The sequence below is a fragment of the Rhineura floridana genome, chromosome 10 (assembly GCF_030035675.1).
Source record: "Rhineura floridana isolate rRhiFlo1 chromosome 10, rRhiFlo1.hap2, whole genome shotgun sequence".
NCBI classification, from domain to species: Eukaryota; Metazoa; Chordata; class Lepidosauria; order Squamata; family Rhineuridae; genus Rhineura; species Rhineura floridana.
The window spans coordinates 42,247,719-42,319,807 of NC_084489.1; the positions used below are offsets into that span (position 1 = coordinate 42,247,719).

At 40.0% G+C, this 72,089-nt stretch overlaps 1 long non-coding RNA gene across 1 annotated transcript; it reads left to right on the plus strand.

Moving 5' to 3' along the window:
* Positions 1 to 22,491: 22,491 nt before the first annotated feature.
* On the plus strand, positions 22,492 to 34,985 carry LOC133364900 (uncharacterized). Its single transcript, XR_009758050.1, has 2 exons — positions 22,492 to 22,575; positions 34,739 to 34,985. It is a non-coding gene; the product is annotated as an uncharacterized LOC133364900 (long non-coding RNA).
* Positions 34,986 to 72,089: the final 37,104 nt, after the last annotated feature.

Here is a 72,089-nt window from a genome sequence, read left to right on the forward strand (position 1 = left end):
GTTGGATATTTAATCACTGAAGATCCTGGAATTGCCCTGTTGGGATATTTTGGTGGTGATTTTCTGATTCTTGGAACTGAAAGGAACTTATGTGTTTTCTGGCAGTGGGCAGTAAATGGAGTCCCAGTAAATGGGTCAATGACTCCTAATATTATGGGATCTCTGTTTATATTTTACAAATTCTGATGTACTTTGCAGGAAACCAGGGTCCTTTACAGCAGTATGGTACTCTTTTACAGTAAGGTTTCTGTTTTTATACCACAAGTTTCACCCTTTTTATGCATACTAGCACAGTAAAAGTGTCCCTTGAGTTGGAGAGGAAACAACTGTTTGGTTTTGTTTACTTCTGCAGCTTTACAGCTTTAATTGGTGCCATTATCAAAGCAAAACCAGTTAAAAGACTGAGTCAGAGTGCCGGGTTTTAATTTTTTTATTATTGTTATTTTATTTTGGTTTGTCTGGTGATAATGTGATACTACTGAACTGAATCATGTCTATTCGCTATGGTCTATTCTTTCTGGTGTTGGTTTTTGATATATACTGTTAAACAAATACTTGCTAAAGGCTGTTAAAAATAAAAAGTACATGTGAAATGTACCTGCTCTAAAGTCCTCACTGGGAATTGCTGAACATTTTTGAGATTAGGGATACAATGCAAAGAACTGCATGTAGAGCTTCCATGAAGCACTAGGGCATCTCAAGCCTCCCTTCCCCCTACAGTACCATATGCTGGAATTGACAGAACTACATGGGATGCAAGGAACAATTAAGAGATGTGGTGCACAATCCAATGCATTTGGGTTTGAGATTTTTCATGTCAGCTTATTGTTACAGCCTAGATACTGCTTTTTAAAAATAACTGCAAAGGTTCTCAGGATACTGAATATTGCACTAGGTACCAATTTCTTCATGTTTGCACTATACGTAGCAGCCATAATGTTCATTATAAATTTTATGGATTTGCGTAAGAAAACAAGAAAGGATTACATTCAAATGTATAGGAACAATGATTCCTTGTGGCAGTGGGGTTTCAGTGTATACCTGAAACTCCCCTGCATATATGAGCTTCTACTTTCATCAAACCCAATGGGAGGCCAGCAGCAATGCTCCACTGAAGTGAATGGAGAAGCTGCACAAGCATAAGCAAGGGCTCTATGTGAAGTATACTGTACTTTCTACAGGGCTGTGGATTATGGCAAATGTCTTTTTTGCATTAGAAGAACATCAGCCAGGCTTTTTAAGTTGGCAGACTCAACAGATCCATTCTGTTTTAAATAGCATCATGAAACAAAAAAGACGGGGGGCACTAATCTCAGGGACAAAAGAGAAGAAAAACTTCAAAGATACATGAGAAACTGCAATTTATAAAGGCCCAGTGCATTTTGAGCAGAAGACTCTTGTCAGGGGCAACTGAAACTATTATCTGAAAGAAACTACTTAAAATAGCCAAAAACTGGTCCATTTCAGATGTTCTTTGCATGCAAGTAGAAAGAGGAGGGAATGGCATTGTGGCATCAGACCTCAACCTCACCTGATGAAATGTAACATGTGTAAAGAACATTCTCTGTGCGATCAGCAGCTCTGCATTTCCAGGGTTTACAATCACATGGAAAGGACTGAGCTCTCCATACATGTTTATAATGAATATGTGTAGGGCAAGGGCAAAGTCTGCTGCAATTATGGCTCCCTCTTTCCCAAAGAAGGCTACTGTTAAGGATGCTGAGAGTTGTTAGAACACCCCTACATGCTTTACAGAGCTGCAATTCCCAGAGTGGTTTAGCAAACAATTCCTCTTACCAGAGATCTCTGGGAATTCTAGTTCTGTGAAGGGATTAGGGATCTCCTAACAACTCTTAGCACCCTTTACAAATTTCTATTCCCAGAATTCTTCAGGGGAAGCCATGACTGTTTAAATTGGTATGATGCTGCTTTAAATGTATAGTGTAGTGGGGCCTTTGTCTGCTTAAATAATGTGATATATCAGAGAGGTAACTTCATACTGATCTGTTGAAGACTTTCCTCACTGTCATTACCAAACTGGGTTGTCCATTGAATTATTTTATGGCAGTTCTTTCTGTTGCCCTTGAGGAAGCGCCCTTGTTTGAAACACATCAAACCTCAATAAATTGCACCATTTCTTGTGCACCTCTGCATTTTTTCCTCTCCTTTGTTCCTTAAGTAATATCATAGAATCATAGAATATTAGAGTTGGAAGCGGCCTATAAGGCCATCGAGTCCAATCCCCTGCTCAATGTAGCAATCCAATTTAAAGTATATCTGACTGGTGGCTGTCCAGCTGCCTCTTGAATGCCTCCCTAGGTAATTGGTTCCATTGTCTTACCACTCTAACAGTTAGGTTTTCCTGATGTTCTGTTGAAATCTGGTTTCCTGTAACTTGAGTCCATTATTCCGTGTCCTGCACTCTGGGACGATCAATAAGAGATCCTGGCCCTCCTCTGTGTGACAACCTTTTAAGTACTTGAAGAGTGCTATCATATCTCCCCTCAGTCTTCTCTTCTGAAGGCTAAACATGCCCAGTTCTTTCAGTCTCTCCTCATAGGGCTTTGTTTCCCTGTGACCACAGCTTTAACACTACTGTCTGACAGATTTCAGCTGCGCTTAGGCACAAGCCTAACTTCCAGAGGACTGCACTCAAGGTAACAAGATTAACATTTAGAGTTGTCAGATTCTCAGGACTGGGCTGGACAGTAAAGAAATTGATTATTACATCAAGGACAATTTTGGTTATGGATGTATTTCCATGATTTTTTATACATTTTGTGGCTTATGAGCTCTCAGCTCATCCACTCTTGCAGTCCCTAACCTATTGTGTTGTCCTTCCCCATTCCTCAGGATGATAGGATGCTTTTATGCAGAGCTTTGAAAAGTTACTTTTTTTGAACTACATCAGCCCCAGCCAGCATGGCCACTGGATTGGGCTGATGGGAGTTGTAGTTCAAAAAAAGTAACTTTTCCAAGCTCTGCTTTTATGTACACTGCTTAAAAATGCAAATGATTAAGCAGTAAATAAATGTCCTAAATAAATAAATAAATAAATATTACCAAGGGGAGCATATGAATGTTACCAATAAATAGCATCATGTAGCATCCAAGGTATTCAGAATTTTAAAGGGAATAAAAACTGTGGCATACTGAGGTCTGGGGAATGCTCGGTCTTCACTGCTTAATTAGAAAGCAGCTCACTTCATTTTCGGGATTGTGACTTCCTAAAGTGCTTAATGCACTGAAATGAAAACAGAATGGAAACTAACAATTGTGTCTGAAGTCCTATTTAGGAATAAAATTTAATATTATTTTCATTGTGTGACTACAGACAGAAAATGGCAGCTTCCAGATGGACTAAGTACAAGGCTTCTACTAATATTTGCAGGTCTCTAGGCAAACAGGAGGGAGTGTCCCATCCCCAGTGCCACCAGCTCCTGAGCACCCAACTTTGACCTCATCTGACACCATTGCAGACTTTCTTTATTACTTCTCCTGCATGATACATGAAGGTGATGTAATGTCATTTCATGGATCCTGAAGACCCTTCCCTGCTAACCTTTCCTCTTTTTTCTTCTTCCCAGAAAGGGAAGGGTAACATAAAATATCTTTATATAGTGCTTTTTGATTTTTTTAAGTGCCTCACATATCTTATTTTATTCATTAATACATTATCTCAATAATCTTGACAACAACCCTGTATTATCTTTATATTATGAAGTGTGTTTGTGTGTTTGTGTGTGTGTGCTCACTGAGGCTAACTGAATAGGGACTTGGCTAAGGCTGCCTAATGAGTTCATGTCTGAGTAAAATCTGAACCAGGAACTTCCTATATGGCAACTTCACGTATTCTTAAGTCTCTTTATGAGTTCTAAGAAAAGTAAAGGCAGGGCATCCCTTTTGTATAATACATTATAATGCCAAAATTATAACAGCTTTAATATAGCAACATAGGAGACAAATGTAAAATGTACAGTTCCTGAGCAAAGTTGGAAGGGGATATGAAATAAAGTATCATTAAAATTTACTTCAGCCTGTGTGCATAAGAATGGATTTAAGGTGATTAATCTACAGTATTTGTACTTGTTGTCCTTCATGTTTCCTTGGAGGTCTGCATGATGATGATGATGATGGACTGCCTTCTAGTTGATTCCAACTTATGGCGACCCTATGAATAGGGTTTTCGTGGTAAGCGGTATTCAGAGGAGGTTTACCATAGCCTTTCCTTGAGGCTGAGAGGCAGTGACTGGCCCAAGGTCACCCAGTGAGCTTCAAGGCTGTGTGGGGATTCGAACCCTGGTCTCCCAGGTCATAGTCCAACACCTTAACCACTACACCACACTGGCTCTCTGGAAGTCTGCATATGATTGGCATAAACAACAAAGTTTCTTGAGCTTATACCATAATATATTTGTTAGTGTTTATGGTGCACTGTAAATATTTTTTCTGGAAAAGACGAACAGGGCTACCCTTCTAGAAATAGCATTAACAAACTCTTATACCTTTACAGCTGGAGAGGCTAGAATGAAGTTGGCACCTTACTACATATCTGGTGGACTTGTGAGATAGTTGAAAGCTACAGGAAACTAGTTTTTGAAGAGGTTAGCTCCAACTTTTTTTAGCAAATTGTTTATTTTAAAGACTTAAATACATGAAATAAGGGGACATGATATCCAATATTCAGGTTTGAGGACAACCTGCATTCCCTGCAAAGACCTTGTAAGCATTGCCATATTGGCCACAACAATGGGGACATCTTCGCTTTGGAAGAATCACCATATGCCAGACATTTTAACTGATGGTATCAAAGGCTCTGGATATTAGCTGCAAAGGATAGGTGTTGGACATTTCACTTCAATCAATGCATTGTCTCGCTGCGTACTCTGAATCTGTTGACCATTAGGAGCAATAGATATAATTAGTCAGTTGAAAGAGCCCCCTGCTTGAATTCTCTCCTTGTTACTTTCCTCAAGTTTAAGCATGCCTCTGATCAGAGCTTGGAAGATTACTTTTAAAAAGTAATAAATTACAGTTGTTGTTACATGGTCCAAAAAGGTAGTAATTACTGTTACAATTACAATTGCTCCGAAAGTAACTGATTACTTTACTTTTCCTCCAAAGTAATCACTACAATTACATTTCAGTTACTTAAAAAAAGCCTACAAGGTGCTGGCCTTGGCTGCTGCACATCTAGGTAGCCTAAAACAACATTAAAAAAATAAACAAACATGCAGAGGTAGTAGAATAATTATTTTTATTCATAAGATAGCAATGGTGGTCTCTCCGCTGGTAAGGGTGGTGGGGAGGGAGGCTGATGCCACTACTCAGATCTTTGGACGTCAAACCAAGTGCAACCCCACCCTCCACTCAGCCAGCAAGCATAATTTCTCTCACTTAACCACCTCCCAGACCCTGCCCCGCTACCAACTAAGGGACACTCACTCAAGCAAACATTTCCCCCTGAGATGCAAAACAGTTAAAATACTGCAAATGCAGCACAGTAGCCAGAGAGGGTGATGGAGGCCACTTTGTGTGCCAAGTGCAAACACACACACACGAGTCATCTTTCACTTCCACAGTTCTTTATCTCTGTTCTGCTGCTGCCTCCTTCTCCTCCTTTATCCATGTTCTTGACCTCTGGCTCCTTTTCCCCTCCACTCCATTCTTCACTACCACAGTCTGTTTTTTCAAATAATTGTTTTCTCCACTCCACCCCATCTCACTCTCCGCCTCCTCCCTCGTCGCCTCCTACCCATCCACAGAGCATGAGGAAAGAGCAATGCTGCACAGAAGCCCAGTTTGAGGCGCGTGATTTTCATCCACAAATCAGTGGAGCAGAAGACTTCCCCTGCTCCCCCCCCAAGTAATGCCCAAAAGTAATGCTGGAAACGTTACAATTACTCCACAAAAGTAGTAAAATTACTCCTAGTTCTATTACAATCAAAATGTAAAGGAATTACCCACTCGTTACCCAAAAAAGTAATGAATTACAAGTAATTCGTTGCTTGTAACTAGTTACTTCCTCTGATTGGTTAGACTGATATTCTCAGGGCTGTCATCACTTCCAGTTCCTCCTTCTTCCCACAATACTCTCTCTCCCCATCTTTTGAATGTAGCTGGTGTAGATGATTAGGCTTTCCTATCCACATGTGCTTTCTTAATAAAATGACTTTATTTTGTTTCAGATAAACACCACTCTCTTTCATATTCTTTTTTTATCTCCAATGAACTCTGCTGCATAAAGCAACTCTCTTCAATAAGCACATGAAACAAATTCATGTCTGCACTGGGCAAAAGCATACTGACAATTTCATTGAGAACCGGCATCCATTCATATCTCAAGCCAAACAACCCTCAACCTGTCTAGGCATTGATAAACCTCCCAAGGTGTTCTGGCTGAATGTTCTGTCTTCATATAATTTCATAGGTGCTCTGGTATAATCCTAACTATTTTTTCTAGTTAGAATTATACTAGATATTTATTACTTCTGCTGCTATACTTATGCCCTCATTATTGTATTTATTTCCACAGAATCTCCATATAATGTGTCTCAATGTACTGCAGAATCAGATATATCACTGTTATGACCATGTCCCCTGAATAAAATATATATTACAGCAGTTCACACATCTTTTATCTCACAAGATTGAAAAATGCTGTAGGCTCCCATCTTTCCAAATAACTTTCCTCACTTCAGTGCCTGTGTATGCAGCACGACTGTCCTCGTGGGCTTTAACCCTTAAGGGTGAGCCTGAGCTGAAATGCAACCAGGGGAGGTTTCTCATACATTCTTATATCAGCCTCACTTTCTACTGTATTTTTTCCTGTTTATTCTACCTTGTTCTTCATCCTCAGTGTTCCTTTCCATAGTGAGTCCTTCCATTTGCTTCCCTGGGTGTTTTTCAGCCATTTTTTTTCTGTCAGTGTTCTTTTTATTATTCTCCTGACATTCTCTCCAACCCCCCATTTCCCGCCCTTTTTCCTTCTTGGTGGCTTTTTTCTAGGGATCTATCATTCAAGACTCAAGGAATGCTTCAACTCTGGAAGTCTGCTATCCTATAACAGCCTTCCCACGTGCATTAAGAATCAAAACCATGCACATCAGCTCTTATCCACTGTAAGGAAAAAGGCAGCAGCATGAAGATTTCTTTAAGCCCCAGAAAGCCAGTGGAGGTTGTTGGGAGAGGCCTGTCTTGAGACCATACACTGGGACAATTGTTCCCTTTGCCTCGTCTCTTGGTGGTCCTGACTGATTGAATGGTACCAAGTAGGGACCTTATTATGCAGTGTTAGTTTCAATCCACACATAATTCATAGTTCTTTTGCTGATTTTGACAAAATATTAAGAGTGAAGATTATTTTATTACTTACATATTGCATTGAAATATTTATTTATTTATTCCTAACAGAACTTTCCATCGAACCAATGCATCTAAACTAATTAAAGCAACAATAACCTATCACACATGTTACTATATTATATAAAGCACAGGTGCTCTGTGACCAGAACAGAAGACAAATAAATGACTCTCAGAGAAGAAGAAAATCCAGAGTTATATTGCACTGCATTTTTATTGTCTGGCTGTATTCCAGTCATGATGCTGCTTCAATATTTTGTTTAAAACTGCTAAAGTTATGCCGTTTAAAAAAGAGGCTGCTGTGCTTTCCCATTTTGGGGTGTCAAAATTTCAGCCATATTGAATCACCAAAATGGAGGGAAAAATCCATCTCATTCAAGGCACACACACAAAAAGCATACATTAAAATTATATATTAATTTTTGCAATGGTGATATTTCCTCTTAACTACTTTCTCTTTTTTATGTAGCAAAATAATAAGGGTTATGAAATCTTAGTCAAAATAGATGCGTATACGAAGCAAAATAAGCTCCGTTAATTTAATCTGCTTTCCTAAATGTTAACAGCAGTGTAAAAATGGATGCTCTCATCCTTGTAATCAGTTGCACGGTGCACAAGGGCATCAGTCTCTGGTGCCTCATCTGTGAACTAATCTTTCATTTCATAGCAGATCTTTCCATATCAAACAACACAAATGACTTAATTTGCATGACAGGATTTGTAACGGGGCAAATCTAGTGTCAAAGTCGATTAAAGATTACACCGGAGAACTATCATAATCAGGACTCTAATGAGCCTAAATAGTACATGTAAGTCTTCCCTTTTTGCCATTCCAGTCATGTATAAAAAGGGAATGTGTTTCCTTTCATCGGTGAGCCAGTCCTTGGGTTTGAACATTACGCCCTACGTTGAGCTAAAGTCATGTCAGTCTGGTTTCAGAGGGAGAGAAAGGGAAATAATAAAGCAAACATCACTTCACAAATGACATTGCTTAGTATAAGCCAACGTTTGAAGCCCTTAATTCTTCTAATCTGCAAAATAGTCAATGCTAATGGGTTTTTGCCTTTGTGAAAGCTGATGCATAGAAAGAAAAACTTTAATGAGCTGCCTGGGTTGTATGCTTACAGATACCTGTCAAATGTCTGTCATCTTAGCTATCGTAGAGGCATTATAAAGAAAGTAAGAAGGAAGGAACGACAGTATTTGTACAAGCATTTTCATGCTAAAATGGCACAATTTTCTTCCTGTCATAATTTCATTGTATCCAAAAGTCAGAAAAAGCTTAACCCTTTCATTTCACACATCTTGTGTGGCAGACTGCCTATCCTTCATAGTAGATTTAAAAAGAGCATTGTGGTTTTTGAAAACAGCATCCTTTCCTAAATTTGTTTCAGAAACCTGAATTAACCACTTTTTAAAAGGAATCAATTGCTATACTCCAGGGAGATCAGGAATTTATTAAATGTAACAAACCCATAATATAAAAGTCTGTCACTGGAATATTTTTTCCTGACTTCTTAATTTTAGATTCCTTTGTATCTTTATGTTGTCAGTTGAATATAGGTGTAATAAGGTCAGCAAATACACCCTTCCTTCTCACCTTCTCTTTTACTGAAAGAAAACAGGAAATATAAAGGCATCTTTTAACACCGGCAGTGAATCATGCTGTCATTATTAACTATCATGGTGGTTGAATGAGCCTTGTTTGTAGTCATTCATATCAATTTATCAGAGCTGAAGTAAAACATTAAAAAATAAAGCCTAGGTGTGATTTCCTTCCCCATATTTTGAGGGGTTTTTTTAAAAAAAGTCATGCAGTAGAGAGTATTTTTAAAGACCTGATTCTCTAGACCTACTTCCTCTTGCATTTCTCTGTAACCTTCCTTAACATGTGCCTATTGGGCTTACTATATACCCACTTACAATTTTGTTTCATGGCCCTTTCAGTTCTAGACAGTCTTGTGCAAATGTTGACATTCCCTGAACTCCAAGTTTTTTAGATATGACAAAATGCTAACAGACCTGATCCTGCCTCACAACAGTCATAAGATGACAACCTCCTGCTGAATATGCTCTTTTCATTGAAAGTATCTGGTCTCAATCTTCTCACATAGGGATTTATATTACTTTGAGAGCATAGGGCTTATTAAGATCTAGAAATATTCACAAATGAAGAAATCTTTCTTTTTTGAGAACATTGCATCTAGTGAATTGTGGGAAATTTGTGGCCATTGCTATTGACTCACTATGCCATCATGTTTCATTTGCCTTAAAAGTTTGAGACTGGAATAAATCCTAACTTCCCCAGGTAACATGAATACTGCAGTTAATTAAAAAAAAGCTTTGAGAATAATTCTACAACATAAATCACTGTATAAATCCTTTGTCATAATTAACCAGGTGGTTTTTTTAAAAAAAATGTGCAGGATAAAGCTCAGGCACTTTGCCAATTTGAGCTGCTGAATTTTTGCCTTTCACTTTGAAAACTGGGAATTGATGATATTAAAATCCCTTTCACCTAGATGCAAAGATGTGCTGAAATGCATGACATGCTTCAACACGTCTTAAGTATCCTCTAAAACACTTCAGGCATTAGCTTCAGGTTTCCAATGAGCCATTGCAATCTAAACTGGAGGAACATTAATGAGTGCATTGCACTCTTCAGATGGACTCACTGTGTACTCAATGAAAATATCTCATGGATTCCTGCTGCAGGTGAAAATCCCAAGTGGAACAATTTCTCTCTCTTTCTCTCCCCCCCCTTCTCTTTCCTAAATGGCAAATGTTTAAATAAACACAACTAGGAATTTCAGTCAAAGCAGCAACATTAACATGGAACTTACTTTTTTTAAAGGTGTGAAATGTTCTAAGCGTATATAACATGTAACAGCTCTAATGTAGAAGGCTCTTGGACTGATAGAAATAAAGTAGATTTAAATGTGGGCTTTTGCGGATGTCTAGGAGATGTTGAATGACAGAGTGGCATGGAGAAAACCACAGCAAACTTAATGTGATTAAAGAATACCTCAAAGTAGGAGGGCCAGAGGTTCATGCAGCCAATGGCTGAGATTTATTAGAATATTCTGTCTAGGTTGTTGGATGCCCTTTCCACAGGGAGTAAACTTCTCTAAGTTTAGCCCTAAGAAATCTCTGCAAATATAAAATATTTGAGAATAGGAATCTAACCTCTGCGTTTATATTTATACTCAGTATTCCATTGGCCATGTTTGCACTATAAACTATGGCTTACTGTGCAAGAGTGAATTATGCCTGCTTTGCTCCTCCCTGATCACATCACCACAAAACAAACTGTTGATCATTACATCTGAACTAGGGGTTGTGGGTTTTTTCACTCCTAACAAACCATGATCTGTAGCCAGATCATGGCTTATTGTTCATGGCTTGTTGGGAGCAAAACAAACCATGGTCCCTGGTTCAGATGTGATACTAAGACAGGAATTGTGGTTTGTTTCCTTCCAATGAGAAAAGCAGAATAGCCCAGATAGGCATGGTCACAGCAAACCACTAACTATGGTTTACTGTGACATGCAAACTGGTTAATACACTGCATATATTCCGTTATTCTGACTATTTCTTACTTGGTAATTTGCGCATTATATTTGATCTTTCACACAATGTACAAGCTAGCTCTGGAATTCTAGGAATGTAGTGCAAGTTTAGCGTAAATTTCCATGATAAATGATACCAGAAATAATCTGTTAGCAAGGCTGGGAAGCCAGAAGATTGCTGGAGTTTTTTGCTAGCTGCAGCCGCTCACATGACAGGCATCCTGGCATGCAGTGTGTTCCCACCCTTTAGTCATGCTGGGTTTGGGGGGGGTTTTGCCTGACGAACGCTGTACCGGTATTCCGGCATTGGCGCAGATAGCAGCAGCATTTCCCACACACACCCCTGTCTTGATACAACTAAAACAATTTAAAAAGTCAGCTTCTAAAGGGAGAGGGCTTGCATGGTGATAGGATAATATCATAGACCTCCTACACAGTGGGGAACAGTGCACATGTGTATAATGGATGAGGGACGTAAACAACCCGTGTGAAAGACCGTTGTGTGAAATGCTGAAAAAGCTGCTGTTCCTTAACGCAACAGGTACTGCAGTGTGAAAGGGATTTTAGAAATCGGGACAGAAGTGCTATCTTTTTAATCCATTAAACTAACGCAATCAACCCCATGTGTGAAAGCAGCCAAACTCTCAATATTCCCCTAAAGAGAGTTCCTTCCTTAAGTTCTTAGACTAATATTGTGTGGAAAAGGCCTCAACTCTGGAGGGAAAGGTATACTTATTCAAAATTCCCTATTTAAATTTAACCATGCTGTTTATTAAATGATCACCCAGGCCTTCTGGCTAGTGTTTGATATAGTATTTAAGCTGTAGTCCAGAGGACCAAACACTAAGAGATTAGTGCACCAATATAAACAATATACATTAGATGTATGCATGTGCAGCTCTGACTTGGATTCCATCCACTTCAAGTTATGAATAATTCATTCAACATCTCTGCTCAATTGTGGGTTTTTTTAAACAACTGCAATATGAATTTAAAAGGTTATAAGGCATGCTGCTAACTAATGCTTTGTGGCTTCCTCGGTGGTAGTTTGTGTACAATTTTCCACAGATTTCAGCGTTTGCCATTGCTATTTCAGAGTTCATTTTTCTTCCAATCCAAGGTTAGCCTTTTCCACTGAACACTACCTCTGTGACCTAACTGCTACACCTCTGATCCTCCACACCCCAGAAGCTGTCACAAGTCTCCCTCCTTCCCAGGAGTTGAACACACAATAGAGAATAGGCCCTAGCTGTGAGGTTCAGCAGCCATTAACCCCTACCAGCTGTTCCTGCAGGGAGCCTTCTGTGGCTGAATGCCCTTTCTCTGAGGAGGCCCTCATTTCCACTAATCTAACTATTGTTGGGTAGGAATGCTGACAGGAGAATAGAAATTTTTCTTGTGTTCATGCAAGTGTGTGTATCCATGTGTAAGTGAAGGAAGAGTGAAGGCTAATTTCTATAGTAGGCATGAATGGAGGGAATGGGAAAAATACTAGTTAAAATGTGTTTACTTGCTTAAAAGGCTCAGTCAATTTAAATAATTTCAGTACCATGCTTTTTTCTGCCTCTAGTTAAGAGGAAGAAACTGGTTACTATTAATTTTTTTCCATGAAAGCCACTGAAAAGATGCTGGTATTGGCCATATCTTTCAAGTAAAGTTCTTATTTTATTGTTATTTTTAAGGCCACAACTACACTGTACCTTTAGTAAAATGCTGGAAAAAGTTAGACAAGGGGATTTGCATTTTGGGGATGCATCTCTGAAAAATAAATGTGAAAGTGTATTTTGAAGGATCTAAGTTTAGTGAATCATTCATATTGATTGTGCATCCTTTGATGATAATTGACAATATCATCTCCCAGTGAAAAATATGGTGTGAGTGCCATATTTTATGAGCAGATTTAGGCTAAGGCACCATTCTTGTAAAATGATATAAATCAAATCTGTACAAAAACCTATTTCTTTTAAACTAAATTACATTTTCAATAGTTGGATGTAAAATCTCATGTTATTTTCAGAATGATTTAATTTTTGCAATTATAAATGAACTTTCATCTTGAAAGATTTTCCTGAACTGTGCTCTACATAAGACAAAGTTAAGGTTCTTTTTCATAGCTAGAAAAATACCTACCATCTAATTAGCATGCAGAATAAAAAATGTTAGTACGTTTAAATAGCTTGCTCTGTATAGATGGTAGTTTCCCATAAAAACACTGATATGCTCCCTGTCTTCTTATTCACAATTATCATTTGATAAACCACAGCAAAACAATAGTTTGTGTTATTCAAATCAGAAATAATTTAGGCAGGATTATATTTTCTAAATAATTAGACTATCATAGGAGAACAAACGTTGGATATAATAAAGCTCTACAATGCATCTGTTCCCATGTCTAGACTGCAGCAATTATGGTCTACAGAAGCAGCAAGGTAAAACCTTGTCTACTTTTTTCAGTGATTAAAATTCAGTATTTTCTTTATTTGATCCACTCCCCTTTATTACCTTAATCACTTAACTATTGTAAAATAATTTTTAACTTAATGGAGCTGTACTTTCTAAATTTTGAATGCAAACAAATAAGCAAACAAACAGGGAATAACCTGTCTACTGTATTATTTCCCTTAATTATTCAGCATAATGCTTCAATTGAAATTTGCACAAATAATGAAACCAAGCTGCAAAAATGCCCCTGCACAGACACAGAGAGAATTCAAACTGTTAAATAGATCATCAGTCTTTAAAAACTTTGTGCTAGCTACATTTGTTGAAGCAGATAGGTATATATATGTCTGAAAAAGGAATACTGGTGCAAATGAGTAATAATAATAATAATAACAACACAAGAGAGAGAGAGAGAGAGAGAGAGAGAGAGAAAGCTTAATGAGAAGATTCTCACTACATTTGTGGGACTCCCCTTGACATCAGATTGACATCAGTACAAAGCCCTGCCTTCTAAGATCACTCCCTTACACTCTTGTCTAGAAATGATCAGATATACACCTACTTTTGATTGCATGCATCATGTTAGATTTCCCATGTTCTAATTTTGTCATCTTAGCAGTTAGAACTTCAGCCCATATTTGCTTTTGGACACACACACACACACAGAAACTTACTTGTTGGAAGATGGAATCTGGGTTGTATCAACAAATCATAATATTAACTTGCCCCCAATATTTACTGGTAAAAAGGTACCGAAAAGCACACTTATAACTACTCCTGAACACAGTGAATAGCCAGTCACACAAACTATTTCTGGGGTCCAACCAGTGATGCCACATTCTTACTTAGTGTTTTGGGAGCTAAATCTTTAACGATAAGGGTCCAATAATCCAAAAGAGATCAACATACCTGAATGCTAATGAAAAAGGATACATGAATGTGGGTGTCTCACTTACTTTAGAACATCTGCTCTCCTCTAATAGGCAAAACAGCTACTCCCAGATTAAGCAAGGTATAGAGCAAGTGTGCAGAAGTTTTGGCCCTCCAGATGTTGCTGAACTACAGCTCCCATCTTCCCTAGCCATTGGTCATGCTTACTGGGACTGATGGGAATTATAGTCTAGCAATATCTGGAGGCCTAAAGATTCCCCACACCTGGTGTAGAGGATTTCAAAAAAAGCTAGGTGCTGAGGCTGCCAGCTAGAATAAGGATAGGAGGTCAGCATGTGCAGTGACATTCCTTCCCATCAGCATGGGGCAAGAAAAGCAGCAAATAAGCCTATTCCTGAAATCTTCTCCAGCCTTCTCCAATTGTATTGCACATGGGTGGAAGTTTGCTTTCTTCCATCGTGATTCCAATAGAAAGAGAAAGAGACATACATACATTCTCCACAGCATGTGAATCAGCTCTCCATTTGTGTAGGCCCTTGCTGTTGGGCTATGCCAACTAAGTACGGACCCTAGTACTCAAATGTGGATGCACATTGCAGGAGAAGATCAGTAAAGGCAAACTGTCCTTCAGGGACGTTTATCCATCTTTTCTGATCTTGTTAGGGAGAAAACTAGCCCCGGAGAGTGAAAGTAGGAACCCCGACTGAAACCCATTGACTGAGAATCCTCAATCCAGCAGCAATTCCAGCATTAGGAAACCAGGAGAGCAACTTTGCCCTCCTCCCATGCAGCTCCGCCAGCTGCTACTGCACTTAGGTTGTGCATCCTTCTCAGAGCCAATCATGTATTGTCCCTTTTTCTAGAGCCCTTTTTATAATTGTTGTGCTGTCCTGGGCTCCTGCCGGAGGAAGGGCGGGATATAAATCAAATAAAGAAAGAAAGAAGAGCAGCCTCACACAGCCAATCCTGTTACTTTGAGAGAGAAGAGGGCTGATCTAAGACATTCTGGTGCCTGAGGCAAAAGAAAATATGGTCCACTCCCCCCCCATCTGTATACATCCTACATACAGAAGCCAACTAGACTAATAGGTGAGTTTTACTTCACTACTGGCATGGGACAGTCCACTGCACCTGCATCAAGTTAGTTAGTTTCAGGAGTGCAGAACAAGCCAATCACATTCTCTCTTTTAATATAGTTTTTAGGCACCAGGCAAAGACATTCTTTTCCAAGACATTTGGATCTCAGTGACTTGATTTTGGCCTGTTCTTTTAGTTGGGTGGGAAAGAATATTTTCCTTGTTATTGATAGCTGGTGGATGATCAATTGCATGGCTTTCTTGCATTGGCCTAATTCATGGTAGTTTTGTATTTTTAATGTCACCCTGAAACTTCTTTCCATAAAAGGCAATGAATAAATTTAATAAATAATAATAAAATAATAATGTGGCATACACAGAGAACAGCCTCTGGGGGGCTCAGGAGGAGCTGCTAGGGAACTGCCACTGCTACCTCCAGCATCTGCCATCTGAGGTGCTTGCCTCAGGTTGCAGACACACTAGTTGCTTTAAAAAGCAGCCAGGCCAGTTTCACTGGCTGCGTTTTGAAATTACTCTGCCCACACCTGGGCACATCTCTTTTCCCCACTGCTGATTAGGACCTCCCACAGCAAAGTATTGAGCCAATCACTGTATTGAGCCTACAGCAAAGCATTTTCATTGGAAACATCTCAGAGTGGCAACAGGGTTGATGGCCAATCAGTTTGAAGTGTGTGTGAAGCTGACTTCCAGGTAAAGCACCCTGGTGCTGCAACTTACTATTTTTTGGAGTAAAAGGTGGTGGGGTTTGCCTGGCTTTGTGTTTCCCCACATTCAGAAAACAGAGGTGGAGGTGCACTGAAGGCAGCAAAACTGCAAGTGTGTGCCTCCCTACCCTCACTCTGGCTAATGGTAGGGCTGGCTTTGGGGTGGGGTGGGGTACAGTACAGTTTAACTCCCTCTCAGTAGGTCTAACATTTACATAGACTCAGTGCTGTTCTGGTTGTGTTTGTAGCATGTGTTTTTTCCAAGGGTGAGATAAAAGGTTAAACGAAACTCTCAGAAGAAAAGAAGCAAGGGGGTGTTTGCTAGGAGTTTGTGCTGGACCTAGGATTGTTCCAACACTTTATATTAACAACTTGGATGAAAAACTGGGCAGACTGTTAAATTTAGAGATGATAAAAAACTAAGCACTAAACACAAATCAACAAAACTGAAATTCTACAAGAATAAGATTTATGATGAAGATCAATTGAAAACTAGCACAAACGATTGGTTCTGTTGGAAATTTTGTGGTGATAACTGAAAACTTGCAAAACAGCAATAATACTTTACTTCAAATGCTTACTGTTAAGTAGTATCTTTTGTCCTGGGCAACTCAGCTCAAGCAGAATGCACATTTAAACAGATTTCAGAAAGAGCCATACAGATGAAGAAGCACCAGATATATTATAAGGAATGGTTGAATAGAGAGAGTATGCTTAGCCAAGAAAAACATTAGGAGGAAGATAGTTTCATAGCATTCAGGAATGTATATGTCAGAGTCAGGCAGAATAGGGAAAACAATAATTTATTCACTAAAAGTAAGACAAGACATAATGGGCTGGAATTTGTGTGGATGTTAGGGATTCTTTAGTCCCAACACATATTTTCAGGATTGGATATGCTAATTCATCTTCCATACAGCCATATCCCTAGGCTAAACAGGAAAATCTTGTTAACCAGAGAAGTAGTTCACTAATTTGGTTTCTTGGGGAACTGTCCTTTCTCTGAGGTTTTCCTACAAAGGCTGGGTAGTTATTGATCAGTGCATATAGACTTTGGTTTCTGAGGATGAGGGGATTAAAGATCTGTGACCTCCTCAGCAATACTGTACTGATACAGAGATAATTTTGGTTGTCTTATTAACCATGATTAATAAAGTCAGGAGTCAGACTCACAAGTCAGATCTTCCTTCTGCACAGTTTTCTCCTCTTTGGAGCACATTCTTCCCCACATCTGCTTAACTATTGTTATGCAGTTAATTGGCACCACTCTTCATTCATATGTAGAACTCAACCAAACCATGGGTTAATGTGAATGTGTATGCTCCCAGAGAAGAAATCACAGCTGCTTTGCTCCTTATCTGGTTCTGCTGCTGTTGCACTGCTGTGAGCTAAGCATGGTTTGGCTTAGCATGTCTTCTGAACTCAGGCTCATGGTTTGTCTCCTTCAGACAAACCATGAGCTGTAAACTAATTAAAAACCATGGTTACAGCTCTTGGTTTGCCCAGAACATGACAAACCACAACCCCAAATCTGGAGAACATACTAAGCCAAATCATAGTTTGCCTCATAGCGGTGTGGTAGCAGTCTGACTGGAGGAGCAGCAGTAAAATGGTCACAATCTCATTTCTGGGAACCTGTTCACTGACATGTTCACACTAAGCCATGGTTTAGTGTTACATGCAAACCAGGACAGTAGTGTTTAAAGCTAACCTGGATTTTGCTTAAACCAGGATGAGCTCACTTCAAATTGCTGTTTCAAATCCTGATGTAAGGGAAACCCTGATTTGTCTTAACCATAGTTAATGCTGGTTTGCATATGCTCACAACAGTTTTACTTTTAGATATTTCAGATTATACTTTAAACTGAAATGTCCAGATTCTGCTGCTACTTATCACAGATCACCTGTGTTCAGGTGACTGTATCTTTAGGGCTCAAGTCTTATCCAAACAGAGATTTTAGGGCAATCACAATTGTACCATAGGGCTGAAATCTTGAGTATAACAAATCTGTTTAAATTCTACTGGCTTGAATGAGAAAGTAGCCTAACAGTGCATAAGACTGTGACTTAAATCCCCCATGCCACCACTTATAAATCTATTGGATGGTCTATGTGACAATGCGCTGTCCACTGAAGCTTTTCAGAAATGATCTTCTGAATACATTAATAGTTTTGATACATGTGGAAGTTCATTTCCAAACACACATTAGTAAGACCTCACTATGCCTGAAAAACAGACCACATACTCAATATTTTCAATACAACTCTTTTTCCAAACTAAGTCTGCAATACTAAACCCACTTATCTGGGAATAAGCCCCACTGACCTTACTTCTGAGTAGACATGGTTTGGATTGCACTGTAAATAATTACCTGATATTATAATTATTATTTTATAAATTTACAAAGTGCTTCACAGCCTGAAGCTATCAAAGTGGTGTACAAGATAAAAATGAGGTGGTTTTTTTTAAAAAAAGCTCTAAAGCAATAAAAAACATTTCTACAGATGAACAGAACATTTCATAAATGACCGGGTCACACATCAGGGAAAGCCTAAAGATCAGTGCAAAAATAGGATGGAGCTGTGCCAGCATAATATTACAGATTGGTGTGAACTGGACACCAACAAAAAAGTTTTAACAATGGAGTGCAATGTTACTGTTCATGCTGTCCACACTTCTCATGTGAATTTTCACTAATATATCTGGTGTAAGGAACTTTGCTAGATATCATGTATTAAATATATATATTTAAAGTTCCTACCCCCTACTCTCATAATTTTCTTTAATATTACAGTCGAGGAAACTGGTGTAGTGGGAATGAAGGAATGAGTGAAGACAGCAAGCTACAAATATGTTTATTTGTAGAAAGATTTTTTTAAAAAAATTAGTATGTATTTTGTATCTCTAGGTTTCTGGTAGTATTATAAGAAGCTGCTGAAGGCTTACTGTTCACAGCATTAACACTCTCTCCAACTGCTGAACAAAAGCGCAGCCAGATGCTACTGGTCATAATTTATTCTCTTACACTGATGCCTGTGCATATGCACACAGGCTTTCAGTGTAAATTCAATTTGCACTCACAAAGGTGGAAAAAAACCCCAAACAAACCCTATTGAATGCAACAAGACTATATTAGTGAAAGCAAAAGTGTGAGTGCGCCTAAAGTGCCAGCAAAATGGATATCAGTCACACCAGATTGCCAGTGCTGTATAAAGAGAAGAAAATAGGCACTTTCCCAAAGAAATGTGAAATCCAGGTTTCCCACAATTCATTCAATACACAGCTTTCCCACAGGTTTGAGTTCCTTTAGATTTTAAATCGGCCATTCAAGTTTTCACCTTTACTCCTTTACTTAGAGCTGGGGGGGTGGGGTTGGGGGAAGGAACTTCAACAACCTGGATTGCTTTCTCTCTTAGTATTGTTGTTTATCCTCCTGCCATTTTGGGGCCTTCCGCTCACGCTTTCTTATTCACCAAGATTCAAACATTTGTCTCACACAAGGCTAGTTGACTGCCACCTACCTAAGATTTGCATAATGTCCCCCCACTCTAGCCTATATCTATCTGCAGATAATTGTAATACAAGTGTAGCAAGAGAAATTGAAAGGTAAGCTGCTGTATTCACAATGACAAGGTGCTTTTCCCCCCTCTGTGCATCAAGCAGGATTGCAGATCTTCAGAATGCCCACATCTTTGCAGAACCATTAAATGAAAGAAAGGGAGGGAGAAAAAGAAGGGGGGGGAATACAAACTATTAAAAAAGCGCATACACTCCTGACACTGTTGTGACAGCCAGCAGTATCAGCGGCAGTCAATTATCTTCACAAATGCCTCGTGTGCTAATGAGACTCACAAAAATCACCAGACTTTTCTGGCAAGGAGAAAAGATCAGTTTCATTGCTTGCAGAACTAATTCAGTGTACAAAAGTGAAGGCTCCACCATCGCTGCCTCTTTACTGCTCCTTTTGTAAAGGCTTTTGATGTGCACTGAAGAGTTCGGTCTGTGTTTGGGGCTCTTCATCTCCAGTTCATTGCCTGTCATTAACATACATATCCATATGAAAAGTTTGGTAAGTCACTAACAGCTGTCCAGAATGGAGTTTTGGGGGGAGGGCTGGGGAAAAAAAACTATTCCTTCTCGAAATGCTGACAATACTATTTAGCTCTTTTTGGCAATGATATACCTAACTTTTTAAAGCCGCCTTTCACTCAAAAAGCAACGAGGCATAATACTACATTCAAACACGTTGTGGTTTTCATTTTGAAGCAGTCATTTGCTGTATTCAGAAGAGGCCCAGCAAAAGGAACTCCGTCATTCATTACAAAACAAAAAAATACTTTCCAAGTGTAGCTTTTCACTATTTCAAATAACCTCACATATTCAGCTGAACCCAGAGAGAAAGCCCACAGCAGATGCTCTTGAAGGTTATTTTACGCTAAACTCTTGCTCAGAATTATGAGACCTCACAGTTCACAGTCAGTGACTGCTGGTAACAAAAGGCATGTCAAATCACATATGATAAAAAGTTTGGCCATAAGTGATTTGCAAATGTATGCATATTTGCTCTTCTGAAAGGAACAGTTATATCCTGAACACAGCAGAAAACACAAACTGGAAAGAAAATTTAGATTCTTGTTTGTAATAAAATAAAAAAGTCTAAGGATGGTACAATGTGTTTTGATTCTTTTTAATACTGCATTTTAGATTTTGTAACCCTGGGATCTACTGGTGAAGGGCGGGTGATAAATAATAATAATAATACAATCCAAAGTGAAGCACTTTTCAGACTCAGAAAGATCAACTGGAGAGTTAAGTATGTGCTTAACTTTGGTTAGATCATGCCAATTTTCTATTTTGTGAAAAGCTGCAAACATTTACGGATCACGTTTAGCAATTTTTTTCCCACTCCAAGAAGGAGAAAGTTCTGCTGGACTTTAAAAAAAAAAAACTAGGAGAATTGAAAACCAAATCCATCTCCAAGAAAAAGTTAAGAATTCTTCCAGTCAACCAGCTAACTATAAACATTAAATCAAAAGCACCTTTCCTTTTAAGCATTTTGGTTATAGACCCACTGAAGTGGCTCTCTTCATTGACTCTAGTGGAGTTAGGAGTGCACACTCGGTTTGGAGCTTAGTTTTTTTTTCCAGTCTCAGAAATAATGCTTTGACTGATAAATGCTTTCCCACCCAACCCTCCCTGCACTATGGAGTTCATGACCCTTGAGCCATAATTTACAATACATTGCACCCAAGGTTTTCCAGGTCTTATTTGTAAAACTATGGTGGGTGAATCTGTGTCAATTATCAAGGACTTGACATAGTTTTACAAGCATTTTTATCAGAAGCAAAGTGCCCAGCAGGCTACCAATCACTAATTCTGGGAAGGTTTTATTCCTGTACTGATCCTCCCACCATGCAAAAACAGCTTGTGCTGCATAAAAATGAAGACTTTAATCCCACTTGTAGCTGCTTTCTTTCCTCTCCCCCCCCCCAAGCCCGCAGCTTCTTTTTTGGAGGCATCTCTTCCATATCAGCCAGTTTAAAAAAAACAAAACACAAAAAACTTTAACTCTGCCTATTTTGATCTGAAAATTAAATCTTATTTATTATGCATCCTGTTTGTTGTCTTTGAAGAATCTGAGCATTCATTTAAAGGAGGCCAGAATGACTTCTTAAACACATTTCTCTCTTTGCTGCAATTAAACAAAGTGGAGCTGTGATTAGTCCACCACAGGGGGGAAAGAAAAAGACACCCTTGAATCAAAATGGGGGGACCTGGCTGCGCATTATCGTCTCACAATGCAGGAGTTTATTGCTGAAACCTGCTTATCGCCTTCCACTGCACACCATGGGAACTTCAGTCAGGTGGAAAGTTATTCTCTTCTCTGAGCTGAAGCAGCTTTAAGTATCGTAAGAACAGCTGAAGCCACTGAAGCTCTTCCCAGTAACTGAGACATTTAGGACAATCTTTGGGAGAGTTTTGCATGAGCTTCTGGTGTTCTTTTGTTGTTGTTGTTGTTGTTGATGAAGGTAGAAGTAGAGTTAATGATGAGCTTTAGTCTGCTGCTGCATCCTTCATTTTTTCTTTTCTTTCTTTCTAAATCTAAGCCAAAAGTGCCTGTTTAAGTTAAGTACCACCTCCCTCTAGCCCTTGGGAAACCACTCAAGAGGGATTTGCTTGGCTGTGTGTGCATGACACATAATGAAAACAATTTTACGCTGCGGAGGGAAGTATTGGGCAATTATTGATGTAACAGCCACCTGCAGAAGCAAGCCCCTGGTTGGAGCACTGGGCTGTTCATGAATATTTTATGGTGTGATGTTATGCTGAATGGCTGGGGCAGGTGAAGGGAACTAGGCGGGGGTGTAATAAGTAACTCTGCTGGAGACTGTGTAGCAGTTCTGTTTCTCTGCAGTGGTCCATAGTGTTAACACCAAGAAGAATTCTGACCCTGCCCAGGACTACACCAGAGCAGCTGAAGCTGAGGAAAGATGATGTGACAAGTCATGGTGGGCACTCTTTAAAATCTGTTGTCTGCCAATTTTACACATGATGTCCATCTCAAAGAGCCCCTGCATCAATCCTGTCCAGTTTAATTTGATAAGCTAAGTGGTGGATAAGGATTAAATGAGAATTTTGTAATGGAGAAAACTTGTTCTCACTCTTTAATCCATTAAGGATTTTATCAGGTTGGACACGGAAAGGAAAAATTGAGTTTTTTGCAAATTCACTACCACTAGGAGTTTTTTACAAAAATGTTTTCCCGGGTTTAGAAAGCATTTATATTTGTCTGCCCTTGTGGTAACCAGCCTCATACTTCTAGCCCTTGTGGTTTATTTCATTTTGTACCCTGTTGTTAAATATAAGAAAAAGTTAAAACCAATGATTCTATGTAGCCCATAATATTTCTAAAACAGTGATGTGCAATGTTTTACACAACCTGGATGGAAGGATGATCCAAATTCATTACAGTACCATGGTTTCAATGGCTGGTCTCTATTTATTATATACATTACCTCTCTCCATCTCCTCTCCACTTTTTAGACTTCCATTTTCACTCACACATGTGTCATATTCTCAGTTGTAGAATATTTAACAATATTTTACACACTTATTTAAACTACAGCTTCATACATATTACTGTGCAATTCCTACATGACTAAGGCTGCAATCCAATACATGTCTAATCAGAAGAAAGCTCCATTGGGTTCAATGGGACTTACTCCCAGGTAAGTGTGTACTGGATTGCAGCCTAAAGGAGTAAAGGAAATGGAGCAAATAAATAGCTAAACCCAAACAAGATGTGAAAATAAACGTACAAGTAGAGCAAATATTATAGGATCACAGAAGGAAGCACACCGAAAGTACAAAATTTACAGCTCCCTGAAAGTCTAAAAAACAACCTCCATGCACATCTTCCCAAAAGCAGGCAACTTTGCCAAAATCACTTTGTTGCCATTCAGTTGTCCCTTCACAGATAAATTATTTTAAGCTCCACCTGGGCAGGTGGATATGCCTGAAGGTGCATTCCAAGGTAGCTGACCATCAAAACAGGCTGAGATGATCTGCTGCACTGATTACCTATTAATTAGAGATCAATTGTCCATGACCAAGCTACACCAAGCCTACTGAGAGAGTCACTTTATATAGGAGGGCAGCTTGATGGCATCACTGTTAAAACTGACACATTTTCTGAATAATGCCACTTTTTATGAGCTAAATACTCTGATGTTTTGGAATTTAAGAGATATTTGAAGAAGGAAAATAAGCAGCTACTTAAATCGGCTTCTCTACTGCTGCAACATTGCCTATGCAATGCAGTGCATATAATGTTACTTCATAAAGTCTGATATATGAAAATACCAAGCATGTAGTATTGGTGGCAGTAGGTACCAGAGTGTGTTTAAGGACATGGAACAGTCATGACTAAGGATAAGGGAGACATTTGATTCAGTTGGCATTTAAAGGTGAATCTACCTAATTAACACTTTACAAAACAATATGAAAACTGACACGCAGCCATTCTTTGAAATTTGCACTTCTCCAAATTTTGCAATGCAGTTTTCCAGCCAAGTAATGTATACAAAATGCATAAAGGTAAACTGTGCATAAAAATACATATATTAGTGAAAATAACACAAAAATGGATTACATTATGGAAAATATAGATATTAGGGGAAAATGTGTTTTGCAAAATTGTGTGCCTTAGACAAAAATGTGTATATTAGAAGAAATTCACACTAAAATGATGATACATTTTCATGAAGACTAAAAAGAATCACAAACTGATGTGGAAATGTGAATTAAACTTAAAATTGGGAAACTGAGAAACTAAAATTGACAGCCTCATCCATCACTAGTCATGACATAATAAACATATATAGTCTAGTATGTACCATTGATGATAAATTCATTCATTACCATGAATACCAATTTATTAGATAGGGCAAACCATTCACCTGTCTAGTAAATCAGCATTCATCAGCATTTATTAATCAGTGAATCTATTTTATTTAACCTACTTTGCTGGAATACAATCTCTCTCAGGAAATTACAGATCACCATTAGAGCCTATAAACATTATTTGTAATTTACTCAGATTAAGAGGAGAAATTATGAAACATTCACATAATTCAAATACAGTGTCCTTTATTACAATAATTCATTTATCATCTAATACTTAAACAGGTAGCCTAATTGAATGACTCCCCTTGCTTTCATTTTGGGAACCTATCATTTAAATTGGCCAAGAAAGCTTACTTTCTGCTGAGAGCATAATAAAGTAGACCTTGTGGTACATCTTGCCCTGTGGTAGACCTCAGATGATCGCTTATCACTGGGATGTAGAAGCCCTCACCTGAGGACTGGATTCAGCCCACGGTGAAGTTTCATTTGTCCCATGTCATCCAGAGCACACTTTTGCGTAGCCCACATTGGATGTGCCATCTGCGGCTGATGAGAGTTGAAGTCCAGCAACATTTGAAGGGTATGAATTCTCCACTCTTGCCTTAGGGTGTATTTCTCTGGGGACCTGAGGGACCTGAGACCCCTTACTTTTTGCGAGCCAAGTCTCAACAGAGTCCCTATGTCTCCATCATCCTATGAGCCAATCAGTATGAAAGGGACGTGTGTTAGCCATTGGAAATAACCTTCTAACATGCTTCCTTATCCTTCCTGCTGATTGGAGCCAATCAGAGGGAAAGGAAGTGAGTCAGCCAGTGAGCAGATTCTTCTCAGTAGCTAACCCTCTCCCCCTTCATGCTTATTGGCTCCTCAGGATACCTGTCACTGTGGGAGAAGAATTAAAAAAGATCTCATTCTCAACCAAGCAGCCAAAAAAGAAAAGGAAAAAGAGAAAAAAGGATGGGATGAGGCGTGGCTGTGACTATCATGAAGGGACCCTGCACTTCTGAATTTGCCACTACACTATTGGGACTGGCTATCATGCTACTGGTCCTATTGGAGCCAGTATATGAATGCTGGCTTTTTCTTCATCTTATGGAAAGGCTCTTCAGTATTTCTAATACAGGATGTTAAGCTGTGTATATAAATCATTTTATTCAAGCTGTTGTTTGACAATTCTGTAGAATATTCAAGAAAGGTGATTATACCACACTAGTATTTTAAAGATGCAGGTGTTGAATAAGTCACTGCCTCAGCTCCCCCCCCACTCCACACCCCCCCCAGGAACCATAGGCTACAAAGAGGAAAAATGGGAAAGGGGGACTAACTAAGGTTCTTAAAGCCAAATCTTCACCTTTTAAAACAAGAGTTCACTTTCTGCTCTTTCCCTTAGAACTATAAGCAAAGCAGTAACAATAAATCCCCCAAACTGAGCAACATCTCACATCTTTTCCATTACATAGAGAAGAATCCTGTCTAAAATGAATGTAGACAAGTCAGATTATTATGCCCATGACTGATATTGAAATAGCACAAAACCAGAATGTTTCTTTCTTAAGGAAAGGACACATAATTAATCCAGAAAACAAAAGTGATTGACTAGCACCAGCATGGGGAAAAAATGTACTGACTGACCCCAGCTACAACATAAGTGCTCTGTGTCACAGCTGATCCACAGAGCAACTGCTTTCTGAATTGCCTGTCCTTTGAAGCAAAATGCCACATGGAGACAGTCTAAAAATAAGTTCATTATTACAGTTACACTTTTAATTAACACAGTAGCACAATCAGCTATCTGCATGAATCCAAAAGCAGTGATATCTGAGCAATATTAACCCTAGAGTCAGCAGGAACGATCTCTCTTCCAATGTAAATGTGAAATATCTATGGCAAAAAGAACCCTGGATTTTGCATCTTGAAAGAAACCCATTGCTATCACCTCAAGAGTACAGATGTGTAGTGATGAATAGCAGGTTATAAGCCTGTTTTAATTACTATCTACAGGGCTTGTGGCTGGTTGTGTTTTATATCAGGCAATACAATGGTCACAATAACATGTTCATATGTATTTTGTCAGATAAAACATTTGTGTTACAGAACACACACAAACAAACAGCATCCTGCTTGATAATATATCTCTAGAATGTACCAATCCATCAGGCTATGATGTCGATATGTTTTCTACAGTACGTGAGTGTCTCTGTGTGTGTGTATGTAGTGCCCAGGCAGATGTATGTGAGTGTTAGTTTTGTTTGCTGTACTTGCAGATGCAGTTTCCTAACAACATAACTCATCCTACATCTAGGCTTCAGTCTTACTCTTGCCAAAGGAATATGCGGGTAGTGTAGCACTTAGAAATATATCAACAACTGAAGAGTGTTGTTCCACATGCCCTGCTTGTGAGCTTCCTTGAGGCATCTGGATGGCCATTGCAGAAAACAGGATGCAGGACTAAATGGACCTTTGGTCTGGTGGAGCAGGGCTCTTCTTATGTTGTTACTATGTCTCCAGCCCATCCCCTAGTATATGCAGTGCCTTCTCAACACTGCTGCATGTAGGTATTGGCTGCCCATCTGCTACCGGGCCAAGTTCAAGGTTCTAGTCTTGGTGTACAAAGCCCTATACAGCTTGGGACCAGGATCCCTGAAAAACTGTCTTATCCCTTATATACCCAGTTGAGGGCCTCCTGCAGATACCATCTTATCAGGAGGTCAGTTCCGCACAACATAGGAAACGTACCTTTAGTGTGGCGGCACCTACCCTGTGGAATTCCCTCCCCTTGAATATTAGAGAGGTGCCATCTGTGTTATCTTTTCAGCGCCTATTGAAGACCTTCCTCTTTCAACAAGCCTTTTAAGCTGAGACCTTATCCCGGTCTGCTTATGTGTTGGAATTGCTTTTTTATGTATTTTTAAACTTTTTTCTAAAAAACAATATGTTTTTAACCTTTTTTAAAAGATGTCTTGAAAGCTTTTAAAAATGTTTTTAAAAATGTTTTAATGTATTTTAAAGTCTGTTTTTATGATGTTTTAATGTGTTTTTGGTGCTTTTGTTTGCCGCCCTGGGCTCCAGCTGGGAGGGAGGGATATAAATCAAATAATTAATAAATAATTAATAAACAGGTACCAGTGGTAGTGCTGTTGGCATGTTGAATGCCTTGAAGGCAGCATGTGCAATTACTAGCTTATACGCTCCTTGTGTGTAGGATATAAAGACTTTCCTACAATTAAACAATCATGTTTTCGGTGGATCTGCTCCTACCTCCAGGGATGTTTCCAGAAAGTAGTTATGGGAGGCTTCTGTTTGACAGCATGGAAGTTTCCAGTGGTGTCCCACATGGTTCCATCTTGTTCCCCTTGCTATTTAACATCTATATGAAACTGCTGGGAGTGGTCATCAAGAGTTTTGGAGTGAAGTATCACCAATATGCAGATGACACTCAGCTCTGCCTCTCTGTTCCATCAGAATCGGGAGCAGTGACTGAGGTGCTAGACAGATGTCTAGGGACAGCATTGGGCTAGATGTGGACCAATAAACTGGAAATGAATCCTGAAAAGTCAGAGATCTTACATGTTCCAAGTTTTTGAATCCAAAAGATGGGAAGATTGCACTCCCCTGAAAGGAACAGGTTCATATCTAGGGGGTACACCTTGATCCAACATTGTCACTGGAGACTCAGGTGGCCTCAGTGGCTAGAAGTACTTATTTCCAGCTCCAGCTCATTCACCAGCTCTGCCCCCTTTTAGACGGAGATGACTTGGCAACAACACTCCATGCTCTGGTAATATCCAAATTGGATTATGCAATGCAGTCTTCATGGGGCTGCCCTTGAAGACGACTCAAAAACTTCAACTGGTCCACAATGCAGCAACCAGATTACTGGCTGGGGTTGCTTTTAGAGCTCATATAACTCCTGTTCTAAAATAGTTGCATTGGTTTCCAGCTCATTTCTGCACCTAATTCAAGGTGCTCATGCTAGTATTTAAAGCCCTAAATGACTTAGACCCAAAATATCTGAATGACTGCCTCCTTCCCTACAGACCCTCTTGGGTGTTGAGATCAGTAGAGGTGGTCTTCTTGGTAGTTCCGCCACCCTCAGAAGTTCAGGGGATGGTGGCCCAGGAGAGCTTTCCCTGTGGCAACCCCTAAATTGTGGAATTCTCTCCTAAGAGAGGTGCATCTGGCACCTTCACTACACAGTTTTCAGTGAATGCTAAAGCTATACCTCTTTACCTTGGCCTTCAGCACCTGAGATTTACGTTTTCAGGACCTACGCTAGTCCTGTGAATGTAATGTGTTTTAATGGTTTTTAATACTGTATTTCACATTTCTGTAATCTACCCTGATGAAGGACCTAATGGTGAAGGATGGGTGATGATGATGATGATATCCTATAACCAAGTGTTTCCTTGTTTATTGTAAACTGTAATGATCTTGGGTGGTGGTGGTAAGTTGTGGTGATTTTTCATACGGGAAAGACATTTGTGCTGACACTTTGCATCCTAGGAAGCACAAGGAGAGTTTTGGGGAGAAAATTTTCTCATCCTGGCTCCAGCTGATTTAGTCTTTACTGAACTGGTACCTATTTTCAGTTAGCCAGAATCAACTCAATAGGCAGAAATGGATCCAACCATGAAGTACTCTGAACTTTTCTACACAGGAGTTGTTTTCTTTTCCAGCATGAGAGGAGGTGATATGATGCCATGACTTCTTGTACTGCCCACCCTGGAATATGGTGCACACATGAACATACTTAAGGGCAGCTACTATTTTATTCCATGTGATTCCTCTTCACGTGGGTCTGAGCAACTTTGATATTATTTTGCTACAGGAAACCTGGTGTAGAGATCAAGTTTTTATTGAGGGTTTTGTTTCGTTTAGTATTCCAGCACTGCCAAGTAAGCATAAGGGTAGATCTAGGCAAGGGATGTGTACCTTGGTTTCCTCTGCGCTTGACGCCAAAATAGCTGTTGTCCCAGTCCAGGATCTAATGGATAATGATTTGATGGTTCTGACCTTGTTTGTAGAACTAAGACCAATCCATCTGTCAGTACTCCTGTTTAACATATATCTTCCCCGTTTTAAACAGGGAGATTATTTTGTCAAATTGGATTCAACTGGACTCCTTGTTTGAACAATGCCTGTCAATTTACCCTCAAGCCTACCCTCTTCTGGCTGGAGATTTTAATGCAAGGACAGGGACCTATCTGCAGGATATTCCCCAGAATGGATTCCTATCCAATGTGGACAGGAGAAATTTAAGATGTAAGGCTCGCCACTCAAAAGACCAGCATTTAAACCTAGCTGGAATTGGCCTGCTCCAGTTTACATCCAAACATGACCTGTGCATTTTAAATGGATCATGTGCAACGGATGAGTGGGGTGAATTCACCTTTTCTTCTTCCCGGGGGTCGTGGTAGATTATGTAATTATCCCGAGTGCATTGAAGCACGAGAGCTCCCTGTTTAGAGTTGCGGGGCACACCGATAGCGACCACTTGCCCCTGGAGTTTTTTCTTGCCATCTCAGGTGATATTCAATTACCCAAATCCTCCTTGCCATCCCTAAGATCATCTACCCTGAACATCTGCAACCAAATCAAGTGGTCTCACGTAATAGAACAGGAGTTTCTCGAGTTTGTAAAACTCCCTTATACCAACCAGCTTGTAACCCAACTGACCCTGGTGGAAGTGCCAGGACTGGGTATGGCCTTTTACGACGAGCTGATACAGGGGTCAGTGTGTTATCTAAAAGTACCTCTACTTCTACTCGTGAATACCATGATGATAGATGTAACAGTTGGTTTGACAGGGAATGTAGAAATATGAGGAGGTCGATTCGTGCTGCTTATCGTTGTTATCACAGCAATAATGAACGGGAACTTCCGCATTCCTATTACGCATTGCGCATGGAGTACAAGAAACTGATAGTCAAAAAGAAACAGGAAGCGGTCCGAGACTCCTGGCGTATGCTTGTAGCTGCGACTGTGACACGTAGCGCAAGGTCCTTCTGGCAGCTAGTCAACGGGGCTTTGACAAATCGTAAGGAAAGCCTAGACTGTTATATCTCTGCGGACATATGGGAGGAGCACTTTCGAGTGGTTTTTAATAATGAGGATGTATTAAGCCCCTGCCTTCCCTTTTCCGTCTCATCTGAAATCCCACAGTGGCCTCCGGTTGAATCTGATGCCATTGTTGATATGCTTACGCGATTAAAGAAGGGTAAGGCAGCTGGACCAGACGGCATTCCCTTGGAGTTGCTGCTTTGTAACATAAGCTGGTGGGCCTCAATGTTGGCCTCATTATTCATGTTAATTAATAAATCCGGAATGATTCCATTATCTTGGCTGTGAGCCTATATTGTACCAGTTCATAAGTGTGGCTCAAAAAGTGATCCTAATAATTACCGGCCTATTAGTCTGCTTTCAGTGGTAGGTAAGATCTATGCTGGCTATTTAAACTCTAAGCTAAAGTCATGGGTGGATGCTAATAACATCCTGGGCCATGAACAGATTGGTTTTAAATCAGACCATTCCACTCTTGACCACTGTTTGGTTTTGTACCAGTTGGTGTACAAACATGCGCTGTCTCCCGGAGGTAAATTGTTCGTGGCCTTTGTAGATTTAAAGTCAGCATTTGACTCCATTTCGCGTAGCTGCCTGTGGAGCAAAATGGACTCTCTAAACATTGATAGGAGACTTTTGCTCCTGATAGCAGCATTGTATCACGACACCATGGTACAAGTACGATGTAACTAACGTGGCCATCTTACTCGCGAGATTGGCTCCACCCGAGGAGTACGGCAGGGCTGTGTGTTAGCACCTACTATTTTTAATCTATACTTGGCTGATCTTCCTAGGGCTATGAGTTCGATCGAATCCCACTCCCCCAAACTAGGGAATGATAAACTCTGCATATTGCTGTATGCGGACGATGCAGTCTTAATATCACTCACCCGGTTAGGGTTAAAAAGATTACTTTCAGGCTTTGCGGCCTATTGTAATGATAACTTGCTAACAATTAACCATGCAAAATGAAAGGTTATTGTTTTTTCACCACGGAAGGTTAGATTCCCCTGGTGTTTAGGATCTGGTAGAATCGAACAGGTTAATTCCTACAAATATCTGGGAATGTGGTTTCATGAGTTGGGTAGCTGGAAATCACAAGCAAATTATATAAAAGACAAAGCTGGTAAAAATTTGGGAGTACTAATACGATTTTATCTCTCCAAAGGAGGGAGGTATGTCCCGGCAGGCATACGTATAATTAGGACCAAAATTATTCCGATGTTGCTATATGGTGCTCCGATCTGGTCCCCATATTTTAAGGGGTCCATAGAAGGCCCTCTTCATGCTGCTCTGAGATCTATACTCGGTGTCCCTAAATGTGTCTCAGGGGTTGTTCTTATGCTGGAAGTCGGCTTAAATTCCTTAAAATGTTTAGCTTGCCTCCACACAATTTATTATTGGTTACTCTGCTTCTGTAAGCTTTCTTTAAAGTCTTATGCTAGACAGATTTTAAATGATTCTTATAATGCAACGTGGCCTAAATTGGTCAGGCTGAGACTTGAGTCACTTGGTCTTTTACCCCAAGAACTGCTATGGATGGATTTCCAAGCGGCTAAGGCATTGGTTAAAAGATGTCTCATTGACATAGATAATCAAGAACTGCTGGCAGCGGCCAAGGGGCCATGTTCTCCCAGGGCATTGGGATTACCCGCATTGCCTTGTATGGAAGGGATGCATTATCTGTACTGGCTTTTTATCCCTAAATATAGGCGGGCCTTTACTTTGGCTCAATTTGATGCCCTTCCTTCGAAACTGTTGGAGGGCAGATATGAAAAGATCCCAAGAAATACTAGATTTTGCCCTTGTGATGTGCATGAGGTGGAGACGGTCATGCATGTCCTTTTTAAATGCAAATTTTACGAGGATGTCAGAAGAGATCTTTTAAATCCTATTCTTTTAAATTATCCTGGTCGTTCGGCCAGTATACTTTTAAAGATTCTTATTCAGGGCTCTGACAAACTAGTCACTTTAAGTGTGGCCAAATACTTAAACCAAGCAATGGTGATTAGAAAGGACCTGAAGGGACTGAAGGTCTGACTATGTTATGCACCGGACGATTTACAGCTTATAGCTAGTTATTACGCAAGTATTACAAGCTAAAGTACGTAAGCGGTTCTGGAAGCCAGTGTATAATCTATTAATTGTATGTGCTGTGTATTTGTACTTTGTTGTTCCTGCTACGGTCTATTGACTATGCAATAAAGGATGATGATGATGACGTGGGTATGGGATATCTCAAGAAAGGTCAGAGGCACAAACACAGCTACAGAGAGGCTCAACTGTGGCCTGGAACAATTATTTCCAATACTGTAGTTATCAAAGGAATTAAGGAAATTGTTCTTGTCCTCTGATGGTTGTATCTGTGTACAACCTGGTTGACACTGTCTTCCACATAATCCCAAGTTTTGGGATTGTTGGGAAGACTCATGTAGAGTGGAGGCGGGGAGCCCCCACAGCCTACATATGAGAATAGGGACTTAATCCAAGTGTCACTTCTAAGTTTCTCTTCATGTATGATGATTGTAACAGGTGGTCCATCTGTGCTTCAAGTGGAGACTTGAAATCCTACTAGCACAAAGTGTAACAGAAGTATATATTGGAAGGGCCCAAGGCAGTAATATCTTCAGAATTAGGATTTTTCTGAAGTTTATTCACCCTGATTAAACTTAAGAATTATGTGGTCACCTCCAATTTCCTTTATTATTCCCAACTGCAGACAGGGCTTGAATTATTGGAAGGGCAGAGGAAGCCTGGGATCATAACGTTTTGGAACAAGCTCCCTTACCTACAGCTTTTAAAAGGCTATGGGACCATCAAGAGTTGGCTAATATTGGGAGATGAGACAGGGGATGAGGCTTCTGATTTGAGAGTCCTCTACCTTTGAACACTGAGTGCATGTAACATGAGAGCAACTAGCCATGGAAAATGCTTCTGGAAAGACTGTATGACATTTCTTGCTTGTCCTGTTTGAATTAGCTGGTGGATAGATTATAACACAGGTCTATCACATTGGTTCAGTGTAGGACCTTTTTTTAGATGTTACCTTTAGACTCACTGGCCATTGCAAAACAGATGCCTAAATTCTTTCCCCATTTTCTGTGCCTGTAATTTGAATGAAAAAGCCAACACTAGTTCAAATGTACATTCTCTTCTGCTTTTCATGGAGCGTTAACACTATCCACAAGTGATGCATTCCAAGATGGAACACATTCTTAGGCTTCAGTTCTAAGCACACTGGCATATAAACAGATTTTGGCATGTAAGTGGTATATCAATCAATCAATTATAACTGTAACTGAACTTAATGGGGCTTACCTCTGTTCTGAGTAGATTTGCCTAGAATTGTGCTGTTAGAATCAAGGCTATGAAAATGATGGTGACCTTCAACATGTGGAACGATATGAGATGTGACACTTTGAACTGTGAAAGGCAATAAAGAATGCATACATTTTCCCATCCACAAACCTATAGTTAGTGCAAAGGCACAAAGAAAACTGGAACCTTGCTTTGGCTGTTTTTCTTCTGTCCACTTTTGCTTTTACCTAGAACATGGCTATCAGCCAAGACTCACAAAAACCACTTTGTACTTCCTTTCCTAAAAGACAAGACCAAGATTAAAAGCATAAGAGTAACTTGGAGACAGCATTAGTCAAACAACCTCCTAGACTCTTGGTGAAGAAAAAAAATCTTCCACTGATTCCATAGTGGCCATTATATTTATACCCCATTTTCCAGCCAGTACAGGCTCATATGGTGGATTACAACAGCAGTTACAATCCATCACAAGGATATAGTACAAAATGTTAGGGATATATGGTCTGGTAATTCTAAATGGTAGGAAGAAAAGGGAGAGGTATTCAGCTCATAGGTTGTGATTCAAGTATTTTTCTTTTGTTGTATGTGTGAGCCCATTTCTTGGCTTCCTGGAAAATATGGAACTACTGAAAGATATCCCTGTAATCTATATTCCTAAAATAAGGGAGATATTAAAAAAGAAGGGACATTCCACCAGTGTGTGTAGGACATAAAGCCATGAGGTAAAGGTATCCGGCCTGATTCACACAAACATGTACACAATTTGTTGTTTACTGCTTGATGACTCGCAAGTGAACAAATTTCAATGAAATGTAGATGATGATTGGGATGATGTCAGATTATTATTATTATTTAATAAATTTATATCCCACCCTTCCCTTCCAGTAGATGACAACTCTGTATACTACATTATCAAGTGATGAACATGCCCATTGCAAACTCACCTGAAGATGCAAGAGCATAAAAAAGGTCCTAGCATAGGAAGGAAAAGAGAAGAAAAAGCATTCACCAAGGATACACCGGACCAATGAGACTGCAAAAGAAGAAAGTGACTTTGTGTGTGTGTGATTACCGGTAAAATAAAAATAGGAAACTGCCATCAAAATAAATACTTTTATGTTTTAATAAATCTTTATTAATGCTACACCATTATTAAACATAATTATACATAATCAAAACATCAAACATAAATCATACAAAATTAACAAACTTAAATACTCAAAAATAATTTAAAATAAACTCATATTGGTTGGCGTTACAGTGCATTTATGGAATTCAAACTTTAAAGCCAGGATATTTTCATGTACAATTTTCAGTATACTGCTTATCTTACAGTACTTATGCTAATTCTTTCCCTTTTCTTTTTGGGTATGGGCTAAACCAGAAAAGAGAAAAGAAAAGACCCACCATTTATATGCTGGCAAAGGAACTTGATCAAGTTGTTCCTGGTTCATGTATTGTACAAAATCATACCGTCAAAATAATTGTATCTCTTTTACTTTGACCTCTAGATACTCTTGAGTTTTTGTGTTAGTTTATCTAATAATGCTTCATTCCAAACCAGTTTATATTAATATTCTATGTTAGCTCCAGATAGGTCCTTCCAAAAGCATGCCACTGTAAAACATGCTGCATGAAGTAAATGTTTAGCCAATACTTTATTTTACAGATCTGAATCATCATCTATGAAAATAGATTTATAAAAAATCATATATGACAAATTAATACTTTTGACATCTCTCTCCTGCCCCTTGGTTCATCACTGTTCATTACAAAGATTGAAGAAGACATTGGTAAGTCCATAACTGTATTTGCATGATTTTATAGAAGCATCAAAAGTACACTTTAAGAAAGTGGCCAGATCACAAGAAAGTCCTTATTATTCTCTTTTCTTTTTCCAAGAAAAGGACAGAGGCAGTCATGAGGGAAATAAGTTTTTCAACTAAAGGGGAAGGGGAGCAACAGCTGTGGCAAAGGGAGGCCATTCTGGCTCACCTGCTGGAGAGCCACTCCTGAAATCAGCCAACAATTGTCTACTTGAAATAGCGCATTCTCACATTAATCACACAAGAGACACCAGGGACCAGTGGCATTTAAGGGCGCATTAAGAAGGACCATAGCTCAGTGGCAGAGCATCTGCTTTGCATGCAGATGGCCCCAGGTTCAATCATCCAGATCTCTGAAATCATGATGAACTGCTGTCAGCCAGTGTAGACAGACAATACTGAGGTAGATCAGGGGTCACCAACCTTTTTGGACCAGGGGGCACATTTTGAATTTTGAGAGTGTAGAGGGTGCCAGTCATGGGGGGCATGGTATAACACAGAATCAGAGAGATGGTTATTACAGCTGCTCCCTCCCCTTATGTTTATCATGGGAAGTCAGCTATGTCTTGCTGGTATGGAGTTATGGAGATATAACTGTTAAAGGTGCAAGAACCCTGTTTTCCCCAATGCCAAACCTAAACCAAAGAGTAGGCTGCCATCCTGTACCCGCTTACCTGGTAGTAAGCTCCATTAAACACAAAGAAGCTTACTTCTAAATTAGACATGCATACCATTGTACTGTAAGTTACCTACACAGTGAACTCTCAATGAGTGTCTGGGACATCAGCTCCTGCACAGCTGGAGACGTGCCTAAGCCTCTTGGCAAAGTTTTCACATTTTGCATTTGTCATTTGGGAGGGGATTCTTTAATATCCATCCACACTTATTTGGTTGTAATATTTGCAGCAAATAACTTCCAGGGAGTAACTTATCTCAGACGAACCCACCATGCGAAAAATGGGTCCTGAACGCTAGGTAAAAAGGAAGGGCAAACTACAGAGATTCCAAGGATGACTAGAAAACAAGACAGAAACAGGAAAAGTGAACTAAAGAGGAGGGGAAAATAGAAGCTTTTTAGGACCCTAGGGATTTCTATTATTTGGAGTCCAAACAGCTCACTTATCACTCGTATCTCTGACTTCCCTCATTGGCTAAAAACACAGAAGAGTGGGCACAGCCAGGCTGGCTCATTCCACAGAAATTGCTTAGAAAGGTACCTGCACATTTTGCTTCATACCTTTTTTTCTATGAGGGCTAGAGACTTACTTTTTTAAATGAAAACTCAGAGTCTGGGGCCTCTGCCCAGGGGTATCAGTGAAGGTTGTTGTGGGTACCAGGTTGGCAACCCTTGAGCTAGAAGGGCCAATGGTTTGATTTGGTGTAAGGCATCTTCCTATGTTCCAGTTGTGGTTCATGGGTATAGTCAGGACCAGCAGGAAATCCATGAAAACTATTTCAGTTGCACCAGTCTTAGAACATGATATAATGTATTTAATCTTTATAGTATCTTTATTTTTCAATATCTTTCCTAGCAAATATTGTCTTTTACTATTTATGTTTGAAAATACAATTGTCTAAAGTAACAGCTGGGCTTCTAAATGCTGGCTTGACCAGAAGTGTTGGAAAGGATTTCCCTTCCAGCATATGTGGGCTGCCTGTTCAACACCTGTACTATAAAGTAAGGCTACAATTCATTTTAATGATGGTACATTGAAAGAACATCTCTGTGGGGAACTTAATGAACTGGCAATTGGCTCAAAATATAGGAGATAATATCAATGACAGAGAGAGAACTATTACTTTTCACATTTGAGAACATGAGTGATAAATGACAGGTGGGCTCCACATCAATATAACAAGTCAATGGCACAGAATAATGTATAATAGCCAAACTTTGAAAACGCACAAGGAGAGCAAGGGTGGAACTACATGTTACATAAATATGCATCTAACCCAGGTGTGGGGAACCCTCCAGATGTTGTTGAACTACATCTCCCATTATCCCTGGCCATTGACGATGGTGGGGCTGGTGGGAGTTGTAGTTCAGCAGCATCTGAAGGGCCAAAGGTTCTCCACACTTCACCTAACCAAATAGCAATGGCTGCTTTTCTTAAGGAAAACCAGCACTGGGAGAAGAAATTGGTATTTCCACTCCAAATCCTCCCCCCACATGAGCGGGATGAAAATCTAATAAAGAAATAATAAATAAGTTGCTGCCTTCCCCTTGACGTTCTAATTATGTGTTTCAAAAGGCTATTTCAACCACTCTCCAAGATGATGGGAGCAAGGACTTGAAATGTTCATATTCATAAAACATTTTTTGAGACTGTCTTCCCCTATGAATATTGAAGATCCTCCAGGACAGAAACTGGGAATGCTAGTAGTACAGAGCCAGTAATGTTTACTGGTTAGTGTTGGACTTGAACTGGGGACACCCAAGTTCAGTTCCCCACTCGGGCATGAAATGAAGCTTCCTGTTTGAACTTTGGCCATTCACTGTATATCAGCCTGATCTACAGTACCTCACTGGGATGTTGTGAGGATAAAATGGGAATTTTGTATACCACTCTTGGCTCCTTGGAGGAAGGGTGAGATAAAAGGTAATGAATAAATAGAAATAAATAAATCAAATGATCAGTTCAGATATAGTTCATTACAATGATATGTATCTAAGTAGTTCAAAAGCAATGTTAGTACACACATTTGAAATGAAAGGACCAAAGAACAGATTAAATGTGATGCCCTTCTCCCCCCCTTTTTTTAAAAAAAACCATACACATCCCACAAATTATTGGTATTCCTTTTCACTCTGTTTCTTGAAGCTTTTGATTATTATTTTTTCTTTTCAACTTTATTTTATCTTTTGTCCTAATCCCGCTAGACATGAGCCTTGGCCTTTGAGGTTTTACAAGAGAAGCTGTATATAATCAGAGATACTACTTTTGAGATGAGCATGGAGAACAGCCAAAAATCAGGATTCCCCAAGGGAAAGGGCAGGGCATAGTGGGAAATATAGTTTGTGGCAAGTACTAGAACACAGCAGAACTCTAAAATGGCAAGAATTTGCCTTTTGGTACAGCTTTTATAAAATTTACATAAAAAGACAATCTGTTATGTTAATAGATTCCAGAAGACTAGTTTGCTTAATTTATTTAATCAAATTATAAACCACTGAACTATAATCTATATAAGCAGTTTACAATAAGAGTCAGTCAAAACACTGTAAAATAGTTGTGTTATTCTGCAATCCATTTTATTTGGTACAGGATATGGATGGTACATCTAGCACCCTAAATCACTGCCAGCACAATGGTTAATTTCTAAAAATGTTTGGGGATCTACAAAGAGCGTGAGATCTGCAACTATATGGGGGGGAGAATTACATTATGAAATTTATGAAAGTGGAAAAAGTAATGTAGGTGTAAAGAAGATAAACCTATGGAAACACTGGTGTGCTTGGCTTTAAGAATGTAATGATGTTGTCTAGCCTGTAATTGTTCCACAACTAAGGCACGTGATGTAAAAATAGCTGGTGCAGAAGAAGTTATATGATCTGGTAGCTCCCCGTCATCCTCCATGCAAACATAAAGCCCCAAAAGCAAGTTAAAGCATGTTCAAAAAAAATCCTGGGTAGACAAAATGAAGAGAAGAAGGAAAAAAAGAGCAGAAGTAAATTAATCTTCTTGCAGTGAATCACATAAGAGGAAATGCCCAGGAGTTGTTATTTGCGATAACAACTCAAAGATAAATGAGCAGCCAGTATGTAAAGCTCTGATGAAGGACATGGAAGAAAGACAATGGCTTTCCATTTTTAAGTTAATCAGCACCCAAGTGATATTTTTTTGAAAAATAAGAAAATGAATTAATCAGGAGCTAAGGAAAAGAAGAGGGCAGGCATTTTATTTCCACCACGTAGAAATGAAATATACATAGCATAATAAAGGGTTGCTGTCGACTATCTCCAGGAAGAGCACCTGGAAGATTAAAGCTGTGGACATAACATTAACAAAGTACAGACCACACTGAATTAATGAGCATGGGAGATAGACATTCTGTAGAGTCTTAATTTATTTTCCTTTTCGAGCTCATCCTTTAAGAAAATGACAGTGTCGTCTTATCGATTTTACACTCAGAGATCAATCAGAATTGCCCTGACTCAGGCAAAATTTACAACGCTCCCTGACATTGCCTGGAGTACCTGGGCCTAAACAGACATTACAAGGAAGCAATAGATCATGTTTGTATGTAGAGCCTGACATGCTTAAAAATAAGCTAATCTGTAGTGGAATTTCCTTTTTTTTTTTTTGACAAGTTGCTCTGCCCAGCTCTTTAGCCCTTTTGTTATGTATTTCTCCCCCAGTTCCCCTATTAATTATAACATGTGAAGAGGATTCACATATTTAGGCCCTCGGGGCGGTCATCTGCTCTGTAGTTTTAGATAAAATATAAACTAACAGATCACTCCTACTTAAACAATGTGAAATGTCGCTTTGATGCACTCCATAAAAAAACTAGAGGTGTTCCATCAAGAGCTATGATCAATTCTGACAAGCCAACAATATCAGAGCTAAATGATGGGCCTGCACATTCCTAAACAGCCCTTGGTGGAAATTGCTATATCCGGAAGCTCTTTTGTGCAAGTAACTAGCTGTATTAAATGCAATAATTACAGAAAAGACACTGACTGTGATGCTCAGGCAGTTGTTGGATAAGCTCACTTGCTTTCACACTGCCATTTATCTTGTAACGGGATTGCTTCTGTGCTTACTTTGTACACTAGGGAATAGAATATCAGATCTTCTGCATTAAAGAGACAAGGTTCCAGTTCACAGGGCTGCTTCCCATGCAACATGTTTGGTGACATGCCCCTGCTAATAATTCCTTTGGTGTAAAAATAAATCACCCAGAAGAGTTAATACATTATCTCTGAAATACGTACATAGATGTTTGTACTCTTAGAATTGTTGCCACATAATATCCAGGGCAAAGTTGGATTTGCTACCGAGTGTATACTCAAAGGGGAATTATTACCAATCCCTGCTCCTTAGGGCAGCCTCCACCAACCTCTATATGTTTTGGACTACAAATCCCATCAGCCCCAGCCCCAGTAAGACTTCACTGAATGTCTATCGCCCTGCTGTGCCAGCTGGGGCTGAATAGTCTAAAACATCAGGAGCACACCAGGCTTGTGAAGGCTGCCTTAGGGAATGTAACTATACACATGTTTGTTGCATTTATACTTTATATTTTTAGGTGTGCACTTAAATGTAATGTCAGAAGAGGCCCTCAGAGAGTTTGTGTATTTAATATATTTAAATCTTACTGATTTGTTAAAATTTCTATCACTCATTTCTTTCACTAGGTGAACTCAAACTGGCTAACCAATACAATGTCAAGCAGCATATTCTATAGAGAATCCCAAACAGAACAGGTTATCTATTCAACTTCCTACAAAGGCTTCTTTAAAGAGCCAGGTCTTCGCAAGGCATAGGAAGTCTAGACCAGCCTTTCCCAACTTAATGTTTTCCAGATGTTTTGGACTGTAACTCTCATCATCTCTGAATTGGACTTTGCTTTCTTCATAAACAGTAGACCAGCTAGCAGGTATTCACCTGGTATTTTGAGAGTTAAATCAATAACTGGTTATCCTGTAGAAATTCTTCCATTATCCCTAGGATACAGAAAAGAAAGTGGATGGCAGAAAAGCTTACCTAGCATGAAGATAAGATGAACATCTTACTCTAGAAGTTGCTTTTATGGTATCAACTGTCTACTTTCTATTTGACAGCTAAACTTCAAAAATAAAAATAGTCTTTGCAATCATTTGCATAGTGTTAGAAACAGAAGCAATAGCTGTAAGGTACAAGTGAGCAAATATATGAGGAAATTATTGTATCTGTTCTCATGAGGCACAAAACTATGACTGCAGTGTAGATTAATGACACTGTCACTCCAATGGTTTTGAAAGAAAAAGAAAGCCTCCTATGAGGTCTGGATTCTGAAAGCTATCCAGTTCAGTGTTTCTACATTGAGGAGGAGGATCCCACTCTGAATCTGTTATGAACTATGACTCTTATTATTTGTTCAGACTACTCACTTGATTATATATCAGAGCAGTTTACATAAAACCAAAAATAAAATATTAGATATGCACCAAAATAATACAGATGAAAAGACAGTGTTCAACACTACAAGTTGATCAGTGCACAATAATGTTTAAAAAATCATTCAGAAAAGACTTAAGCATGTATCTGAAAGAGTGGGTTGTTATAGCATGCCTTATCTTGAACAGTAACCAATTCTACATTAAAGGGGCCACAACACTGGTGGGCAGGAAGGCAAACAGTAGGAGCAGGTTCTCTCTCTGCCAGGAAATGTTCCAGCTAGGCAGGAGCGTAAGGGAAGAGGCAGTCTCTCAGGTTATTTGGGGCTTTATAAAAAATGAAGCAATACCTTGAACCTGGCCTCATAGCATATACATTAAGCAGCCACTCCAGTTGATTCAATAAAGATGTAATATGCTGGTGGTGAATAGTTCCAAACAGCAACCTCTCAGTAGCATTTTGCACTAACTGCAGCTTCTGGATCAACTTCAAGGGCAGCCCCATATAGGATTGCCATGCTTGAGGAATTGAGTTTCTGTGAATTCAGAAGCAAAGTGACCGGTTCTTCAGCTCCTGATGTACAGATCAGAATATAATTATCTTTTGGATTTCACATTTCTATGAAATTTTGACTAAAAATGTACCAAAATGCATTAAGATGTGTAGGCTAGGATAAAAATAGATTTAAAAATGGGTCCAATGAGATACAATGCATATTCAATTATTTATTTTGTGATAAATACATATTTAAGTATAGGACAGAGTGGACTGAAGCTTACCCAGACATGTAAATTTGGTGTGTATTTTATTTTATTATGCATATATTTTTAACTGCTGATTGTATTTATATTTTGAAAAAAAGTTCAACTCATTTTAATCTGTAATTTTAACGTATATTGTATGTAAAGTGCTTAGAGGTTTTGATTTTTCACGATATATAAATCTTGTTATATAAAATAAAACAAATTATTAAGTACAGGCAAAATTGGCACAGACCAGAAACAGCGTAATCTATCTCTACTCTTACGATATGGTAGCTGGAATCTCAATAAAAATATATTTTTCATGTGCTCTGCATCTTGTGTAAATCAGTCATTATTCTCTCCTGTTTCTAACAACTAAAGCCCAACACTGAAGTCGCACAAGATTCAGTCCATCTACTGCTGTAGCCAAAGCAATTCCTCTATTACAAAGTGTTGCCTTGTACAGCAGCAACTTTTAGATAGCTAGTTTTAAGACAGGCCTTGATTCCTCCCACATTACCTATCCCCCGTTCCTTCATCAGGAAGAGACATCTATATGTGGACTACGTTGTGTAAGCTACAACAGCACATTTTCTTCCATGAGAAATAGCAGGATAAGCAACTGAACTACTAGTTTCCTGTCTATACTTCTGTGACCCCTAGTCCATCTCTTTAAAAATCCGACAGGTCACTCAGCTTCCATTCCACATAGATTGACAGGCCACATTGCTCTTGCCAAGTTTGAATGCATAAGCTGAGGAAACCTGGCCATCTAGAAGGGAAACTGGACAACTCTAGCAGTCACTAACAACATTTCGACAGCCCCATCTCCAACTTTCAAAAGCTGGTTCATGCTACATGCCACTCATCTGATCGGCTACTCAGAACCACCTCTCAATCAAACCCTGTGGGTGAAAGAGCCCTTAAAACTGGAATGTTGACAACATTCTGAGATCCCACAACCTCCACTCTGAACGTTCAAGATGCTGTGTAATGTGAGGACGACCCTAGCTTTGTGTGAGCATACAGCTCCTAAATGTAAGCTAAAATCCTTAGCCCACTCAATTCAATAAGAGTAGACTGTTAGGGTTATACCAGGTGTGGGAAACCTTTGGCCCTCCAGATGTTGCTGAACTACAACTCCCATCATCTCTGGCCATTGGCCATGCTTGCTGGGGCTGATGGGATTGTGGTTCAGCAACATTTGGACAGAGCTTGGAAAAGTTACTTTTTTGAACTACAGCTCCCATCAGCCTAATCCAGTGGCCATGTTGCCTAGGGCTGATGGGAGTTGTAGTTCAAAAAAGTAACTTTTCCAAGCTCTGCATTTGGAAGGCCAAAGGTTCCCCATACCTAGATTAGACTGTTAGCTAGTTTACATTTCCTTGAAGCACAATTCTGCCTTTTGCCCTTGTACTCTCCCTCTTTGTACTCAATAAACTTCTTAATATTTCTACTAGAGTTCTTGTGTACATTTGTGCTAGACTCAAAGGAATATTTTCCCCTCATACTTAAATCATATGGCTTCACGCTATGTATATCAGCTGGATTTGACAGAAAAGCAAACTAACTTGGGCTCTAGTAAAAGATAGGTAAAAGCTAGATGCTCTTTCTGCCTTCCCTCATAAGTAGTGTTGCCAGGTCTGAAGCATCCCAAACCATGAGATTTCAAGGGTGCCCATAATGATGTCATAGGGCAGGCCCTAGTGATGCCATTAAGTGTCAACCACAGATGCTTGGAGAATACCACTCAAAGAAAAAAAATTCTCTGAATGGAAATTAAATAGAAATCTTAGCTAAATGAAAATGTTCCCAGGTCCAGCTGAAGAGACAGGATCATTCCTTCTTATCTGCTTAGGAAGCCTGGTTAGGGAACATTTAATCGAGCCTACTTGCTTCTGGCAAGAAGGATTTAAGTGCTCTCAGGCCAGCCCAGTCACCAGAAGGCCATTGTAGAAAGAAAGGAGCCTAGTATTGTGGAAATGTTAGACGGAGTACTCAGGAGTAAAGATGGATGCCCCTGAAGGCTGCAATTCTAAGTACACTTGCTAAGGGCTTAAACCCCATACAATTCAATAGGACTCACTTCTGAGTAAGTATGGTTAAGCTTGTGCCATTAGTAATGCTTGACTAGGGATCCTCTGCAAATATATCCATATTCAAGCAGGATTGGCATGGGATGCTGTGTCCCTGCTTTTTAACATGGCTGCTCCAAACTTCTTTACAGAATTGACCCTTCACTTCAGAAAGAGGTTTGAGAAATGAGTAATTGTAAGCAGATTCTCTACCCTTTCCTGCCTACCTTATGGACTGCTATGAATTCACTTTGACAGCCAACCCAATTCCAGTGGTTAGATACTCAAGCCATGTTCTCCCTTCACGATAAGAGGAAGTATGCCTCTGGATCCCAGTTGTGGGAATCGCAAGAGGGAAGAGTTGCTGCTGCCCTCAGGTCCTGCTCACGTAGAGTTGTGAAGGCCCAGAAAGAAACCGGAATTTCTGAAGCCTTTCCCCCCCAAAATTACTGCAGAATGCTGCAGCATGAGTGAGACCCTGTTAGCAAATAATAGCTCTGCTTTGAAATCTGCACTGGTTGCCCATTTGCCACCAGGCTAAGTTCAAGGTGTGCTTTCCATGTTACAGGTGCCACATAGTACTTGTTCTGCTCTTGTAAGCAATTGATCCTTTAGTGTGACAGCACCTACGGTTTGAAACTCCCTGCCTATTAACATTGGGCAGGTGCCTTCATTGTACTCTTTTTTGCTACAAACATTTTTGTTTAGGCAAGCATACCCAGGCATCTAGAAACTATTATGCTTTTTATCTCTTGGTTTTATTATTTTGAATGTTTTTAAATACCTGTCTTTAACTGTTTTTGCCAATAACTTTTTAAAAATTCCTTCTGTAAACCACATTGAGGTTTTTTTACAATAAAGCGGTATATAAATGTTGTAAATAAAATACATAAATAAATTTCAGAGTCACTGTGGCCCTTGGGCTTCTTTCCTCTTTTAAGAACAAAGGAATCTGCCTTATACTGACACAGGCCATTTGGTACCATCCAGCTCAGTATTGATGACATGGACTAGCATTGGCCCTCCAGGATTCCAGGCAATAGTCTTTTCCAGAGATTGGATTTTGGACCTTTGCATGCAAAGCATATGCCCTACTACTGAGGTACAGCCTTCCCCAGTTTAAATAGGTATCTTTTAAAATGGTTCTTTTCAATTCGCTAATGAATGCACAGCATTCTAGGGCAGATCCTCACCATTCATTTAAAGCACATTCAACATACATTTAAAGGACATGAATCCCACCACAGAATCATGGGAACTGTAGTTTATTAAGGGTTATGGGAACTATAACTGTGAGGGGGAAACTACGCTTCCCAGGATTCTTTGGGGGAAATCATGCACATTAAATGTGAGTTGGATGTGCTTTAAATGTATTGTGTGGATCTACTTCATAAATTTTGCCTGCATTTAAATCATTTCAATTATTTTTTTAAAATGGAAATCAGCTACAAAGTTTACTTGGTCACCATGAGCTACTCATAATCTCTCAGCCTAATCTTCCCCTCAGAGTGAAAACAACAGAGGACCACAATCACCCCAAGGAAGAAGGGCACACTTAAAATGCAGAGGAAATAATAATGTACAACCATAGTGTGAAATCAGATACTTATTGGGATTTAGTATGAAGAGATATTTATATAAGCATGACTGTCAAAGATGTTTGTTATTTACACAACCTTTAAAGATATTTATAGCACGATCCTATGCATATTTACTCAGAAGCAAATCCCAATGTATTCAATTGGGTTTACTCAAACAGGGAAGCGTGCACAGGATTGCAACCTTAAGTGATAAGGAACCAGAATCATACCACTTTAAGCTGTTTTGCAACTGTTTTATACTTGTTTTATGGTTATTGGATTTTAAAGAGATTTATTTCTTGTGAGCTGCCTTGGTTTCCAGTCGGAGACCCTACCTCTCAGGGTTGTTGGAATGATTGCATATACACACATACTGGAGATGTAAAAGTACATACACCCCATATAATAGTTTATTGTCAAAACAAGTTGCTCATTGCAGAACATTATTTTAAAAATAAAATCTGTATTAGTTTCCTACAAAATAAAAGCAGTGACATCTAGGTAAGCCTTGCCTAATTGCTTTAAAAATAGGATTGGAGGGAGAGAGAAAGATTTGCAACACAAACACAATCCTTTCCTGTGTTCACTGAAAAGTCCCATGGATTTACAGCACAATCCTAACCATGTCTACCTTAAAGTAAGTCCTACTGAATTCAATGGGGTTTACACCCAGTGTGTGGGATTAGCCTTTCAGCTTTATTCCCAGAAAAATGAGTATAGGATTAAAGCTTCATATTGGGAAGGTTTTCAAAACAGGCTATGCATTAGACCAGCCTTTCCCAAACAGTGTGCCTCCAGATGTTGTTGGACCACAACTCCCATCAGCCTCAGCCAGCATTGCCAATGGTCAGGAAAGATGGGAATTGTGGTCCAACAACATCTGGAGGCAGACTGGTTGGGAAAGGCTGCATTAGACAAATAAACTGCCCTGTTCAACAGCCCAGGAAAATTGACACTTGTTTGACTCCTCATAATTAGAAAAGTATAACACATTGTAAAGGCATCATAAGCTGCATGTACACTTCTTTTAAATTTCTGTTCAAAAAATATTTGAAAGATAAAATGTATAATATGCTATTTTTGCAAGTAATTAAAAAACCCTGCATGTACCCTTTTATTATAACTGAAATTGTTTACAGTAAACAATTGCCTACCAAGATCCTACCAAGAGTTTTGTTCTACATCTCCTGAACATAGAGAGAAAGGGACTTTTGCTACTGCTGAAAGCTATAAACTTACTCAACTGAAGAGATTTTCAGACAAGCAGGCAAAGACAACAGTTTTCTGAACTTGTAATGGGTTGTAGCTATTGCCTAGAGGTCAACAAATCCCTTGTCAATCACAACCCTGACTTCACTTATTGGCTACAAATGTGAAAGGGTGGGGTTAGAGCAGCCAGGTATGAACTCATTTAACAGAAGTTGAGTGGGGCAGTTGATACTTCGGAGTATATCTCTTGAACCAGACCACCTAGAAACTTAATATTTTTTTTTAAATGAAAGCTGAGTGTCCGGAGATTCACCCACAGACCTGGAGAGGACCCCAAAAATCTGGAGTCTCCAGGTGAAAACCAGAGACCTGGCAACCCTACATTTGCCTTGCACCTTCTGTCTGAGGTTTCACGTCTGCCCGAGGTTTGAAGATAACAAAATGGAAGTGTGGTGCCCTCTATGAATGGCTGGCCTACCCAAACTGGCAGCTGTGTCAGGAGAAGAGAGAAGCCTTTCCTTTAGAGGCCAAATAAAAATTGGAAATTCACAAAGATTGTTTTGTGTCTCAGCAGAACAATAATCTGAAAATCCATTTCAAGAGAAGAGTTACAACTCAAAGGGTGGGAGGGAGGGGAATCATGGGAAAAGAACCCCTTTGGGAGGTTATACTCTCTTGAGTCTGTTAGGTAAACGCCTGTATAACTGATTAGATCATTAATTCTTTTGTATGAATGTTCTAATTTTCAGTACCTCCCAAACCACATACAAACACATTTAATCTATAAAGTGACAACACATTTATAGAAAGAACAAGTTTATTACTGGCCTCATCAAAAGTAATTAGAGAGCTTCTTTTGTGATGCTACCAGCTACTTAATTAACCCTTCTCTATTTTTAGTTACTATTCTAACCAATAAACCATATTCTGAGAGAAGTTGGGGTTTTAAGAGAGAGTGAGTAAAAGGAAAGGAAAGTAGGGGATGTAGGAAAGGGGCAGTTATTCTCCACCTGAATTGCAAGTTGTATAGTGGAACACTTTAGAAAAGTTTCAATTATTATTTTTCAAACAATTTGCATTCTATGGCCTAGTACAGATGACATGCTAAGCCAAGCCTTTGCTTAGTGACAGTGCTCAAACGTGTGGCTTCCCGAGAAGAGCCTGCACCCACTTTGCTCTTCTCCTATGCTTTTTGCAGCTGTGCCATGCTGAACTAAGCCAAGGTTTGGCTTACTGTGTTGTCCAAATCAGGACTCATGGTTCAGCTCTCTCCTCACTAACCAAGGGTAGCACGACAGCAAAAATAACTGAGGAGGAACAAAGTAGCTATGAGCTCCTCCCTGGGAACCTGCACATTATTCAAACGGTTTCACTAAACCAAAGTTTGGCTTAGCACATTGTGCGAACCAGGCAACTGAAGGAAAAATGATAACAATAATGGTAGATGCCATATCTGAGCAATGTTAGAGATACATAGAGTTCTTAATGACTAAAGTGATAACAGCCATGTATCTCCTATTTGAAACTTTGATCAAGAGAAAATTAAAATACTCATATTTTCTATCTGTGCAATTGCATAATGAAAGAGTTAGATACATTGCATGTTATGCTGAAGCATATACAATGAAACTAATTCAGGTTTGAGGATAAAATAATGCCAAGATAAATAATGCTGTTATTGCAACTTTGATATTTGTCACAGCATTTGGGTTTGCTTGAATACAGATGGTGAAACTTGGATTTTGCCATATTGAAAAATGTAACTTTGCATCCAGGTTTTATACTAGATTGGAGTGAAGTGTCATCATGTGTGGATGACATCCAACCCTACTGCTTCTTGTCATCTGAGTAAGATAAAGTAATGGAGGTGCCCGAGGTCAGTAATAGTCTGGATGAGGGCCAATAAAATGAAAGTCAGTCCAAACAAGATGGAAGTATTGTTGGTAGGAGTTCAGTCTGATTTGATTGTATTTTGGGAATGGATTTGCAGATTAAGATTCTATTTTTTATTCTGATACTCCAAATGGCATAAATAACATGAAGACTAAGGTATGAAGGCACATGCTTCACCAGCTTGCTGAAGGTAAGCAGATCTGGGGCTGGTCAGTGCTTGACTACTTGGGAACTACATATCTTGGGTCCTATGACAGAAGAAAGGTGGGATATATTTATTATTTATTTATTTTATTTATTTATTCAGCTTATATCCCGCCCGACTAGCAAACAGCTCTCTGGGCGGCAAACATAGCAACATATACAATAATAAAATTACAAAGTCAGTATAACAAATATAAAAATACACCATCTAAAATAGAAATTACAGCATTTACATAAATAACTTAAATTAAAATGCCTCAGAGAAGAGAAAGGTTTTAACCTGGCGCCGAAAGGATAATAGTGTCGGCGCCAGGCGTACCTTCTCAGGGAGACTATTCCACAATTCAGGGGCCACCACTGAGAAGGCACTAGATCTTGTTACTACCCTCCGGGCCTCCCTATGGGTCGGGACCCGGAGGAGGGCCTTCATAGTAGACCGTAGTGTATGAGCCGGTTCTTAACGGGAGAGGCTTTCCTGCAGGTATCGTGGTCCCGCGCCGTATAAGGCTTTATAGGTTAAAACCAACACTTTGAATCTGGCCCGGTAGCATATTGGAAGCCAGTGCAAGCGAGCCAGAACAGGTGTTATATGCTCAGACCGCTTAGTTCTTGTTAGCAGTCTGGCCGCTGTATTTTGCACTAGCTGTAGCTTCCGAACCATCTTCAAAGGTACCCCTACGTAGAGCGCGTTGCAGTAGTCCAAACGTGAGGTTACCAGAGCATGAACCACTGATGTAAGGTCCTCCTTACTCAGATAGGGACGTAGCTGGGCTACCAACCGAAGTTGGTAGAACCCATTCCGTGCCACCGAGGCTACATGGGCCTCAAGTGACAGGGAAGAGTCTAAAATGACTCCCAAACTACAAACCTGATACTTTAGGGGGAGTGTAACCCCGTCCAGGACAGGGTATGTATCCACCATCTGACCAGAGAAACCATCCACCACCAGCATCTCAGTCTTATCAGGATTGAGTTTGTTAGTTCTCATCCAATCCATTGTCGCGTCCAGACAATGGTTCAGCACATCGACTGCCTCACCTGAAGAAGATGAAAAGGAGAAGTAGAGCTGCATGTCATCAGCGTACTGATGACAACGCACTCCAAAACTCCGGATGACCGCACCTAACGGCTTCATATAGATGTTAAAAAGCATGGGAGACAAGACCGAACCCTGCGGGATCCCATATTGGAGAACCCACGGGGTCGAGCAATGTTCCCCAAGTATTATCTTCTGGAGACGGCCCGCCAAGTAGGAGCGGAACCACTGCCAAGCAGTGCCTCCAACACCCAACTCCGCAAGCCTCTCCAGAAGGATACCATGGTCGATGGTATCAAAAGCCGCTGAGAGATCAAGGAGAATCAACAGAGTTACACTCCCTCTGTCTCTCTCCCGACATAGGTCATCACACAGGGCGACCAAGGCCGTCTCAGTGCTGAAACTGGGTCTGAAACCCGACTGAAATGGATCTAGATAATCGGTTTCATCCAATAGCGCCTGGAGCTGGTCAGCAACCACTCGTTCCAGGACCTTGCCCAAGAATGGAACATTTGCCACTGGTCTATAGTTGTTAAAGTCCTCTGGGTCCAAGGAAGGTTTTTTCAGGAGTGGTCCCACCGCCGCTTCTTTCAGACAGCCAGGGACCACTCCCTCTCGTAAAGAGGCATTTATCACTTCCTTGGCCCAGCTGGCTGTTCCATCCTTGCTAGTTTTTATAAGCAAAGAGGGGCAAGGATCAAGTACCGAAGTGGTTGCACGTACCTGTCCAAGCACCTTGTCCACGTCCTCGAACTGAACCGACTGAAAACAAATATATAGATAATTGCTTAGGCTGTATCACCTGTGACCCCTCTCAAGCAGAGACAGCCTGGCCTCAGTTATCCATATCCTGGTAACTGTCAGGATGCAGGATTGGGGCCCCGATGTTTCAGAAGATGAGGAGAGGGAGGGGGTCATTTACCCAGAGTTGTGTGAAACAGAAGCAGAGGAGGGGGAGGAATTCCCAGAGATAGAACTGTCTGCCAGCCAAGACCTTAAGAGTCCAGCAGACACAGCTCCTTCCCGTGAACTTCCCATGCCTCCTTCCCCTCCTTTGAGCTTAGAGCAGCCAGAGAGAGAGGAGGGGCAAGGGGGAATCCAACTCCCTCCTGATTCAGAGAAAAGCCAGGAGAAGCAGCCCGACGGTTTAAGCATTGGCCCCCCGCTTTCCCCCATACCTGAGTCAGAGGCCTCAGAAGGGGAGGGGACAGTGCTTCTGCCTTCGCCAAGAACAAGAAGACAGTTAAAGAGAAGGCAAAAGAGGGAGGAGAGGAGGGGTGGAGATGAGAGCACTTTGAGGCGGAGTGAGAGAATTCGTGCTCAAATGCCCCCTTCTTAAGAGACAGGGGGGGTAGTGGCTCCTTGTTCTGTCAACTCTCTTCTATGTCGCAGGATATGCTTTGTAGGGCAACTTAATGAGAAGGCGCAGTTTTTGTCTGGATATTACTCTAATAAAAACTGATTTGCTTGCACCAACTGGTCTGGTTCCTGAGTCCCATCCTGGATACGACAGTAACATCTAGGCTTAACATTGCAGTATGTTGCATGTTTGAAGACTGCACTGGTTCAAAGCACAGTAGTTAAGCTAATGACTGGTGTTAGCAGAATACATCTCAGTAATCTTGATCTTAACCTATAAAATCGTATATGGATTGGGATGAGGGTATCACAAAGACACCTACTTTCATAAGAACCTGCCTGTAAACTGAGGTCATCTGGAAAGGCCCTTCTCCCATCTAAGAAGGTTAGGCGGTTGGGTCTGGAAAACAAACCTTTCCGTGTGTGATGGCAGCCCACCTGTGAATGTTGTTCCTCAATCTGTATGTCTGGTGCCTACAATTATTAGTTTTAACTGCTACGTAAAAACATCCCTATTTTCCCAGGCATTTAAACCAATGTATCTTGTTATGGTTTTATTGCTTTTAGGATTCGAATGTCATTTGCTCCTGAATTCATTGCTTTGTGCTGCTTTTGATTTGTTTCTTGTTGCTATTTTAATTTTCTTATTTTTTATTTTATTTTGTTGTATGATGTTAAGTTGCTTCAAAAAATCTTTTGATGAGGTGTATAACTATATTAATTAAAATAACAGAAACAAGCATTTTGGAAGGTAGCAATTTTGCAGAGTTTGTATCAATGACACCCTTCATTCCTATAAGAGAGTAACTGAACCCTAAACTTTGGAAAATCATTTAAGAGTTGCACAATGATAAAGAATGTCCTTCATCAAAACGATATAGTCATGACATCATATATCTTGACAATGGAGATTGATCTAGTGGGCACTGTCCCACCAACCTCAATCTTCACTCAGCCAGCCTCCACCTGCCTGCCTTACTGATAACCATTCCAGGGGGTGGTCCTGGTTGTCAGCTTCAACCTCCTCCTTAGTCTCACTGTTGCCCTTGCAGAAGTCAGCTGGGAGGAAGATGGAGACAAAATTAGAACTATCTGGCTCTTATGTCGTTGGCTCTTCCTGTTGTTGTGCACCCTGCATTCTGCCCCACCTATCCCAATGGGCATCAGCCATCACTGTATCTTGATAGCATGAAGATACCATAAAGACTTTCCTCTTTTAACAAGCCTTTTAAGTTGAGACCTATCCCAGTCTGCATCTGTGTCAGAATTGTTTAATATGTTTTAATAATGTTTTTAACCCTTTTTTAAAGTTGTTTTTTTTAAAAAAATATTTTTAATGCTGTTTTGTTTTAATGTATTTTAAGATCTGTTTTTATGATGTTTTAAAGTGTTTTAGTGCTTTGTTTGCCACCCTGGGCTCCTGCTGGGAGGAAGGGCGGGATACAAATTAAATAAATAAATAAATAAATAAATAAATAAATAATCTGGTCAGTATGATGCTTCAAGGGGAGGGACCATAGCTCAGCAGCAGGCCTGTAGCCAGAGGGGGCAAATGGGGGCCCTGCCCCCCAGAGCTATGCTTTGCCCCCACCTAGGATTTTTGGGGGGGAAATTGTCTTTTTTAAAATTTATGACATGACAGATAACGACAACCTCCATTTACAGAATGATAGCTTGTTTTATAACAGGAGCCATTCAAGAATAGGACCCTCTGAAAAATTCAGTGAATAAGACAGGAGGAGTGCACAATAAAAGTCTCATTTGGAAGAGCCCCCAGAATTCTCCTTACTCAGGACTTTCCCTGATTGAGGGTGCATTTTTCATAATGACAATCACCTTATAATTACTTAAGTGATCCTGAAAAAACCACCCTGTATTGTCACATGATCTTTGAAGAGTTAAATTTTAGAACTTTGTATTATGGGCTAGAGTTAGACTCCACCTTTGCTCAGCTTTTCATTTTTTTCCAGTTGTGCTGTCTACCAAGTAAGCAACAAAGAAGCATGTTTGTTTGCCTGCAGTAAGAAGTAAGAGTTTACTCTGCAGTTATTATAATGAGTAGAGCAGGATTGGGTGCTTATTGCTAAAGGATGAACTACAGAGATAACGTTAAATGATCCAATCTTTTACTCTTGTAAAGCACTCTACTCGCAATCATAGTGGCTATTTTTTCTTCTTTTTCTTAATGGCAAAGGATGGAAACAGCCCTAGAGGGATAGAAATGTTGCTATGTAAACTACAGTGAGCTAGCTGACTGAATACCTAAACTGTAACTCAGACCTAATTTCTGATTTTCAGGGTTTCTGGACAAAAAATCAACCCAGGAACCAGTTAAAAAAATCTAATTGCTTTCCACAATTAGTTTCCAGTTGCTTAGTTCATCCTTAAACATCAGTTAAAATGTTTTCCCTTGATTGTCCAACAGGAAGGAACATCTTAAGGCCAGGAACAAGAGTAGAAAAAGGGACTTTCAAGGAAGAGTTAACAAACACACCCTAAAGTATTTATTTTCTCTGCTCTGCCATAAACTTGTAGTATGGACAAGTTTGCTTTTCAGGTGGCATCTAAAACTGAGATACCTAATGCAGCATCAAAGCCAAGCTCAGGACCTCACTATCATTACCAAAGAAGTTCAGTTCACAAAGAATCAGAACATGGGGACAGACCACAGGTGAAAGGGGACTGTAGCTATAGGCAAAGGCCACTGCCTTTCCTTTCCCCTGGCTTGGCCCTCATATCCTCTCCACCAATGGGGGGGATTGGCTGGCACTGTGCCTCCCCCCCCCAAAATGCCCCACCTAGAATTGCAGCTGCCCCACCTAACAAGGAAGTCTGGCCACAGGGCTGCTCAGAGGTAGCGCACATGTTTTGTATGCAGCGGATCTTAAAGGGATCAAGTAGCAGATGATATGAAAAACTTGAGAACCTGGAGAGCCAGTGTCAGTCATGGTAGATTATATTGAGCTAGTTCATGGGTGATGATCCTGATCTGACCTGTGGACCAGATCCATATCTCCCCTACCCCTTCTGGACCAAATTTGGTATGTCAGGTAATGATCATCAGGACTATGAAGCACCACACAGGGCTTGCAAAGAGCCCTCTGTGGTGTTTTGAAGTGATGCTGATCAGCAGGCTTGATCAGCTGATGGGCAGCGAGTTCAAGACTACAGGGATCAGCTGTTGCTAGATTGGACCAACTGTTGACCTGGTACAGGGCATCTTCTTGTCTTTATCGCTTTTGGAATGTCTCAGCAAGTTTGGGCAGAACAGTTTATCTTGAAGATTCCTTTGTACAAGAAACCATTTATTTTGCTCGGCATAGAAAACAATAGACATCAGTAACTAAAGTCTCCAGCAACTTTCTGTGGTATTTACTGGCCAGGTGGGGCTTGCTTTTAGACAGGCTACATATAAGACCTTTTACCCTTCTCTCATGAAAACCTTACCTCTTATATACCCAGTCGATCATTGTGCTCTGCAGGTGAGGATCTCTTGCAGGTACCATCTTATCAGGAGGTCCGTTCTGCACAACATAGGAAGCAGACCTTTAGTGTAATGGCACCTACCCTTTGGAATTCCCTCCCTTTAAATATTAGACAGGAGCCATCCCTTATCTTTTTGGCATACATTGAAGACCTTCCTCTTTCAAAAACCTTTTAGGTAGAGACCTTATCCCAGTCTGCATCTGTGTTAGAAATGCTTTTTAAGATCTATCTATCTATCTATCTATCTATCTATCTATCTATCTATCTATCTATCTATCTATCTATCTATCTATCTATCTATCTATCTATCTATCTATATCTATATCTATATCTATATACACACTGTCCCATAGCCAAAGCTCTCTGGGTGGTTTACAGCAATTAAAAACAATAACAACAAATATACAAATTTTAAAACACAAAAAACAATTTAAAAACACAATTTAAAAACAATTTAAAAACACATGCTAAAATACCTGGAAGAGGAAAGTCTTGACCTGGCGCCAAAAATATAACAGTGTTGGCGCCAGGCACACCTTATCAAACAAATCATTCCATAATTTGAGGGCCACCGAGAAGGGCCTCTCCCTTGTTGCCAGCCTCCCAGCTTCCCTTAGATTAGGCACCCAGAGGAGGGCTTTAGATGTTGAGCATAGTGTATGGGTGGGTTCATGTCGGGAGAGGTGTTCCATCAGGTATTGTCATCATAAGCCATGTAAGGCTTTATAGGTTAAAACCAGCACCTTGAATCGAGCTCAGAAACATACAGGCAGCCAATGCAAGCGGGCCAGAATCGGTTTTATATGTTCAAACCATCTGGTCCCTGTTACCAGTCTGGCCGCTACATTTTGCACAAGCTGCAGCTTCCGAACCGTCTTCAAAGGCAGCCCCACGTAGAGCGCATTGCAATAATCTAACTTGGAGATTACCAGAGCATGGACAACTGAAGCCAGGTTATCCCTGTCCAGATGGGGCGTAGCTGGGCCATCAACTGAAGTTGGTAGAAGGCACTCCATGACACCAAGGCTACCTGAGCCTCAAGTGACAGAGATGGTTCTAGGAGAACCCCCAACCTATGAACCTGCTCCTTCAGGGAGAGTGCAACCCCATCCAGGACAGGTTGGACATCCACCATCCGGTCAGAAGAACCACCCACTAGCAGCATCTCAGTCTTGTCTGGATTAAGCCTCAGTTTATTAGCCCTCATCCAGTCCATTGTCACAGCCAGGCACCGGTTCAGCACATTGACAGCCTCACCTGAAGAAGATGAAAAGGAGAAACAGAGCTGCGTGTCATCAGCATACTGATGGCAACACACTCCAAAGCTCCGGATGACTGCACCCAATGGTTTCATGTAGATGTTGAACATCATGGGGGACAGAACTGACCCCTGCAGAACTCCACACTGGAGAGTCCAGGTGCCGAGCAATGTTCCCCAAGCACCACCTTCTGGAGCTGACCTGCCAAGTAGGAGAGGAACCACCACCATGCAGTCCCTCCCACTCCAACTCAGCCAGTCTTCCCAGAAGGATACCATGGTCGATGGTATCGAAAGCCGCTGAGAGATCAAGGAGAATCAGCAGAGTCACACTCCCCATCTCTCTCCTGACAGAGGTCATCATACAGGGCGACCAAGGCTGTTTCCGTGCCAAAACCAGGCCTGAAACCCGACTGAAATGGATCCAGATAATCGGTCTCATCCAAGAGTATCTGGAGCTGGCCTGCCACCACTCGTTCAAGGACCTTGCCCAGGAATGGAACATTTGCTACCAGCCTATAGTTATTAAGGTTTTCTGGGTCCGGGGAGGGCCTCTTCAGGAGATGTTTTTAAAGTTTTTTTTCAAGTTGTTTTTAAAGCTTTTTTTAAAAGATGCTTTTAAAGATATTTTGTTTTAATATGTTTCTGAGTCCGTTTTAAAGATGTTTTAGAGTGTTTTTAGTGTTTTTGTTTGCTGCCCTGGGCTCCTACTGGGAGGAAGGGTGGGTTATAAATTTAATAAATAAAATAATAAACAATCCTTAATGTTTGGTATCAGAGGTTTATGTATCATCAGCTCCTCTCTGATTAATCTCAGCTGGGGCTACTAGAGCTGTGATTTTCAAAGTGAGAGGGGGAACTCTCTCAGCATATAAGGATATACAAGGTATTAAGTATCATGCAGAGGAAGCCACACAGTGGGTGTATAAGCAACTGGCAACTTTATTTAACAACAAAATGCTAATTAACTGGGAGCTAATTAACTAGCTGCTGGCAACACTTGAACTGAAATTGAAAGCACTGTGCTTGCGAGAGCTGAACTCAGGCATTCCCCTGGTATGGTAAGCCAGGAGGACCAATATACTACACCAGGTAAAAGCTCCTGAGAAAAAAGAACTGATAACAGCAAAAGTCAGAAAAATAAGTAACTTCCTCATATTTGTTTCTCTACACCTCCTGCCTAACTATTTCCCTTCTCTTTGTGGTACGCTTTTACCTGTGCTTAATTGTGTTTTGCTTGAGAGGTCTAAAGAATTACGCTTTTGACTAGGGACCACATCACACTTGGGCTCATTAGCAGAAGGGTCTTGGGGCTGGGTTTTAATGGTAATATTTACAGATTGTCAACATAAGGCATTTCCTTCCCATTTGATCTTTGTATTTGCCTCCCTTCAATGTTCCCCCCCCCTAAAAAAAGAAAGAAATCACAGTTTCTTTTCACAATCCTTTGTTACCTTAATTTCAGTCTTTCTTTTAGGATGTCAGCAGCAGCAAGTGACAGATGCTAAAATGCTTGACTCAGCAGCCTGCACTGAAGACAGTGAGACAGTGTTGGTGTCCACTGGTGCACACACAGCCAGAGAAATCTGTTGGATGTCAAAATGAGTCAAATAGGTAGACACTGGGTCCAGTTCTATGTGTAAAAATACATTTTTACATCAAACACAGAGAAGACCTTGGCTTGGGACAAGCCATGTACCATAGTGTTGATGGTTCATAATGGATAGTAATGGCTATGCTATGTGTTAGTACTCTAAAAAACCCAGGGTCAATGCAAGTACACATTTCCCCTGACAATTTTTAACATAATGACCAGGTTGTTGATCTACACTCTGCAAATAACAATTGGGGCAATTGTGCCTTTGGCTTGTAGACTTCACAGTCTCTGCTTCAGTGATTTAGGCAGTAGCTTCAGATATCCTCCTTTCTGGAGCACTTCATTGCTTCAGAGTCTATCTCAAGTTTCAGCTTTCCTGCCAGGTGTCTTTTTCCATGAAAAACACACGCCCTTAAATTCTTTCCACTCACCAGCAAGTAGGTGGCTCTGCTCACTGGTCTGTATCACAATCAAGATATTCTGGTTTTAAATTTGACGTGTACTGCCTGGATAAAGTTGCTCCTCAGTAGTGGTCTGTGGGCCTTCCCATTCTTGATCACAAACTCATCAGTATACCATTTTTTTGTTCTTTGCACCACGGATTCTTTTTTTAGTCTTTGCTTGCACAGATTTTCAGCGTGAGCTCCTGGCCACAGAATTTGATGTCTAACTTTTAATTAAACAGTGACAATGCTAGCATGGTATAGCTCCACAATCCAGCTGATATCAAGCTAGTTGCTTGTGATATCCTATACTGGAAAATACTATATTACTCTTGTATATTATTCTGGATCTATTACTCTTAGATTGAGACCTGATTTATACATTACTAGAACAGTATAAGAACAACTTCCCTGTGATCTGGTCCCAAGAAAGGAAACATTTAGATGGAGGAACCACATGGTCAACACAAATGACACAGCTTCTTCATCCCAAAGCAGAACTACCTTAACTTGAATGCCAGATGACCTTTCATGGGAAGGAAATCCACCCATCATCCATATATGTTTTTTTCATAAACATTACCAGAATGGAGTAGACCAAGATCACTGGGAATTGTGAGAGTTTGTGTGGTGGGTAGAGTGTTGGGCTAGGACCAGCCATGAAGGTTGCTAGGTGACCTTGGGCCAGTCACAGTTTCTTAGCATAACCTACCTCATAGGGTTGTTGCAAGGATAAAATGGAGAGGGAGGAGAAGTATGTACACTACCTTGAATTCCTTGGAGGAAAGGATGGGATATAAAGGTAATAAATAAATAAATAAATAAAATGGTCATATATCACTGGGGTAAATAACACATGAAACTGGCCTTTATTTCTTCTCACACAAGCGCAACCCTGAATTCTGGTTTTGAGCTTTCAAGATGTAAATCTGAGGTGGGGAAGATGTGGCCCTCCAGATGTTGTTTGACTCCAACTCTTTTCAGCCCCAGCCAGGATAGCCAATGGTCATGGATGACGGAAATTATAGTCCAGCAACACCTGGAGGGCCACAATTTTCCCACACCTGCTGTAAACCATCTGTGGCTGTGATATGTTAAAGACTGTCTCCTCACATATGTACATAAAACACCTGAAGCCCTAATCCATGTCACACTCTCCGTGCCATCTGAGGCACAGACAGTGAGTAGCACATGCAACATGGCCTTTATGCCACCATGATTTTGGAAAGACCTTGAGGGGAGAAGAGCTACTTACTCCATCCCTGCTTTTAACAAGCAGTGTAAACAGTTTTTTCAGAAGGCTTTGGACAACTTTGAACTGGGTGTGTGTGCCACTGTTATTGCCATGGTGTTCCTCATATTTTAATTGTCTTGTTTTAAATATTGTATACTGTTTTTATGATTATCTCTTTCCTGCCTTGGGGACCCTTGGGATGGAATTGTGGGATAAAAATAGATTAATATAAATAAACAAATAAATCCATAGTTCTTATTCCTTATTGCCTAATTCCTTATTGCCTGCGCCTTTGTATATCCCCCAGAATAGATGAAAGACTTAAGATTTATTTGGAAAATGGTGTTATTCGATGCTAAAACGAACATGAGTCAAACAAAAGGAATTCTTTCCCCCCCGTTTTTTTTACAATCTCATTTTTGTTTCTTACACTTTCATTTACTAAGCAATGACTCATACTAGGAACTATGAATTACCGATTGTTAAGATAAATGCATTTTTGTTATTTATTAAAAGCATGTTTTTCAAGTTCAGTTTTTAAAATATTTACTTTTGTTCCAATACAATGCGTACAGACATTAACAATAGTTCATTAGTATACTGTTGTAATTTGCTAATCAGATCAATTGCACATCTCTTCTATATCCTTTGCAACTTTGGTATAAAAGCTGAGTCTATGCAGGATTTCTAACATAGAAATCTGAACAATTGTGGTGCCTATCAGACTGAAAATAAAATAGGAACATAATTACATACCAGTAACTGATACTATATGAAAAGTCATAGCAGGCTAATACGCTAAGGTACCATAACATCAGATGAGTAGGAGTAGGAAAGTACTTACATTAATATATTAAAATGTACTACTGGAGCCTGTGCTATCATGATAGGACAAAATAAAATACAAACAGAATGCTATAACTTAATCTGGAGTATAGAATATGACAGATAAATATACTGGGTAAAATACTTAACCTAGGGGCATAATCTGGTCCAAGAATAAGGGATCAGTCCTGGCTGCCAAAGTCTCATGCCTTGATCCAATCAAACCCTGATGCATACCCATCCTTCCTCCCTGCAGGGATGGCGATGGCAAATCATTTAACATTCAGCTTTAATTTCCAGGGCCGCATGCATGAGACCCAGGCCAGAGATTTGGAATCTAAAGTTTTGAAATGGCTTCTAACTGGCAGAAGTGTTAGCAATAGGTGTTTAACTCAGAAGGAGAAAGACATCCCAACTAGCGAGGTCGCAGTCACTTCCACACCAGTGTGTATGCTCTAAGCAACAGGTATAAGGAAGTTTAAAAGGACATGACATAGAAAGAAACGTTGGCGGCATTGGCCATTTTAATTTTCTTTATTTAATTACAATGTTTATATGCCACCCAATAACCAAATGTTCAGTGGCTGATTTCCTGTAAGAGTTAAAACCATAGAGTAAAGAGCAAAGATGAAACAATAGTCTATAACACAGTTTTTCAGATATCCCAAACATGGTCACATATGAGAGATGGCAGTGCCATTGAGGCAAGAACAAGCAGCAATGGCCTTAGCTTGCATATTTAGATTGTGCAAGTTGAAACCTGCAAACAAAAAAACTTAGGTGGGGGTTTGGCACAAGAGAATGTTAGCAAAAGCTTTAACTAGGGATAGATTAAATGATCCCACAACCATGATGCCAGTCCTCTTAGGGCCAAAGCACAGACACATATTTTCTATAGAGATTCTCCAAAACCAGGTCTCCCCATAGAAGTTGATTCACCAACTCACTGTTAATGTTTGAGAAGGCTCCCTAGAGTCACCATTCTTTACTCTGTTTACTGATCCTTTGTGCTGCCTTCCACCTTTCCTTTGATAAGAACCCAAAACAGCAAACCTGTTTCCTGTTGTGTGAATCTTATCTAACAAATTGTATGTATGACAGGCATAAATAATAAGTGTTAATAACACTGCTTGTACAATGAGCACATTTTCTTTTTGGATGTAGGACTAAACAACAAGTAATTGGCACTTATATGTTCTTTACACATATGCAAACTGGTGAACCAAATTTGATTTAGAAAATAAAGGATATACAGGGCATGTATCAAATGTCACCATCTCTAATGTTACCTTTACTTATAGAATATGCACCTTATTGCATACATAATCTTAAAAGAAAAAATGCCACTGTAAATAAACCAATGTGTTACCTCAAAATGACCCAAAGCTTTCATAAGTCTAGTCAAAGGACCTGTTCAGTTATTAGTTCAAATCAAAGGCCAAAAATAAAATAAACATTTTCATTTTCGTTTTATTTGCTGCAGTCTGTAGGAGGTATAATGATGTATCCATTTGCTGCCTTCCCAACTCTATCAGAGCATGACTAAATTACTTGTAGAGCTTTTCTGCATTGCCACTTATGAGTAATGATATAATTTCTGAAATCATATAAACAAACACACAAAACTAAAACTCTCTAGAGTTCTGTATGTTACAAAGATATGTGACAGGAGTAATTTACAGAGGATTTTTTTTACAGAATGAAATCAGTTCAAATGTTCAAAAGAAATGGACATTTATTGCTGAAATCAAACTGCTAATAAAGGTGTATGGATATATAAATATAATATGTGTTCCTTTCAACATTCTCTATATTTATGAGAAGCAAAGTTAGCACTTATCGTTTAGACCTAGAAATCATCTATGCGATTTCAAAATATATGACACTTAGGAATTACGGAATTCTAATATGTCTATTAAAAAAATGATGGAAAATTTGTTTTTTTAATAAAGAACTTCATGGATTTTGTATACCTATTCCCACTCCTTGAAAAGGAATCTTGTATTATTAGTGGAGATAATGTATGTGTCAAAAAGAAGCCTCAAAAGCACTTCCTGTGCACTTGACAGGGTGACAAAATATTTCTCCTATCCTTTCCTAATTGAGCTGCAGTACAAAGGAAGACATTATAATAATATTAATAATAGTTACATGGATATTTGTAGGTACTGTGTAACCCTTCAGTCCATTTTCCTAGACAATGGTGACTACAAAGAGGCTTCAAAATAGAACATCGCACAATATGAATGCCACTTTTTTCTATCTTACATTTTAAAAACATCATTGAAATCAGAAAGTTCATTTACAAAGGACTGGCAGTTGCAATCACAGCAATAATGTAGTGCTGAGAAAAAAAGGGTAATTGGTTTGGTAAAGATCGCTTTCCATTACACCATAAAGCACTACACAATAGGAAAGGTCGCCAATTAAGCAATCATGAATACCAAGTACTGAAGCTGATGAAAATAGGGCAGTGGTTTAAATAGATTTGCAAGCAATTTACCTTTTCACAATGTTGGCAATCTGATGCAATTTGCTTGCAATTTTGTCTGCTTTCAGTAGCACTCGAAGCTGACACTACACAGACCAAATGGCAAGGAGGCCTGCATAGAAAATGTAAAACTATCTTGGCTGCATCAGGCAACCAGAATGGTGGTTCATCAGGAAAATTACAACAATTAACATAAGTGCTGCAAAAATCAACACTTTAAATGTCACACTCTCTAGTCTGTCCAAAGACTGTAAAAGTACCATCTCCATTGCTGGACTAACAGTAAATATGAAGCAATCACCAACAAGCCTGGAGGCTGATGGCTTTACAATTGATGTGACATTCTCTGAGTGATAAAATAGCCTCTCATTTGACAAAAGTAAGTATTTTTCTTCTTTAGATTTAACCTGGATTATGTCAACACAAAACTTATGTTTAATTTTTTTTTAACTTTTCTCTCTACAAAACTGGTTAGTTTCCTCCCCACTCTCACCCCTAGATGTGCTCTCAACCATAGCTTCCCGTGGCTCTAAAGAAATCAACTCTTCATCCTGCAGAAAACTCTGTCTACACTGATAACAGAAGTATTGATCTTTAGCTTTTCAATGCCTGAGATTTACATCAATACCTGCTTTGCAGCCAGGATGAGAAATGTGTATGCTTGGGCCTTGGTTTTACAATCTAGTGAAGGGGAATCAGAAAAGAAAGGCACTCTCTTGAGCATTGGCTGGGAAGATAGGACGCCATCACATCATCTGTACCAATGTAAACCCAGCAAGTGTTTTAAAAAATGATGCCTTTCGGGGTAATTGATATCTCATGTTATTGCTCCTGTGTTTAGGGTAAAGAGACATTTGTCAGGCAGTGAGTAGAACTGATTTACAGTGTACTCTTAATAAAAAAATTTCTTGAAAGGTAGCAAGCGAGCAAACTAGCAGTGTTATTTTAGCTGACCTCATGGAGAGATGTAGTTTGGTTTGGAGAATGGGGCAAGTTGCATGCTTTTGCTGATGTCATGGGTTGTTAAAATTATGCCTGCTTTGAGTCTGAACTTTGATATTCATGATTGTGCTTCACAGTGGTGTATAGAAGGTGACTGATCAAATGATTATGCTGAAATTGAACTACTGAAGATTCTAAGCAACAAAAGGTTAATAGCTAGAGGAGTCAGCTGAGAACTAGAACAGGGTTCCCAAACTGTGGTTCATGGACCATGAGTGGTCCTCAGTCTTCATTCAGATGGTCTGCAGCCTGTCCACATTAAACACTGATTTTTAATTGTATTTTATTGCTGCTTTTATTTCTTATATTGTATTTTATTTTGCTACAATCTGAATTCTACGGAATGCAAATTGTAATACTATAAAATTCAATAGAAGAAATAAAAGAATCAATAAAAATACAATTTATAACCATACAGTGTCTTGCACAGTGTATTAGTAAGCAGAAAAATCATTAAGTGGTCCAACAAGAGCATCAGCAATTTTCAAGTGGTCCAGGGGAAAAAAGATTGGGAACTGCTGAACTAGTCTTTAGGAAAAAGACACACATTTATGGTAAACTGGGAGACTATTTAAAGTCAACTGAGTTAAGTCCCTAAGGCTGCAATCCTATACTTACTTGAAATGAAATGGCCTGCCTTCAAGTTGATTCCGACTTAAGGGCGACCCTATGAATAGGGTTTTCATGGTAAGCGGTAATCAGAGGTGGTTTACTATTGCCTTCCTCTGAGGCTGAGAGGCAGTGACTGGCCCCAGGTCACCCAGTGAGCTTCATGGCTGTGTGGGGATTCAAACCCTAGTCTTCCAGGTCGTAGCCCAACACTCTAACCACTACACCACACTGGCTCTCAATATACTTACAGTGCAACTGAGTTCAATAGAATTTACTCCTTAGTAAGTATACCTACTTACTAAGGAGTAAATTCTATTGAACTCAATTGCACTGTAAGTATATGTCCTCAGACACAAATCCCATTTACGACTTGGACATACTTCCAAGTAAATGTGATCATTCTAGTCTTTGGCTGCAGTATGCCATCTATTTACTCCCTAATTTCAATGGCATTTCATTGAGACTACTCTACTAATTTTGAAAGAGCCCTGGTAGGCAATGGAGTTTTATATGCTAACAGTTATGGATACTTGAGAAGAAGGCAATACCAAATCCCAGCCCAAATGAGGCATATGTATTTTCAAATTCTTCACAGTAGAGAGCCTCCTGTAATGAAAAGGAAGACTCCAATTCTCTTCCAGTCCCTTGCAATGGTAAAGTTGTGGTCAGCTTGTCCATTCTCAACTATGGTGTATTGAAATTTGCAACAGAGGAGATGGGAAACAGCGAGGGAGGTTGACTACAACAGCATCATATTTAGGGTAAACTGGACATTCCTCTCCATTCAGAATGCCTCAGTTGTTGGTGTAAAAAATGACAGCATGAAAAAGCTCTCCCTCTTTTTTGCCAGCATGAAGAGTTGTGCTGGTGGCCACTATACTGCAATAGACCAGAAACTATGGGGCTTAACCTTGTATGCAGTATTCATAATTAAAGATGGATAGTTCATATTGCCCTAAAGTGAAAAGAGAGGATGAGATAGCAGCTTCACTCTGCTCCTTGTCTTACTGTTCGTATAATATAGCTCATCAACATGACTTAAGCATCTTATAATATTAGTGTAGAAGGGCAATAGGAATTATAGCTGAATCTCCTCTATAATCATTTGCAGCTTCTGATACTGTGCATAGCATGCTGATATCCACCATTCTGAAAATATTATTCTCACATGCACACACTACAGATGGGGGAGAAACTTGCTTCACTTTGCACTTAAAGCAGAATTTACTAAATTCACACTTTCAAAAACTATATGAGAAGTGAAACACAGTAATCCTTCAAAAATTCACACTTATTCAAATTTTGCAATACAGTTCCTTGGTATGAAAATAACATACAAATATGCTTTATATGACAAGAAACTGCTTGCAAAAATGTCCACATTAGTCAAAACAGCAAAGAAAAATGCGTGTAGTAGGAGAAATTAACATTAAAATGCTGAAGGATTTTCATGAGGATTTTCTTCAAAAAAAATCGCAAATTGCTGCAGAAATGTGGAGAAGTGAATTTAAGATTGGCAAAATTAGAAACGAGAGAACCGAAATTGACAAATTTTTCTATCCCTAAGCACACACACACACACACACACACACTTTTTTAAAGCTCTGGGCTGGAGCCAGCGTGCCTTGGGCATGGTAAGCACTGCAAGGGCATCTGAGGTGTGGCAAAGTGGAACGGGGGTGAGTGGTAGTGACAGGCTGGCTATTCGGACCTTGGGAGATGGATGCTGATTAGATAAGTTGGTACCCATGTTAAATGTACTGCCTCTGTTTTCCCACCTGCACCTGGAGATCAGAGGTCTGTCTACGTGAGAGAAGACTGAAGGTGACTTGAACTCCTTCCAGCAATGGATGCTGAACCTAGAAAGAAAAATGGACCTACATGGGTTAAATTGGGCTGCATGAGTTTATTTCACTTACAGAGCAATCAAACTCATGGGAAGCCAGCAGAAGGGGTGCCGGCGGGAAGCTCTGCGGCATCCATTCCCTGTTCGGGAGCCATTGGGCCAGAGGAATGTTGGCTCAGCCAGGAGCTGTGCACACAAACGAAAAAGAAAAAGCTGGCTCTCACAAATACCCCTATCAGTGAATAAGCGCTCCCCATTGACTTCCATTAGAATGATCTTTTTCTCAGAGTAACTTTGGCCTGGATTGGGACCTGCAGTAGCACTCCAAACGGGAGTTGGATGTTGAGTAAGTCCCTCTCCCATAGCCCTTCCTCTGACACCCCCCCAAATGCCCCTTTTTCGGGCCTCACACTGACTTCTGCCGGCACCCCTTCTGTCAGGCTGGGTTTCCCTAGCAGACCCCTGGCTGTGCCAGGTCACAGCTCTGCCGTGGCGGAGGGGCTTCTGCTGGTGGAGCTGGGATCCTGCTGGCTCAGCCAGGGATCTGCCAAATCCAACTCCCCTCAGCCCCGGTGTAAATATGAGTTCGAAAGTGTCCATCAGATTTATATACTGCTTAATTAAAAATGTATATCATAAGAACATAAGAACATAAGAAGAGCCTGCTGGATCAGGCCAGTGGCCCATCTAGTCCAGCATCCTGTTCTCATAGTGGCCAACCAGGTGCCTGGGAGAAGCCCGCAAGCAGGACCCGAGTGCAAGAACACTCTCCCCTCCTGAGGCTTCCGCCAACTGGTTTTCAGAAGCATGCTGCCTCTGACTAGGGTGGCAGAGCACAGCCATCATGGCTAGTAGCCATTGATAGCCCTGTCCTCCATGAATTTGTCTAATCTTCTTTTAAAGCCATCCAAGCTGGTGGCCATTACTGCATCTTGTGGGAGCAAATTCCATAGTTTAACTATGCGCTGAGTAAAGAAGTACTTCCTTTTGTCTGTCCTGAATCTTCCAACATTCAGCTTCTTTGAATGTCCACGAGTTCTAGTATTATGAGAGAGGGAGAAGAACTTTTCTCTATCCACTTTCTCAATGCCATGCATAATTTTATACACTTCTATCATGTCTCCTCTGACCCGCCTTTTCTCTAAACTAAAAAGCCCCAAATGCTGCAACCTTTCCTCGTAAGGGAGTCGCTGCATCCCCTTGATCATTCTGGTTGCCCTCTTCTGAACCTTTTCCAACTCTAGAATATCCTTTCTGAGATGAGGCGACCAGAACTGTACACAGTATTCCAAATGCGGCCGCACCATAGATTTATACAACGGCATTATGATATCGGCTGTTTTATTTTCAATACCTTTCCTAATTATTGCTAGCATGGAATTTGCCTTTTTCACAGCTGCCGCAAACTGGGTCGACATTTTCATCGTGCTGTCCACCACAACCCCGAGGTCTCTCTCCTGGTCGGTCACCGCCAGTTCAGACCCCATGAGCGTATATGCGAAATTAAGATTTTTTGCTCCAATATGCATAATTTTACACTTGTTTATATTGAATTGCATTTGCCATTTTTCCGCCCATTCACTCAGTTTGGAGAGATCTTTTTGGAGCTCTTCGCAATCCCTTTTTGTTTTAACAACCCTGAACAATTTAGTGTCGTCAGCAAACTTGGCCACTTCACTGCTCACTCCTAATTCTAGGTCATTAATGAACAAGTTGAAAAGTACAGGTCCCAATACCGATCCTTGAGGGACTCCACTTTCTACAGCCCTCCATTGGGAGAACTGTCCGTTTATTCCTACTCTCTGCTTTCTGCTTCTTAACCAATTCCTTATCCACAAGAGGACCTCTCCTCTTATTCCATGACTGCTAAGCTTCCTCAGAAGCCTTTGGTGAGGTACCTTGTCAAACGCTTTTTGAAAGTCTAAGTACACTATGTCCACTGGATCACCTCTATCTATATGCTTGTTGACACTCCCAAAGAATTCTAATAGGTTACTGAGACAGGACTTTCCCTTGCAGAAGCCATGCTGGCTCTGCTTCAGCAAGGCTTGTTCTTCTATGTGCTTAGTTAATCTAGCTTTAATAATACTTTCTACCAGTTTTCCAGGGACAGAAGTTAAGCTAACTGGCCTGTAATTTCCGGGATCCCCTCTGGATCCCTTTTTGAAGATTGGCGTTACATTTGCCACTTTCCAGTCCTCAGGCACGGAGGAGGACCCGAGGGACAAGTTACATATTTTAGTTAGCAGATCAGCAATTTCACCTTTGAGTTCTTTGAGAACTCTCGGGTGGATGCCATCCGGGCCCGGTGATTTGTCAGTTTTTATATTGTCCATTAAGCTTAGAACTTCCTCTCTCGTTACCACTATTTGTCTTAGTTCCTCAGAATCCCTTCCTGCAAATGTTAGTTCAGGTTCAGGGATCTGCCCTATATCTTCCACTGTGAAGACAGATGCAAAGAATTCATTTAGCTTCTCTGCAATCTCCTTATCGTTCTTTAGTACACCTTTGACTCCCTTATCATTCAAGGGTCCAATTGTCTCCCTAGATGGTCTCCTGCTTTGAATGTATTTATAGAATTTTTTGTTGTTGGTTTTTATGTTCTTAGCAATGTGCTCCTCAAATTCTTTTTTAGCATCCCTTATTGTCTTCTTGCATTTCTTTTGCCAGAGTTTGTGTTCTTTTTTATTTTCTTCATTTGGACAAGACTTCCATTTTCTGAAGGAAGACTTTTTGCCTCTAAGAGCTTCCTTGACTTTGCTCGTTAACCATGCTGGCATCTTCTTGGCCCTGGCGGTACCTTTTCTGATCTGCGGTGTGCACTCCAGTTGAGCTTCTAATATAGTGTTTTTAAACAACTTCCAAGCATTTTCGAGTGATGTGACCCTCTGGACTTTGTTTTTCAGCTTTCTTTTTACCAATCCCCTCATTTTTGTGAAGTTTCCTCTTTTGAAGTCAAATGTGACCGTGTTGGATTTTCTTGGCAATTGGCCAGTTACATGTATGTTTAATTTAATTTAAACAGTGTACTTATATAGTGTATCTAAACAGTGTACTTATATAGTGTAAATTTTTCATTTTAAAAAAGGGATAAACAAACATAATAAAATTATCAAAATATAAATAAGCACTTAAAAACAAATATACATAATAAAATTGTATATTTGAGTAGTTAAAGAAGACTAGGAGAGGCAGAGGTTTTGGTTAGTTAAAAAATGGGGATTTTGCATTCTTGTGGGAGTTGGAAACAGAAGCGACAATTATTTGTGGGTGATCTGAGCCAGCCCAAAACATTTATTATTATTATTATTTTATTTAATACACTTATTTTTTCCACTTTTCAGCCATGGTTCCTAAACTGGCTTACATAAGAAAAAAAATTAAAACTACATATTACACAATACTATCAGATAATACCAAAAGAAACAGAGGCAGATGCAGCAATGTTATATAAATTAAGACATCTAATGAATAAAAGAGGCCTTAACTTGGCACAGACAAGAAATTTAACTAGATGCTGGGCGAATCTCCCTTAGGAGAGAGTTCCAAAGAAGACGCCACAACTGGAAAAGTCCTATCTCCAGTTTCTACCCATCTTACCTTTGATAGTGGGGGAACCCTAATAGTGGGCAGGCTTACGTGGAAAGGGCATCAAGTACCCAGATCCAAGCCTCCAATACCTTTCTTAGTATTATAGGAGAGACAACTTATTTTGAAGAAGAGCCAGCAAGAACAACCATGAATAATACAATTCTATTTTATTCATCTATCCCTAATACAGAAAATACATTCCCTAAGAATGATTAAAAGAGCATTGATCAGGTCTTACAATATAAAAGTATACTTTACCAAGCCTGGGTCTCGATCTCGCAGCCAAGTTAGAGAGCAAGCACCCTTACAATCTAAAAAGCTCCTTATATACCCTTCTCTCCTGTCTAAAATCCACCTGAACATAATAACTTGTAACTACATGGGGCTAACAGTTTTCCTATAAAAAAGTAATCAATAAGATATTGGTTTCTCTACCTAGTAGCCGTCAAACCACTAAATTTAAAAAAGTTCTACTTCTTAGAGTGCGGTCAAGTGGTTGCTGTCATACAAAGTTCATTTTGCGGTTTCTGCATGAAGCTAGCCTCATACTAAACACAAGCTGCTTCCTGCCTTTCTAAATAGCTGCTACCTCAAGCCAGACCACATTATTTCTTGTTAGATCTGGAGTTTCTGAAGCTGTTTTTTATATTTCTTAACACATCAACTGTTCGGGCAGGGAGAGCAGATGACAGTCTGGTTCGATTAAAGGTCATGCCTGAGGTTAGATATGCTCCTGCTACATATCTTCGAGATATTCCAAATCTAGGATTTGTATTGGGGAGAATCACAATAGTTCCTGGGGTGTGTGTGTCTGATTAACCCATGCCTGCATCTCTGATCTTTTTACTGGCTTATTTATTAAAGCAGGACAAGTTTCAGACATATTCTTACCACTCTCCCGTGACACCTCCATGAATTTATCTAATCCTATTTAAAAGCCATCTAAAGTAGTGGCCATCACCACACTATGTTTTAATGTATTTTAACATCTGTTTTTATGATGTTTTAAAGTGTTTTAGTGTTTTGTTTGCCACCCTGGGCTCCTCCTGGGAGGAAGGGCAGAATACAAATTAAATAAATAAATAAATAATGTCAGTAAATTCCATACGTTGTGTGAAGAAATAACTTGAACAGTATTGTTTTGTAAGGCCACCTGATTCCCCCCCTCGCAATCTCTGCAAACATGGGAAGTCCAGGGGGTAATTCTATGGGACCATATGCCTTTGTCCACACATGCCAGTGAATAGATGGGTACAGGATGAACGTGTGTTTGAGCTTAAATGCTACACCATAGGGACAATTGGATCTTTCAGCATAGGGGATTAACAATGAGACACAGAGCCAGTATCAAGAGTAATTGGATACATAGATGATGAGAAAGATAAGGTTATGTACAGAGGCAGCATTGAGACTAGAACAGAAATTACTTGACTAACTCTAAGGGGAGGCAGAGAATGCCAAATAAGGAGAGGGGAGGGATGATAGATGTTGGGCGGATGGGTGAAAATTCTAACTGTGTTAGAGGAAGGAGCAAATGGGATATAAACAACACTGGCAACACCTTGGCTAACTTGTTTGAAAATTTAGAGAGGTGGAAAGACTGAAGCAGAGTCAGGAAGAGAACATCAGAGTGCAGATATTGCTTCTCCCAGAGTAAAGGGGAAAAGAGCAGGCCTCCTTCTTCAGGGGGAAATCATTTTCAGCACCAAGCCCTGGGGATCGTCCTGGTGGCCCATGGTAGGAACTGGGGACAAGTGTAGCCCTGAAAGTTCCTAAAGCCATATGTAGTGCAAGGATTCCTTGGACAGAGGCTTGGAGAGACTAA